General features: G+C 38.4%; 1 protein-coding gene and 2 long non-coding RNA genes across 9 annotated transcripts; all 3 read left to right on the top strand.

Moving 5' to 3' along the window:
• Nucleotides 1–26,749: 26,749 nt before the first annotated feature.
• On the top strand, nt 26,750–30,079 carry LOC110866354. Its single transcript, XR_002551358.2, has 3 exons — nt 26,750–27,048; nt 29,270–29,326; nt 29,892–30,079. It is a non-coding gene; the product is annotated as an uncharacterized LOC110866354 (long non-coding RNA).
• Nucleotides 30,080–32,423: 2,344 nt separating this feature from the next.
• On the top strand, nt 32,424–39,934 carry LOC118480141. Of its 3 annotated transcripts, XR_004861776.1 has the most exons (3): nt 36,621–36,904; nt 39,125–39,181; nt 39,747–39,934. XR_004861776.1 is itself a non-coding variant. In XM_035974848.1 (2 exons), exon 1 carries the CDS (start codon nt 32,430–32,432, stop codon nt 33,180–33,182), a length of 753 nt encoding a protein of 250 aa, XP_035830741.1. In that variant the 5' UTR covers nt 32,424–32,429; the 3' UTR covers nt 33,183–33,210; nt 39,747–39,934. The 3 variants fall into 3 exon arrangements, 1 of the variants encoding a protein (XP_035830741.1); XM_035974848.1 differs by lacking the exons at nt 36,621–36,904; nt 39,125–39,181 and adding an exon at nt 32,424–33,210; XR_004861777.1 differs by lacking the exon at nt 39,125–39,181 and having other exon boundaries at nt 36,614–36,904.
• A 1,527-nt stretch (nt 39,935–41,461) lies between these two features.
• Nucleotides 41,462–46,098, top strand: LOC110868126. Of its 5 annotated transcripts, XR_004861779.1 has the most exons (10): nt 41,476–41,720; nt 41,835–42,056; nt 42,630–42,702; nt 42,820–42,933; nt 43,097–43,331; nt 43,462–43,546; nt 44,344–44,402; nt 45,050–45,143; nt 45,251–45,568; nt 45,753–46,098. It is a non-coding gene; the product is annotated as an uncharacterized LOC110868126 (long non-coding RNA). The 5 variants fall into 5 exon arrangements; XR_004861781.1 differs by having other exon boundaries at nt 41,462–41,720; nt 42,820–43,331; nt 45,334–45,568; XR_004861778.1 differs by having other exon boundaries at nt 41,473–41,720; nt 42,820–43,331.
• Nucleotides 46,099–72,089: the final 25,991 nt, after the last annotated feature.

Here is a 72,089-nt window from a genome sequence, read left to right as displayed (position 1 = left end):
TGAAAATTGGTAGAGAAGAGATAGTGCAAGATATGACTAGTTGGGATTAAAAGTAATTTGAAAAGAAAACTCTATCGCATTCGCATCAAACGAAATCGAAATGTAAGAAAAATCACCGCACCGAACACTCGAATCAAGCGACTGATCGATCAGGCTACCAGCTGATCGAACAGGCTGTCCGATCGGACAGGCTGTCCGATCGAGCTGCCTGGCCAATCGGCCAACACTTTCCTCATTTGGCATCCTATAAATACCCCTGTCATTGTCATCCTTTCCACTTTTGGAAACCTCTGTCCGACCAGCACGCTTAGCTCATCCTTTTCTCAGATTTCTCTCGAATCTGGTAAGATTTCGTCCTAAATCTTGTACTTTCTTGATCTACACGCACTCCTACACATTTCTATCTTTCGAATCTTAACTTTTAACTGTGAAATCATTGAGATTCAAGTGTTCTAGGATGATGTCATCATGGGTTCTTGAAGAACCTCATGTTTTGGCCTCAATCCACCAAGAATAACTTGGATCTAGCCGATTTCCACATAAACAAACAAAGATCTTTCATAGATCTAAAACATGTACACGGTGAAAAGGATTGAAAGATGGTTTTCCAACTTTCTTTCAACTCTTTTACACTCACTGCCTTCAAACCGACAGAGACGGAGCTTGTACCGACCTACTAATCATTCTAGTAGTTGTGCGGTTCAAGAACCGGATTCTATCCACGAGGTTCACCGATTTCGGGTTAAACGTTAAACAACCGTCCCGAACAGTTCACTGACCGGGTTTGGGTGATTCCTGTCCGATCAGGAGAACCAAGTAGAGACGAGTTTTCTGTTGTTTGACTCATTCTCAAAATACCTTGATAAGACGACAAACAATTAGAACAACCAAGTGTTAGACGAATAGGCTGATCAGGTCAGGGTCCTGACCGATCGGACTGCTGTCCGAACGGACAGCCAGCCGATCGGACAGTCAACCGATCGACTGGCCTGCCGATCGGCTAGCACATGTTCCCACACTTAATCAATTTATTTTTTTGAAGTTGAGTATTGAACGAACTGTTATTCGATCGGACTACCATCCGATTGGATTACTCTTCAGATCATGAGATACTATACTTCATCACTTAATCGATTTTTCAACATGTTCGACGCACTAGGAGTGCCACCCGATCAAACAGCCGTCCGATCAGGTGACACCCTACTGAGAACTTGTTTTTGCTTAGGTACCTAGCCGAATGGGTTACCGGCCGATCGAACGACCGTCTGATCGACCGACCTGAAAGGTAAAGATACTTCAGTGTTTTCAAATACTGCAACAAAAACCTCAAAAGTCAAACCATCATACACACATCTTACTCAAAGGAAGAAATAATCCACTCGAACAGCCATCCGATCGGCCTATCGACCGACCGGACAGCTGTCCGAACGGACTGCCAACCGAACGCTCAGTCGTTCGATTGGACTACCGTCCGATCGACCAGTTGTCCGACTCTCCAACACTTGTTTTCCGTTTTACACGTTGCTTATAGTTATGCTATCAAACTATTCAGGCTAACCCTACTCTCAAGCGCTCCCTTCAATCCATCAACCGCTGTGAGTATACTCGATCCCTTTTTGCTTTCAGCACTTTTGGGTGTTACATACGTTACTTATATGAAATCGCATCGAACACACTACGCAACATTTTAAATGCTAACCGTTACCGCATGTATTACGTGACTAAATGAATGCTTGTTGTTATGTTTACTCGTGGAATGTTGTCTACCTGCCTTAACGACGATAGTACTATAGTTTGGACTCAGCACCCGCTCACACGGGGGTTGTTAAGGACAATTACTTGCATGGATTACGGTGGTAATCACGTATTGCGAACTACCTCGGGCAGTCAACCCGCAGTCATTGGTATCGATAGATCCATGTCGATAATTAACATGCTTTGTTTTCCTCGGTGTACGTGCTGGTTATGCGTAAACTATTTCGAACTCTATTATGCTATTATCAAACTTGTATGCTCACCTTTACATTTTATGTATTGACTTTATTTTATGTATTGACTTTATTTTAACGTCTGAATTGTCGGAACCGAATATTTGCCTGGATTTTTATCTGTAATAATTTGTTTACTGTTTGAGATACGGTATGGGACGTGTTATTTAAATTGAATAGTAATGATAATTGTTATGGAAACATCTGGACAATCTGTTTCGCTCAGTGCCACGCCCCGATGATTCCGTCATCTGTTGGGGTGTGACAGATTGGTATCAGAGCCATAACTATAGGGAATTAGGCAAGACTCGACCTAGTCCGGGTCGATGTCTTAGAGACCTAGATTATAGTTAGGAACCAACAGACCGGGCATACGTGCTATATCTCATTATTCTCGCTTACACTATCACCGCACTCGAATTTTCAATAATGAGAAAGCAATTTAGCCAGGATTAGGTGTGAAAACCGCAAACTCTCGACTAAATTGCTTGATCAATGCTGTTTTATCAACTTATCAATGATCTCTTCATTATACTTTTTCAATAACGAACGCTTGTTCAACGGGAGAATTATACCAAATCAGGAGTGAAATCCATATTTTGATGAATAATCTCCTCTATTATTACTAAAATCAAGGGGAAGTTGTCAAGCCAGGGGTGAAACCCTAACCTTGACGGCTTGTCCATAGATTTTACCGAAACTCTCACCAAAGTCTCGACGGACTCCAACGACCTGAACTCACAGTACGGCTAAATGGATGCGCGCCGGATGCCCAAGAATCGAGGCATGGGCCCTATCCCGAAGGTCAAAATGTGTACGACAGATCCTTGAGAATAGTCAAATTGCTTTGGGTAGTCAATGTCTAATAGCCGCATACAATCTATTTTTCGATTTTTATTCTGAGCCCACAACTGCTGACGTTGATGACTAGTTGATTTTATGTGTTTATATGTGTTTAACTGTTTTTGTGTTTAAAATTTTGAGATTTATTCGATTTTTGCTCTCACTTTGATCGACACACACAACCCGCATTGCTCTTCTACCTTAATACTCTAACAGGTCACTACAATCTGGACGACATTATGCTATACGTTATTACTATACTATTCGCTATACTATACGCGATCGCTATATTCAAACGACTCGCGAGATTTGAATAATAGGTTTCTGTATTCTGACTGCCTCTGTGATTGAATGCGTATGTGCTCCTGTGTTTCTATGCTTCTATGCCCTACGTGCTTACATGCTTATGTGCTTCTGTGATTATGTGAATCTGTGGTTATGTGCTTATGTGTTTATGTGATACATGCTTCAACGTGTTCCTAAGCTTTAGTAAGTAGTAGACGTGTGAGGTGAGATTCGATTATGATGTGTCTGAGACCTACGACAATGTCCGTTGCAGACAATGTCGTCATCCGGACACCGAACCCCACTTACTTGCCAAGAAAAGAGGGACAAACGTCTTGCTGCTATCATCGCCAAACAAGAAGCAAAAGCTGCGAGTGAGGTTTATGAGAACGTCAGCAAATCATCTGAGGAATCGAGAACTGAAGCTCCCAAAGATGCTGCCAAGACTGTTTTCAGTTTCAAACAGTTCAAGGCATGCAGACCCAAGGAATTCACCGGAGAAGATGGCCCAACAACCATGTTTCAATGGTTTGATTCCGTCGAAGTCACTCTGCGCCAAAGCGACTGTCCATAAAATCTCCGTACCCTAAACGCAACAGGCGTCTTCCAGTCCCGAGCTCTAGACTGGTGGACGGCCGAACGAAACAAACGCGGGAATGATGCAGCTTATGAGCTGACTTGGGAAGAGCTGAAAGCCATTATGATGGACGAATTCTGCCCTCCCCATGAACGCCAAAAGCTGGAGGACGAGTTTTGGAACATTAAGTAGAAGGATGGAGACAACGCTGACCTGACTGCTCGCTTTAAGCAGCTCAGCATTATCTGTCCCGATCAAGTCAAGACGTCAGACATGGCCATCAAGAAGTACATTCGAGCTCTACCCGATTGTGTTGCCGATTTTGTTCACGCCGCGAAGACCTCATCAATTGAAGAGACTTACTTGCTTGCCGCCGAAATCAACGACAAGCGAGTAAAGGCTGGTTTCTGGGATAAGCCCTCCAAGTCTCTGCATCAAGCCACCACTGCGCCAACCGCCGAAACCGCCACTACTCAACCATCAAAGTCATCACGCCGCAAGAAGAAGCACAACAACAGCAGCTCCAACAACAAGAACTGTGCTGTCTCTACCACTGCTGCCCCTCTGCAAGTCGTACCGGCTCAGCAGCAGTCTCATCATCGACCAGCACCAGTTACTCATGCGCCGCCAGCAAAGCGTGCATACACAGGTCCCCACCCGCTCTGCCCAACATGCTCATATCATCATCCGGTGGGTCTTGCCTGTCGTTTCTGCGCTCATTGCAATTTGTACGGTCATTTCACTGCCAACTGTCGCTATGGTCCCCGGAACGCCGCAGCTCCTGCCACTGCTCATCAAGCTCTACTACCAGCCCCGCAAGGCCAACAGGCAGTCAGGCACCCGCGATCAATGCTCGAGTCTACTTTGCATGTGGTGATCCTAACCATTTTGCAAACATGTGCCCGAATAGGGTTGTGAAGCAAGAGCCCCAGCAGCAGCAGCCTCAGCAGCAACAACAAGCAGCACGCGCCAGAACCTTCAACATCAATGCTCATTAAGCCTAGGCTGACAACAACATGGTTAATGGTACGTTCCTTGTGAATGGTATTTATGCGTCATGTTTGTTTGATACTGGAGCCGATAACTGCTTTGTGTCGTTTGAATTCGAGAAGCTCCTTAGTCGTAAGCGCTCTTATCTTCCCTCGTCATTCGAAGTTAAAGTCGCTACTGGAAGAACTGTCGCCGTTAATTCTGTTCTTCGTGATTGTACCCTCGATCTCAACAATCACATCTCCCCAATCGACCTTATTCCGATGCAACTCGGAAGTTTTGATGTCATAATAGGCATGGACTTTCTTCGCGAAAACCATGCCGAAGTTGTGTGCTTCGACAAGATGATTCGATTCTCGCTTGCGAATGGTGATTTATTATGTGTGTACGGCGAAACTGCTTCGAAGGGTCTCAAGCTCATGTCATGTGTCCAAGCTAGCAAGTATCTCCGCAAGGAATACAGAGCTTTCTTGGCTAACATCGTAGTAGCGGAGAAGGTAAAGAAAGAAATGGCGGTAGACTAGGTACCTGTTGTTCATGAATTCCCCCACGTGTTTCCTGATGATCTTCCAGGACTTCCGCCAAGTCGTGATATCGACTTCCGTATCGACCTCATTCCTGGAGCCAACCCCGTTGCCAAAGCCCCTTATCGACTCGTGCCATCCAAAATGCGGGAACTCTCGAACCAATTCCAGGAATTACTTGAAAAGGGCTTTATTCGCCCGAGCACCTCTCCTTGGGGCGCGCCAGTCCTCTTCGTTAAAAAGAATGATGGGTCGTTCAGGATGTGTATCGATTATCGGGAGTTGAATAAGCTAACCATCAAGAACCGATATCCCCTACCTCGCATCGATGATTTGTTTGATCAACTGCAAGGTGCTACGTGTTTCTCGAAGATCGATCTGCGCTCAGGCTATCATCAGCTACGCATTCAGGAAGAAGATGTACCCAAAACCGCCTTTCGCACTTGCTACGACCATTATGAGTTCGTTGTTATGCCTTTTGGTTTAACCAACGCACCCGCGGTTTTCATGGATCTGATGAATCGCGTGTGTAAGCCATATCTGGACCGTTTCGTCATCGTGTTTATCGACGATGTCTTGATCTATTCCAAGTCGAAAGCCGAACACGCGCAACATCTACGTTTGGTTCTCGAACTACTCCAGGGGAATCAACTTTATGCCAAGTTCTCCAAGTGTGAATTCTGGCTAGAAGAGGTTCAGTTTCTGGGTCACATCGTGAATAGTCAAGGTATCCATGTCGATCCTGCGAAGATTGAAGCAGTTAAGAGCTGGATTACGCCAAGGAACCCGTCTGAAGTCCCTTCTTTTCTCGGATTAGCGGGCTATTATCGAAGATTTATCGAAGGATTCTCCAAGATCGTTGTGCCACTTACCGCTCTTACGCATAAAGACAGGTCTTTTGTTTGGGGAACTGAACAAGAGACTGCTTTCCAAACCCTCAAGCGTAAGCTTTGCAATGCTCCTATTCTCACATTGCCCAACGGAAACAACGACTTCATTGTCTACTGTGATGCTTCTAACCTCGGTCTCGGTTGTGTTCTTATGCAACGAGACAAGGTTATAGCTTATGCTTCTCAACAGCTCAAAATCCACGAGAAGAACTATACAACCCATGATCTCGAGCTAGGCGCAGTTATTTTTGCGTTAAAGATTTGGCGACACTACCTGTATGGTAACAAGTGTATGATCTTCACCGATCATAGGAGCCTGCAACATATCTTTGATCAGAAGGAACTCAATATGCGTCAACGCCGATGGGTAGAACTTCTCAACGATTAAGACTGTGAGATTCGTTATCACCCAGGCAAAGCAAACGTCGTTGTCGACGCAGTCAGTAGACGGAGTTATTTGCTCAGCATCCGCGATACCCAAGCCCGATACGATCTCGAAACTCTCACCCGCGAAGCCCAGCACACCTGTTTTAATGAACGTACCTTGAAGAGGGAGAGAATCTATCACGATGGAGCTCTGCTTGTAAGCAAATCGAACGGGATCTTCTATTTTCTGGACCGAATTTGGATCCCTAAGCGGACTGAATTGCGAAAGATTTTGATGAACGAAGCCCACAAATCCCGGTATTCTATTCATCCCGGTGCCGATAAAATGTACCAGGACCTTCGCTACAAGTAGTGGTGGCCGGGCATGAAAAGGGATATTGCTCTCTACGTTGGGAAGTGCCTGACTTGTGCAAGGGTCAAGGCTGAACATCAAAGGCCCTCTGGCTTACTCGAGCAACCCCCAATCCCTATGTGGAAGTGGGAGAGTATAGCTATGGACTTCATAACCAAACTTCTGCACACGTCATCAGGTCACGACAGCATTTGGGTTGTCGTTGATCGTTTGACCAAATCAGCCCACTTTTTGCCAATACGGGAAGACTACAAGGTAGAACGATTAGCCCGAATCTACACTGACGAGATCATTTGTAATCATGGTACGCCTCGTGACATCATCTCTGACCGTGATGCTCGGTTTACCTCGCGATTGTGGGAAATGTTTCAAGCTGCTCTTGGTACTGCACTTAACCTGAGTACCGCATTCCATCCTCAAACCGACGGCCAGACTGAAAGAACGATCCGTACTGTTGAAGACATGCTCCGTTCATGTGTCATAGACTTCGGTGGTAATTGGGACAAATATCTACCGTTAGTCGAATTCTCGTACAACAACAGTTATCATACCAGCATCCAAATGGCACCATTCGAGGCTCTATATGGAAGAAGATGTCGATCGCCCATTGTGTGGCACGTAGGGCTGTAAACGAACCGAACGTTCAGCGAACAGTTCATGAACTGTTCGGCGGGAATTTCGTTTATGTTCGTTCGTTTAATAAACGAATGAACATGGACAAGAAATTCCGTTCGATTAGTTAAATGAACGAACATGAACAAAAGTCTGGTTCATTCAATTGTGTTCGTGAACGTTCGATAAGGTGTTCGTGAACATTCGTTCATTTGCGTTCGTTTATGTTCGTATGTTCATGTTTTAATTAAAAATTGTTATACTTTCATATATTTTATCTATACTTTTTATACTATTAAACTTTTATTTATATCATTACCCTAACAATTAAACTAGGAAACCATCTTTCACCTTGTTTATGCATCATTTCCATTTCTTTTCTCATTATTTACATCAACAAATATGATCTACCTCCATTCCACAATAAAGGATTCAAGTTCTAGTGGTACTCTCTGGGCCATCCACCTTATTTACATCATTGCGTTCGCCAAATTTATTTGTGTTCGTGAACATGCTTATTTCCTTAATGAACGAACACGAACATAAAATCTCTTTCGTTAAGTGTTCATGAACCGTTCGTGAACACATTTATTTCCTTAACGAACGAACACGGACAAGGCCCCGTTCGTGTTCGTTCGGTTCGTTTACAGCCCTAGTGGCACGAGATCGGTCATTCACAACTAACCGGTCCCGAGTTACTACAAGAAATGACTGACAAAGTCCTCCAGATCCGAGATAACTTGTTGAAAGCTCGAAGTAGACAGAAAAGTTATGCTGATAGAAGATGCAAGCCCCTGGAATTTGACGTTGGCGACTACGTACTCCTAAAGGTATCACCTTGGAAGGGTGTGGTCAGATTCGGCAAGAAAGGGAAACTAGCGCCTCGATATGTTGGACCTTTTAAGATTCTGGAGAGGATCGGAAAAGTCGCCTACAGACTCGAACTACCGGAGGAACTTAGTAATATCCACCTGACTTTCCACGTGTCAAACCTCCGAAAGTGCCTGGCTGAGCATGATTTAATTGTACCTCTCGATGACCTTCAAATAAACGAAACACTGCACTTCGTGGAAAACCTGTCGAAATCATGGACCGCCAAACCAAGCAACTCAGACGCTCGCGCATTCCTATTGTGAAAGTTCGATGGGAAGGAAAACGAGGCGCGGAGTTCACTTGGGAACTCGAAAGCGACATGAAGGCAAAGTACCCACAGCTATTTAAGTGAAAGTCTAGAGAGAGAAAGTTCTCCAACGTGATTCACGGTGTTGTGCAACTTTCAGCCTAATTTCGGGACGAAATTCCCTAAACAAGGGGAGGCTGTAACACCCCGTGTTTCCGAAAGTCAAAGTCAAAGTCAAGATTGAAGTCAAAGGAAGAGAAGATCTCTAATTGCGATCTGTCACTCCTTGCTCAATCCCTGCTTGACTTCTTTGACTTAGATAGCCTACTTTATGTTTTATGGTAGTTGTATTATGTGGAGTAAGTAGTTAAAATCGAAGTAATCGAAGTATATTTCTCAAATACGAATCGCTTTACGACTGTGAATAATAGGAAGTAACAATGCGATAAAGTCAATTAATCAGTCATCACGCTAGTCTAATCATCATCGAACTCGAAACTCGAATTACGCAATTTTGGTTGTTACTATACGTGTGTGTGTGCCTTATGTGTTACTTGTGCATGTTTACTTTATGTTATGTGTGGTAGTCAATCGAACTGCAATCGAAACTCAATCGAACTTAATCGAAATCGAATTATGAAAATTGGTGGAGAAGAGATAGTGCAAGATATGACTAGTTGGGATTAAAAGTAATTTGAAAAGAAAACTCTATCGCATTCGCATCAAACGAAATCGAAATGTAAAAAAAATCACCGCACCGAACACTCGAATCAAGCGACTGATCGATCAGGCTACCAGCTGATCGAACAGGCTGTCCGATCGAGCTGCCTGGCCAATCGGCCAGCACTTTCCTCATTTGGCATCCTATAAATACCCCTGTCATTGTCATCCTTTCCACTTTTGGAAACCTCTGTCCGACCAGCACGCTTAGCTCATCCTTTTCTCAGATTTCTCTCGAATCCGGTAAGATTTCGTCCTAAATCTTGTACTTTCTTGATCTACACGCACTCCTACACCTTTCTATCTTTCGAATCTTAACTTTTAACCGTGAAATCATTGAGATTCAAGTATTCTAGGATGATGTCATCATGGGTTCTTCAAGAACTTCATGTTTTGGCCTCAATCCACCAAGAATAACTTGGATCTAGCCGATTTCCACATAAACAAACAAAGATCTTTCATAGATCTAAAACATGTAGATAGTGAAAAGGATTGAAAGATGGTTTTCCAACTTTCTTTCAACTCTTTTACACTCAATGCCTTCAAACCGATAGAGATGGAGCTTGTACCAACCTACTAATCATTCTAGTAATTGTGCGGTTCAAGAACCGGATTCTATCCACGAGGTTCATCGATTTCGCGTTAAACATTAAACAACCATCCCGAACAGTTCACTGACCGGGTTTGGGTGATTCCTGTCCGATCAGGAGAACCAAGTAGAGACGAGTTTTCTGTTGTTTGACTTGTTCTCAAAATACCTCGATAAGACGACAAAAATCAGAACAACCAAGTGTTAGACGAATAGGCTGATCAGGTCCGGGTGCTGAACGATCGGACTGTTGTCCGAACGGACAGCCAGCCGATCAGACAGTCAACCGATCGACTGGCCAGCCGATCGGCTAGCACATGTTCCCACACTTAATCAATTTATTCTTTTGAAGTTGAGTATTGAACGAACTGCTGTTCAATCGGAATACCATCCGATTGGATTACTCTTCGGATCATGAGATACTATACTTCAACACTTAATCGATTTTTCACATGTTCGTCGCACTAGGAATGCCACCCGATCGAACAGCCGTCCGATCAGGTGACACCCTGCTGAGAACTTGTTTTTGCTGAGGTACCTAGCCGAACAGGTTGCCGGCCGATCAAACGACCGTCCGATCGACCGACCTGAAAGGTAAAGATACTTCAAGGTTTTCAAATACTGCAACAAAAACCTCAAAAGTCAAACCATCATACACACATCTTACTCAAAGGAAGAAACAATCCACTCGACCAGCCATCCGATCGGCCTACCGACCGACCGGACAGCTGTCCGAACGCACTGCCAACCGAACGGTCAGCCGTCCGATCGGACTACCATCCGATCGACCAGCTGTCCGACTCTCCAACACTTGTTTTCTGTTTTACGCGTTGCTTAATGTCATGCTATCAAGCTATTCAGGCTAACCCTACTCTCAAGCGCTCCCTTCAATCCATCAACCGCTGTGAGTATACTCGATCCCTTTTTGCTTTCAGCACTTTTGGGTGTTACATACGTTACTTATACGAAATCACATCGAACACACTACACAACATTTTAAACGCTAACCGTTACCGCATGTATTACGTGACTAAATGAATGCTTGTTGTTATGTTTACACGGGGAATGTTGTCTACCTACCTTAACGACGATAGTACAATAGTTTGGACTCAGCACCCATTCACACGGGGGTTGTTAAGGACAATTACTTGCATGGATTACGGTGGTAATCATGTATTGCGAACTGCGTCGGGCAGTCAACCCGCAGTCATTGGTATCAATAGACCATGTCGATAATTAATATGCTTCGTTTTCCTCTTTGTACGTGCTGGTTATGCGTAAACTATTTCGAACTCCATTATGCTATTATCAAACTTGTATGCTCACCTTTACATTTTATGTATTGACTTTATTTTATCGTATGTGACAGGTGCTTAAGATGCTTATCTACTAGGAAAGAGAGGCTAGAATAAAGCTCTAGAGCCCAACAAATGGTTGGCTATAGTGGTCAAATTATGGGTCTCTAGAAGCAGATAAACAATTGTTGTTTAATTAAATCTGAGTTGTCGGAACAGAATATTTGCCTAGATTTTTATCTGTAATAATTTGTTTACTGTTTGGGATACGGTATGGGACGTGTTATTTAAATTGAATAGTAATGATAATTGTTATGGAAACTTCTGGACAATCTGTTTCGCTCAGTTACGTGCCCCGATAATTCCGCCATCGGTTGGGGTGTGACAGGTTAGATGTCACTTTCATGGTGACGTCAGCCAAGATGCTCAGTGGTTTAGTTTGTACTATAAATAGAATAATATATGTGCTGTTCTATTAGCTCTTTTGCAACAAGTCATCTTGTACGAACAAATCAGTGAGCTCAGGCTGAGGGGGAGTCTAGTGCATGCATGCATAAGTTGAATATTGTAATAGATACAATCTTTTAACTTAATGAAATCATGTTTGCTTAAAGCTATTATTCCTTGATTGTGTGATTAAAGTTTATTTCCAATTCCGCTGCACATTAATCTCTGTTTTCATCTTCCATCTTTATTAAACAACACAATCTAAGATACTCAGATCCTAACAGTATCTTTGGACGATCAACGCAATTTTGAAGATGGAAGAAGAGGTACAGAGGGGTATCCTATCGCTAGGCATCGCTCTCGATAACGAATGTCATGAAACACATAAGCTTATGAAAACATTAACAAGGAAATTTGGACCAATCAAAGCAGATGGAAAATTGGACCCAGTGATGACATCATGGCGTTTTGATGAGGAAACAGACATGGTGACCGTTATATATGACAGCGGAGAGCAAGAAGACTACCTGCTTGAAAACATCATGACAAGCAGGGGACTGGGTTCATGGAAGAATTGCACAACGCCACTTGTTTGAACACAGACCTGGACTCAAAAATGGCGTTGATGCAGGACATGTTCAAATGGAGGCTTCAAAATCGTCAGCAATAAGAAGCCGATGAAAGTGAAGGTGATGACATGGATGAAAGTCTAGATGAAGACTCCGAGGAAGAAGACGACGGAAGTGATGGATACTTCTCGGATAAAGTACCTTCTGACGAGGAGTTTTAATTTTTTTGTTGGTTTTCTTCCGTGTAATCTTTTTTTTTTCTTAAGATAATTAAATGCTATATTTCTCCATTTAGTTGCAAAATGCCAAAAAATAATACAAAAAGTTATTGCTTACAAAATGCCAAAACTAATAAAAAATATTATTCCTGTTTAATATTTTCTCTGTTATTGTATTTTGTCATCTTGGTCTACATAACGCCACTTAAAAAAAATTGCCAAACTTAGAAGATGGGATGTCTATCACCCTAGAACTGATAAAGCTGAACAAAACAGTAAATACACACAGTAACTGAAAAGACGGTTACTTTATTACTATCATTTATTATAATAAAAATCCCGCCTAAACTATGCGCCAAAAAACTCCTATAAGAGAGAGGTCTCTACACAATGAATTGATCACGCCTAGAAAACAAACGTCATGTTCCCTAGAAACCACTCACTTTAAATGCCAAAAAAATAGTTAAAAAACCACATATGGCAAAGCTTTCAATGAATGGATTCTTCTCTGAGGTCGGTATCTCTATAAGCCTTTGCTGAATGAGATGGACAAATATTCAAGAAAAATAGACTGATGACAATGATATGTCATCATGTGAGCTTTATTCTTGATGAATATATGCATGGCATGAATGGACCAATACCAGTGTAAAATGCTATTTTGCACTCCATTATTATAAATAGCATTCAAGCGGGAGTTGATCTTCAATGACATGCCACTAAACAAGAATATCACACCAAAAAAACAGGATACCACTAACAAGCTTCATCTAAAAAGACGGGCGTTATGTAGGAAATTGGCATCTAGCTAACGTATTCAATGGTTCAAAACGCCAAAACAAATTCAAGAAGAAGAGGCTGATGACAGTGAAGTTTTGGATGAGAAATTAGATTACCATTTTTAATTTTTCATTTTTTATTGTTTTGTTATCTAATTATCTGTTGTTTGTTATCTAATTCTCTACTAATAAAATACATTATTATATAAAACGGAAAAAACTACAAACACCAAAACGCTAATAGTATGAATATTGTGAGAACGGGTGCTGGCAAAGCACCTTGTCAATCTATTAAACGCCAAAAAAATTGACTAAACACCATAAAAAATTTTGGTCTTATTGTAATCTTATTAAAATATTAATGAATCGTAGTGAATTATTAACAACGCCACAACGCCAAAAAAATTGACCTGGGAAACGCTATAACGCCAAAAAAATTACCTATGTGACACAAAAACAATTAATTCAACGTGACAGATCTAAGAAAAAATAAAACGCCAATTACTTAATGAATATAATTAACGTCAAAATAATCTTAGCCGCAAAAAATGAAGCAACATGTTACGCAAAATTGGGAAATAAAAGAAGATTGAAAGGACAAAAAAAAACCCTCACGTCCTGATCATATCCCACGCCACGTGTTGTGCCAAGATGCGTTCTCATCGTTCTCACACTTTAGAGCGTTTTCTCCTGATCCCGTACCTATATATATATGTTCAAAGTTAATAAACTTATTATTACTAGAGGTATTATTATATTTTTGTTTTATTAAAACTTCCTTAAATTTGTTGTTCTGAACGTAATATTTTTTTCTTTATTTAATATTATTGTATGTTTCACTTTGTCTTAATAGTTTAAAAAACATAAAATATTATGTGGGAACTTAATAATAACTTTTTATTAATTATTATTTACAGTTATAATTTGTTGAGTATTACACAAACAATGTAATCACATAACAGGTTAATATTTCTTATTTAAAAATAGAAGAATACTATACTCAAATTAAAAAGAATAAAATACTTGTTTGTTGAGGTGTATTTTGTTAAAAAAATTATTAATTTATAAAAAAGTTACGAGCCTTCTAAAATTTGTTATAGAAAGTTAGTTTAAAGACCAACAATATGTTTTAAATAATTATACCATATCTATACTTTCTATAAAAGGAGAAAACTCGATGACATGTCATTATTACATCATAAAGTCTAATTTAAAATCACTTTAAAATCCAAACCACTGCCCTACATTCAAATTTCAAAGGTCTAGCCCACATTCAAAGTTCAAAGATCTGTCTTTTATTCATAATTGAAACCTCTGATGTTTATTCAAAATTCAAACATCTGATGTTTCATTAAAATGGAGGGTAATTTGAAATTTAAAACTTATAGCGATATGTAATTTGCATTTTGTAGGATCGCGTTCGGCCCTGTTTGAGTCGATCAGAAGAATTCCTCTCCAAAACAAGAGGCGGAAACTAATGTTTTGGTGCGATTTCAGCTGGATTCACTTTAATATTGCTGTTGTATTGATCAATAACACGAGTACACGTTCTGACAACACTTCGGCAGCACTTCGTGGCTCACCGGAAGAATACAATGTTCACAGTTCCGCTTAAATGATCACCTTATATAGGTGAGGTGGTTCCGCTTATACGGACATGTTCGTATAAGCAGACCTACATCAATGCCTTTCAAGCGAAACTATCATGACCATTCAAGCGGACCTATTAGACTATGACACATAAGCGAAACCTAGACTATGCTCTATAAGCGAAACCTATACAATCACATATTTCTAGGATTTCGTGCCATGTCTAACCTATACAACACTAAGACTCGATGTAAGACGTAGTCGACAGACGTAGTGCACCAACAGACTCCCCCTCGGATGTTGACGGAGTCTTCGAGTCTTCGATTGTCAACCTACAGTCTTTATCAGTCTTCAATCATCCTCAGAAGAATTTATCATTGCAAGAATCCGCAAACTCTATCTTCATCACTAACAAGCTTCTTTTTCTTGATAGCAAGATCCAGGATCAGTACTGGCTCTAACTGCTTCTTCACCTTTTGTCTTCAGACTCCCCCTCTCAAACTGCTGGGATCGAAGTCTGGAATTCACAGCTTCATTCTAAGATCGTGGACAGGCTTCCATCAGGTTCAAGATAGTTACCTGACCCTATACTATCTCAGGATCATCTCCTGGCACAAATATACCTGCACAATCTCTACCCAAACATAAGTTTCTTCAAAGATTAAATCTTTTCAACAATTAAGAAACAATGTTGGTAACTTATAGAAATGATTTTGCATTCAGGATTTTTACTGGCTTTTTTTAAGCAAACTTAACAACACATACTCTCTCCCAAACCTGTTCTTCATGTTTAGCACTTTAAATTTCGAAAATCAGCTTTTCAACACCAGTTGTCGAAAATCTTTTTGGATTTTTCAAAAGCAAAGTAACTATCACCACATGTAAAAGTTCGTGCAAGAGGATCATATCAGTTTCTGAGACAGATCATCAACACCGTTAAGCTTGATTTCATATTAAGTTCTAAACAATTTACCTAGATTATCAGTATGTTTGTCCTCTTAAATTTTCACACAGATTTCAACTGTTTCGCGATACGCAATTAGTGTCTTAGATACTTAAACTTATCCGTGTGTCCCTCTACTTGCATATACTCCCGTATCCAGATCCCAATATTCAGTCTTACAGGTGAGTATACCACAGATGATATCTGTAAAGGGGTTATGTGCGAGGGCCGTGAGAGCTCAGGTTGATACTTCCGTATACGCAGAGAGATGACGGCTTCGACTTTCAGTGTGTCCCCTTTAGAGGATCTTTTAATTACAACAGCAGCGACTATCAATTTAATTGTTTCATCAGCATGCTGAGGGCGAGCTTATGTTTCAAGCTTGTTGCAGAAAGCATTATCCAGGGACTAGGTCAGTATTTCCATACAGCAGAAGTCCCGGGATAATACCCCAGATATCACTGAGTATAAATACCTAGTATTTTAGAATAAGGGACCTTTCAAACAAGATTTCAGAGGTTACCTATATATCCAAACAGTTTTGTAAACCCACAGAATAAGCAAGTTTAAAATTTAGATTTATATCTCTTTACAGTTTACTAAATGTGCGAAAACCTGCTGACATATCCACAGTAAGATTGTTTATTACATTTTGACTTTACATTTCTTTAGCGTGTCGCGATAGTCCACTGATGTACTATCATGTCCTCTTTTATGCAACCAAAACTCATTTTTCAGTTTTTATCATGTTTTTGGCTTTTTCAAATTTTCTAATGTTTTTGGATTTTCTAAAATTTCTTACTTCCCCTAAAATTCAAATACATCTAATGAAAATTGAAAACAAACTATACAGAACGTGACAACTGATATCGAATCGCCTCAATTCTCCACCCGTTTGGCTTAAACAGTCAGAACTCCCCCTCACAACAAACTATTTTCCCATAATGATTTCAAAACACTCAAGTTTATTTCAATCAAAATGGTTTTTCTGGAAAATAAGTTTGATGGATTTTACCACTTGTTGATTTATTAATGCCAAATTTCGGGGGGAAAAATTCAAGTACAAATTAATGTCCTTGATTTACCACTTGTAGGAAAAATTCAAGTACAAATTAATGTCCTTGAATTACCATATTCAGATATGCACAAACCAAACTTCAAACCTGTTTTTCAACCAATTATCATTTGTTGGTTGAATTTTCAAAGTGCCGATTCCTACTCCTCGCTTACAAACCTGGGAGTTCCGGCAAGTCCTAAAAAAAACTTCTCAAACACATTATATAAACATGATAAAGAATGATGCCGATTCCTGATCCACGATTACCAACTTGGGATCTCCGACAAGTCAGGTTTTTACTCTTTGAAAAATATATCCACCCAAGCCTGACCTTCCTTGGGTGTAACAACTTCTTCATCTTTACTTTTAACGGACTTGTGAACCCCTCTTTTGGCAGCATAAAATTCTTTAACACCTTTGGCCTTACCATTGACCATTTTGCCAAAAATGTGTTTCACATTTCCGTTGAAAGTCTTTTTAACATCAAATTTCTTCTTGTCAGAATAAAATTGTTTGAAATTTCAACTTTTCCAACTTTCTTCATAAAATTTTCAGCACACAACGGTGGAAAATTTTCATCATTCATAGTTGGAACTTTTCTTTCAACCTTCTTCTCAACACGTGGCTCCTCTGATTTTATGGAATCAGATTCATCACCAGAACTATTACCTGAACCTTTCACAACCCATTTTTGATTTAGCACATTATCTTTTCTTCTTGAAGCACTCTTTGAACACTCTCCTTTTTCAAAAGTTGAATTTTCAAAGCCAGTAAACTTCCGGGTTGATAGTTCAGTCTTCTCGACAACCATTTCTTTCATTTTACCAGAGACTTCTTGTTTTGGCTTGAATGTCTTCGGATAATTCCTAGCAACATCACCAACAGTTTTACACTGAAAACAGGTTCTCTTTTCAATCTTCTTTGGAATATCATTCTTCTTCAGTTCTTCTTGCTTCTTGGCAAGGAATTCCTGATTTGACTGATTTCTGAATGATTGTTCTTTCTCAGCTTCTGTTGTCTTCCCTGAAACAAACATAGTTTTTGGTTTATACATTTTTTCATTTTTATAGTTTCTCGATGGAACAAAACCAAGACCTTTCTTTTTGAAATTACGATTATGGTTTGGTTTCTTTTGGAAACTATAACCACAATTGTAACTCATTTTCTTGTTAATTCTTTGTTGATCTCTTGAAGTGTATTGTTTAAGTTTTCCGGTAAAATTTAAATCTTTTATTTCAGAAATATTAATTTCTGTTATCTTGAAAACCTTTTGAATCATTTCAAATCTGACACTTCTTATTGGAAAAGCTTCATCAGAATATAATTTGTCAGAATCTTTCAAAGTATAAGCCACTTTGAATGATTCATCATTCAAATTAGATTTTGACATCAAAAACTCTTTATCATAAACCCGTTTGTCCTTTTTGAATGTTGACTTTGACGCATTGGACCCTGACTTTGACTCGGGTTTGGACTCCATGTTTGACTCCTCACTGTCATCTTTATCTAACACCTGATCGACCACACTCTTTATCAACTTTGACTCATGATCAGTGTCGGATGACGTGTACGTGACATCAATATTTTCTGGCAAGTTATCTGATGGTCCAGACTCCCATTCTAAGTTTATTGCTTTTTCGACTCTCTTAGAATTTGGATTTCGAGGTGAATATCCATTTTCGACCGGGGGCGGACATCTATTGTAGACCACACTTGATTTCTTACCAGATTTCTTCACTTTTTCTTCGTCTTTTGTCACAGATTTCTTTTCATCAAACGTCTTCACTTCTTCAAACGTCTTCAAATTCTCCACAACCGGATAGATCCTGTCAACAACAAAAGTAGAACATGAGTAACTTTCTAATAATTTTTTAACTTTCTCAGTTTCTATCTTTTGTGTTGCTAACTCCAACTCCAGATCAGCACATTTCTTTATATGAAAATTTGCATCATCAAGCTGTCTCAGGTACGCTATCTTCAGCGTATTCATTGCCACAGCTTGTTCACCACTCGAATCAGTATCTTGTTGATTTCTCTGTTCATTGTATCATATGATTCTTTCAATCTGTTTATATTATGCAACAATTCATTGTTCTGCTTGATTAAAGAATCACAATTCATGCACTTTTCAGGAACTTTGACAGATTCAGCATCAACTTTTACTTCAAATTCAGGAACCTCTTTGACTTTTCTATCTGGTTGGAAAAATTCAGCTCTTCTTTTTCTCTCAGCTTCAGCTTCAGCTTTTAATCTCTCTTCCTCTTCTTCCTCTTCTTCGAGCTTTCTTCGTCTTGCTTCAGCAGCTTCCATGACTTTCCTGCTTCTTTCTACACATTTCAAATCATAGGCATTAGCAAAGAAAGCATTAATATTTGAAGTGTTTTTGGACATCTCTTTGGTCATGAGATCTTTATCTGGGCAAAAATCGTCCCAACAAAAAGCTTCAGCCATCTTTTCATCATCTTATTCTGCCAAACACACTTTGCTGTTTGTTGGAATATATTTATCCCATGAAAAGTTTTCATATTTGCTTTGACATGCTCTTTTTGACCCGTCAATTACATCTCTTCCGTGAGCAGTTTGTGCCTGATGCTGTGCTGGTGGTGTGACTTGATGATAAATCGCCTTTTTGTGATAATCGTTGTTTCCAAAAGGATTTTGGGCTCCAGTAGCTTCACGATTTTTGCACTCCCTCTTGAAATGCCCCTTTTCCCTGCAACGAAAACACGTAACTTTAGATTTATCAAAGCCTAAAGTTGAAACATTTGCATCACGGAAATCATCTCTTCCGGTAATTTGTTTAAACTTTTCAGCTCGTCGCATCACACTAGCCATGCACCATTTAATGTCCATCAATTCCATTTCTTCAGCATCAATTTGATCGTAATCCTCTTTCGTGAGCATTGGACTACCGATCTTTCCGGCCACAAAACTACTATAAGACTCAAGAACCATTCCTAACAAAGACATTTGATTTTTAGCAATCTCCCATTCTAAGTTTATTGCTTTTTCGAATCTCTTAGAATTTGGATTTCGAGGTGAATATCCATTTTCGACCGGGGGCGGACATCTATTGTAGACCACACTTGATTTCTTACCAGAATTCTTCACTTTTTCTTCGTCTTTTGTCACAGATTTCTTTTCATCAGACATCTTCACTTCTTCAAACGTCTTCAAATTCTCCACAACCGGATAGATCCTGTCAACAACAAAAGTAGAACATGAGTAACTTTCTAATATTTTTTTAACTTTCTCAGTTTCTATCTTTTGTGTTGCTAACTCCAACTCCAGATCAGCACATTTCTTTATATGAAAATTTGCATCATCAAGCTGTCTCAGGTACGCTATCTTCAGCGTATTCATTGCCACAGCTTGTTCACCACTCGAATCAGTATCTTGTTGATTTCTCTGTTCATTGTATCATATGATTCTTTCAATCTGTTTATATTATGCAACAATTCATTGTTCTGCTTGATTAAAGAATCACAATTCATGCACTTTTCAGGAACTTCGATTGTAGTGAACTAGGATTCCTTCTCGAGTCTAGTCTACAATCACTAGGATTCTCTCACGAAAACATTTTTACAACAAACAAAAAGATTTTTCATTGCATTTACGAAAGCGCCAAGATCCATGAATCAAACATTTACAAAGGAAAGACAAAAGCAGGGACATTAGTAGGGAGGAGAATACCCCAACTAAAGTGCCACGTGAGGTATAGTCTACGTGAGTTAGACTTGCCAAAGACAAAACGACACCGGAAACAACAAACGAGAGTTATATGTGATATGTTGCATTTATTTGCTTGTATATACTAAGTAACATTATTATTATTCATTGATATATATGCATATACGGGTACGGAATAATTAGTGACGGGAACGAGATCCCTTCAACTTCGAATCCTATTATTATTCTTGACTCGCACAATGAGACTATCGACCTCGCATTTATTGCGGAGCTTATGGCTGATGTAGTTACCAAACGAGGCCCTGAGCTCGAATTCCGTAGAAGATGGCTATTCTTTCCTCTCAAATGAAAAGGTGCCTGACTACGACAGTGACGGCGAGGCGGAGGTGGTAACCTTGGACAACAACCTTATTAGCGGGACGAGGTCCCTGTGGTTATTATGAAACATGATTGACGACACTCTTGTCCAGACAAGGGAGATGAGATCCTCATCTTGAAGGTGCCCCTCCAACTACTATTGTTAGGAACACTCTTTATTCCTACTTTGACTAGCATTGTGCCATTTCGCGTGTAACGACAACGGACGTTGGCGCGTGGACCATCATAAAGGTCCCATCAATGTCGAAGGTATGAGGATAGTAGTGTCCCCTCTCCGACTGATCAGCTGCTTTGGACGAGAGAAAATTAGGGTGATCATGCAAGACAATTTATTATTACGGGGGCCCACGTAATAACGACTTGTAGTGCATGGGGATCCTGGTGGACTCTACGGGTCAAGCTAATGATCATCACCCATTCAAATTTTCTAAGTTGTTCAAACCTTCATCTAATAGAACACTAACCGAAAGAGTTACTCTAACACTCTATAAAGTAGGATGTCTGTCTTTGCCTACTTCATGCCTAACACTCCAACCCGTACGAGTCGTTTGGGACCCAATATCTAAGCAGGTGAAAATGGCTAACACTCAGAAAAGACTCTCCTCATCCTTCACCTCACATGCACCCTATCACCCACTACCTATATCGCCACCACCAACACCCCTACCAGTAACCCTACACTCTCTATCCCGTAGCACCCCATCGTTTGAGTAGTGCATTCACGCCTTGGAAAACCGCTCTACGGTTGCTACAAGGCACAATTTGGTTCCGAGGAAGAAGCCACGTACCCTCACGACCTTATCTCTACGTTTTCACTATCACCCCTATACGTGGTAGTAATGCACAAACCCCCCCCCCCCCACTTTTTGGGAAGTATGCCCATTTTGTAAAAAAAAAAAAAAAAAAAAAAAACTAAAGACCTAAGAGGACCAATGTAGAAGGAAAATAACTACTACTTTCGTATTATGGAACTTCTATGACTGATGTGATGTAACCTCGAGTCCATTTTGTTTTTCATCTGTTAAAAACAATGTATCAAGTTGTCGAACATATATGGAAGCTCAGTGGTTGTTTTCTTATTTATACCTTTTGATAATATATGCATGTGATGTTAGATGATTACATGTTTGCTTGTGGTGATGATTGTCTATATACATATATACCCCACAGATAATTATTTGGTGAATGTTCTCTAACCTGCCTAAAACTTCTTGCTAGAAGAAAATGCCGCCCAGACGTGACACATACACTAACACGTTACCAAGGACACAAGCCGAGCTTCAGGAACGCATATCACAGGCAATTGCACAGCACGAGGCCAACCGCTCAGAACACAACGGTGGCACTTTCGGAAATAACCCTCCAACTGGTAATGTTAAATCACCTAAGACACGTTACAAATCTTTTGGATATTTCCAATTGTGTTCTGCCAATGCTCATTCGTGAATTGCGTTACATGTGTTACAGGCTGTACTTATAAGCAATTTCTAGATTGCAAACCCCTAAACTTTGATGGCACGGGAGGTGCCGTCGCTTTTGTTCGCTGGGTTGAAAAGACCGATTCCGTGCTAAGAATGAGCAAATGTGCACCTGAACAGAGAGTCACTTATATTTCGGGGCTGTTTTTGGATGGTGCACTCTCCTGGTGGAACCTCCAAGTTCAAACTCTTGGCGAAACTGCTGCATATACGCTCAGTTGGGATGAGCTTAAGGAATTAATGCGCAAGAAATACTGTTCAAGAGCTGAAATCCAGAAACTGGAAACTGAGTTCTGGAATCTGAAGATGGATGGACCAAAGGTTGCCGAGTATATTCAGCGTTTTCATGATTTATCAAGGGTCGTTCCTTATCTTGTCGAGCCGGAATTCAAGAGAATCGAAAGGTTTATTTGGGGACTTGCGCCTCAAATCCTGAGCATGGTTACTGCCTCAAAGCCTCCAACCATCGTAGAGGCTATCGATTTGAGCGTTACACTTACTGAAGAAGCTCTTCGTATGGGAAAGTTTTCGAAATCTGAGACAAACAAGAAAGAGACTCACGTGGAGTCTTCAGGCAAAAACAAAAGAAAGTTTTCAAATCTGAAGAAAGGCACTCAAGTAATTCATGACCACTCAAATGCAAACAAAAGAAGGGAAGCCAACCCGCCGCGTGGCATGAAAGCTTATGGAGCCACCAATAAGGCCAGTGGAAAGGTTTATCTGGGGACTAAGCCGAGATGTGATGAACGCAAGTTTCACCATGAAGGTCGATGCCTGAGACCTAAGTGTGACAGATGTGGAAAAGAGGGACACAGCAAGGATGCCTGTTGGGCAAGATATCCCAACCAAGGAAGAAACGATAGTTACAACCAAGGCGGAAACAACAATGGTAGAGTTCCAGGTTGCTTCAATTGTGGTGACGTTGGTCACTTTAGAAAAGATTGCCCTAAGAAGAACCAAGCGAGGAGGAGTCTTCGCGATCGGAGCTCGTAAGCGCGCCAGGACCCGAATGTTGTGACGGGTACGTTCCCTATTAACCAACACTATGCATCCATTCTGTGTGATACTGGCACCGACCTTAGTTTTGTATCAATAGAATTTAAGAATACACTTGGCCTAGTTTCAAGTAAGCTAGACGCCTCATATCCTATAGAACTGGTAAATGGAAAGTTAGTTAAAGCAAATGAGGTGATTAAGGGTTGTACTTTGGAACTTGGAGAGCAGGAATTTTCCACTAAACTCCTACCTGTTGATTTGGGAAGTTATGATGTTGTAGTCAGCATGGTTTGGCTATCCAAGAATAGAGTTGAAGTTGTTGGTCATGAGAAAATCATTGCATTCCTTTTGCGAATGATGAAACACTTATAGTACACGGCCTTCATGCAGTTGATGCGAGGACACTGAGCCCCATAAGGTGATGGATTGCGACATCCCACAATGGTCATAAAGGCGTAGAAGTGCCTCCGAAAGGGGTGCATAGCCTTCCTTGCTCATGTTGTCGATAAGGAGACCAAGGAGCCCAAGCTAGAAGACAACCCTGTTGTGAACGAATTTCCAGAAGTCTTTTCCAAAGACTTGCTTGGGCTACCTCCACAACAACGAATGGAGTTTCGGACAGACCTAGTGCCAGGAGCAGCACCAGTGGCGAAGGCACCTTATCGATTAGCTCGTCCGAGATGCAAGAACTATTGACTCAACTGAAAGAGTTGCCAGACAAGAGAATTTATCAAGCCGAGCTTCTTACCCTGGGGAGCTCCAATGTTGTTTGTCAAGAAGAAGGACGAAAATTTTCGTATGTGCTTAGACTACAGGGAGTTAAACAAGCTAACCAATCAAGAATCGGTACCCCTTACCGAGAATTGATGACTTGTTCGACCAATTTTAAAGTTCTAGCTACTACTCCAAGATCGACTTGAGGTCGGGATATCATCAACAGTTGAATGATTACGACTATGAGATTAAGTATCACCTGGACAAGGCGAGCGTTGTAGCAGACGCCTTGAGCCGTAGGGAGTGCGCAAAACCACTAAGGATGCGAGCCTTGGAGATGACCATACAAACGAATTCCGTTACTCGGATTCGTGAGGCTGAGAAAGAGACGCTCAAACCAGAGCACCTACAAGCTGAAGCATTACGTGGAATGGGAGCGCAATCGTTGCCCAAGGAAGATAACATTGTACTCCCTGTAGCGAATTTGGGTTCCATCCTTTGGCGACCTACGGACGATTATTTTGGATGAAGCACACAAGTCAAGGTACTCTATACATCCGGGTTAGGATAAGATGTACCAAGACTTAAAAGAATTTTTGGTGGCCTAATCTTAAAAGCGACATTGCTACTTATGTTGGGAAATGCCTTACATGCGCCAAGGTTAAGGCGGAATATCAAAAGCCTTCAGGTTTGCTACAACAACCTGAAATTCCTGTTTGAAAATGGGAAAAAAAAATCTCGATGGGCTTCATTACTAAGTTACCCCGAACCACAAGAGGCCATGATATGATTTGGGTAATTGTAGATCGACTTACAAAGTCCGCGCATTTCCTATCGATCAGTGAAAAGATAGCACTAAGACATTGGCTGTAATATATCTCAAGGAAATTGTGGCACGACATGGAGTGCTTGTTTCTATTATATCGAACCGAGATGGTCGGTTCGTGTCAAGAATATGGCAATCATTCCAAAAGGCCTTTGGATCTCAACTGAATCTTAGTACGACCTTTCACCCTCAGACGGACGACCAGAGTGAGAGAACGATACAGACTTTGGAAGACATGTTACGTGCTTATGTGATGGCCTTGGTGGAAGTTTGGATACTCACTTGCCCTTAGTGGGGTTCTCATATAATAATAGTTATCACACTAGCATCCAAGCCGCCCCGTTTGAGGCTTTATATGGATGGAAATGTCGGTCACCGCTATGTTGGGCGGAGATCGGAGACAAGTAACCCATTGGTCCGGAATTAGTTCAGGAAACTACGGACAAATTTTTTTTCAGATACGAAACCGTATCAAGGCGGCTCGTGACAGACAAAAGAGCTACGCCGAAAAACGACGCAAACCATTATCCTTCGAGGTCGGAGACAAGGTTTTGTTGAAAGTCTCGCCTTGGAAGGGCGTAGCCAGATTCGGTAAGCATGGGAAGTTGAACTCACGTTATATTGGACCTTTCGAGATATTAGCGAAAATTTGAATGGTGGCATACAATTTGAAGCTGCCAGATGAACTCAGTGGTGTACATGACACTTTTCATGTGTCAAACTTAAAGAAAAGCCGTACTCAAGAGACGGTTGTCATCCCAGCGGACGAGATATACGTTTACAAAAAAAAAAAAAAAAAAAACTGATGAGATTACGGACTGGAAAGTCCATAAAAACACGGAGGAGTCGTAGGAAGTTGGTTAAAGTTCGCTGAAACTCGCGTCACCGTCCCTAGTATACGTGGGAACGTGAGGATCAAATAAAAGCCAAGTAAGACTCCCTTGCAACCGGTAACACGACTTGAATTTCGGGACGAAATTCTTCTAACGGGGGGAGAATGTGACAACTGGTAAAAATAAGGGTAATTCCGTACAACTTAAACACTTGATTTAACGCTTAATTATGTTCGTTACGATTTAATTATTTCATGATTAGGTCGTACAAAGACTAGAAATCATAGGGCATGGTTATATATGTCAAACAACATTAATACAATCGCCATGTCGCGAGAAAACCGCAAACTATGTCCTAATATGTTGGCCAAATGTTGAAAACACTATTCACCTGAACACATTATTCATGCCAGCAAGTTTCGAAAACTGTCGGAACGAGCGACGAAGAGCATGAACGCACTAGGTATATGGAATAAAAATAAAAAAAAACCCCTAACTAGGGGCACCAAATGATAAAGCATATAAACTTTAAAAGAAATGTATATTTATAAGGTGTTCGTTCTGCGCCAAACTATAACAAAATAAAATATCTGCGATACAAAAAAATCAGCATTTTAATGTCCGTAGGACTCGTAAATAATATATTACATCTTAAATAAGCTTGAGGATATCAATGGGATATCCGAAATACAAGCTTCCGGTACTACGCCGCAAAATTCACAATTTCGCCAATTTCGTGCCGACGAACTAGTTAGTGGTATTTTTACCACTCTAATGCCTAAGCTAACAATCTAGTGAACTAGTGAGCCATCTTTTGGCATCAAAAATATTGTCATAACGCTAATGATACAAGAACTTATCTATTTCCCTAAACCCCTAAACAACTATATAATTTATAAGACTTTTTTTATTATGTAAACTTAAAAAAAAAGATAAAAAAAAAAAAAAACAAACTAGACACCCCCATTACGTTCATGTGGTAGACCCCACATGAAATCACCTACACTTGATCATTTGGATAAATAAGTATGGTTGAGGAAGACTTTTGTGAAGTTGCAAGATTATGACCTTTTAAACCATACTTCCATCATTTTTTTTTCATCACCTCCCATCATTCATTTCCCTCAAATTTTGCAACCAAAACCCACCTCCATCTCTCATAATCTCGGCTCAAACACCCCTCTTTAACCTTCAATTCTTTAACCAAAATCAACTATTTTCTAGTGCTTCTACATGGATTTCAAGGGTGCTTGAAGTGTAGCAAGTCTTGGGGAACATTTGGAGCTTATTCTTGGCATCTAGGAGCTTGCCTTCTTGATCTTCTTCATCTAGTTCATCTACTAGATTCTAGCAAAATTGTAAGGCATCATTCCATACTTTTTAAGCTTTTTATAACATATAAAGTATGTTGATCATCTTGAACAAAACAAAATCAAAGATTAAAACCCTAACCTCACCATAAAAGTCTACTAAATAAGAAGTATTATGTGATTGTTATGTCTATTAGTGTTGAATGAGTTGTATGATCTTGTTGATTTTGTTAAAGTAGGTTGATTAGTCATGAGATTTATGATGATCATGTTATTTATTTAGTGTAGTATTTTGTATTAGTGATGATCTTACTATATTAGGCATAAAAATATGATTTAAACAAGTAGATGTTTAAATCTTGAAAGATCATCATCTTCATGGTTCATGAGCTTTACATATAATTTTGATACTTGAAGAATCATGGACTTTAATAGACTTGAAATTTGATTTAATGAACTAGTAAACTTGATTTCTATATATAACAAGTGATATAATCAATGGTTATAAAAACTTCACATAAAAAGTCTTAACACTTTAATAGTTGAAAGTCTTGGGATTTTTAGAGGTTTAAAAGTATAAAAATATATAATCAAGTTGTATTTAAAAGAACTCATTAAAAAGATGAACATAAAGTTTATTAAAACTTTTATAAAAAAAGATATACATGTATGAAGGCTCATGAAGTGTGAAGTGAAATTGTAGAATTTATTCACTTGAAAAATAAGTTTGATGAACTTGGTAAATTGATGATTATTTGGAAGATGAAAAATGATTTTTAAACACGTTTTGAATACATGGGAAAAAGGCCATAGTTTGGGGAAATTATGGAGAAATTTTCTAAAATCTTAATCGCTATTAAAATGGGATTACGGGGTGATTAGCATAGTTAATCGCGATTAGTGATCTTAATTGTGATTAACAACCTTAATTGATATTAGACAAACCCTAATGACAAGGGTTAAGACTTAACCATCCATGAGCTTACTTAAAATACTACAAGTTATTTTTATGATAAAATGGGAAAAATTTATAAGAATAACCATCAATATAATTTTTGGAGAAAATTATATGTATATACTTCAAATACTTTAATTGATGTATAATGTGTGTATAATTATATGTATGTATTAGTATTAGGAATGCATACCAAAATAATACCTACGATACTTGCAAAATATACACTTACACCACGACGAAAACCCCACAAACATTCGAAATTGTAACGACGGTCGCGAACCTTCGCGACTACTTAAAATGTACACTTATAAGATACCATAAAACAAGGCGCGAACATCGGATGACGGGTCTCGAACGACGGTCATCGGACGACACCTTATGCCTTATCGACGAAACGGACGTGTCGACACCTCGAAAGGTTACTACGACGCTCGACAACTTTGACACACAAAAACTATATATATTAACCGGTCGTTACGACAAGTCTAAAAATAAAATAATTTAGACACTTCATATATATTAACGACAATGAATGACCGGAAAATTCAATAAAGAAAATAATGCTAATTGTCATTATAAAAGTTACTAGCATAATTAGTAAAAGATTACTAAAAATGCATGAACATAAATATTGGGCTAGGCCCAATACCTTAAGTACATGGGCAAAGGCCCATTTCCCTAAAATACCTATAAAAGCCCACTTACAATACTAACATGGGCTAGGCCTAATAACTTATAGAACTTGGGCTAGGTCCAAATGCCAAACAATATGGATTAAGCCCAAAACACTAAATTGTGGGCTAAGCCCAAAGTAAAATACATGTATATTTTTATAAATATATATTGTACAAGTACGTTATAAATATGGTATACCTACACGTATAATACGGTATACCTACGCGTATAATACGATATACCTACACGTATAAATACGGTATACGTACACGTATAAAGCGCAAAAATACAAGTATACGTACGGTATATGTATATGTATAAAAGACTCTAGTACATGATGATATACTCACATACACTTGTTGAAGTGTACTCTCTCACTAATGTCGTACACATACGACAACGTATTTCGACGTTAAAAATAAATATTTTCAACGCTTTTATCAATTAAAGATATACACTTATATTTGTGTAACAAATATAAAGTCTCGAATCAAAGTACACCAGGAACAAATGCCAACGTATTATTAAACTACACAAGTGTTCCAAAAACGAAATGAAAATAACAAACGTTCAAGATGAACAACGAGTACAAGGTCTAGGAAAGACCGACGTGTCTAATGAGTAGAACCCTTGTAGGTTGACTCGCATTTACGGAACACGTTGCTAGGATATCTCTCTCAGGAACGCAAAACAGTGAGTTCATGTCCCCCTTTTCTCTTAACTTTTTTCGGATTTATAACTCTCGGGGGTGAAATACATGTTACATATGTTTCAATGGTATGATTTGGCTATGAAATGAACTATTAGATCATGTGAGCATAGGCTGAAACTGAAATGCCAACTCTCATAAGAAACATGGACAAAGGTTAGATCTAACGGGTACGGCCGAGCCCCACTCATGGTCCATTTATGACTACTTAGAGTGCTTTTGTGTCCCAGTCGAGGTGATTCGACAACGGTCAAGGGGATTTGACACAGTCAAGGTGATTTGACACAGTCGAGGTGATTCGACACAGTCGAGGGGATTCGACACAGTCGAGGGGATTCGACACTAATAATAGCCCACTTGGGTTGGGTACTCCCTATGTCTTCACATATATTAATGTCCTTGCAAAACATTAATTGATCTGTTCATAGACGCTTTACATACCTATTTTCAAAGGAATCTCTCAAATGTTTACAAGTTTATTGGTACTCATACAAAACGCATGAACTCGCTCAACTTTTGTTGATGTTTTCAAAATTACATGTATTTCAGGAAACAAGATGGATCTTGGGCGCGGGTGTTGTTTTCAAGATGTAAATTTCAAGTTTAGATGTCATCCACTTTAGTTTGTTTGTAACTTAACTGGAGGTCATGTTGATTGAAACTTAAATGACTTGTGATTGTAATGTTTTGAACTTTTGAATGGATGAACATCATATTAATCATATAGTTGTTTGTTATAATCGAATGCAATGAAAACTGATCAAGTCACACACACACGCTTCCGTAAAAGTCAGGGTGTGACAGGTTGGTATCAGAGCTTCGATTGTAGTGAACTAGGATTCCTTCTCGAGTCTAGTCTACAATCACTAGGATTCTCTCACGAAAACATTTTTACAACAAACAAAAAGATTTTTCATTGCATTTACGAAAGCGCCAAGATCCATGAATCAAACATTTACAAAGGAAAGACAAAAGCAGGGACATTAGTAGGGAGGAGAATACCCCAACTAAAGTGCCACGTGAGGTATAGTCTACGTGAGTTAGACTTGCCAAAGACAAAACGACACCGGAAACAACAAACGAGAGTTATATGTGATATGTTGCATTTATTTGCTTGTATATACTAAGTAACATTATTATTATTCATTGATATATATGCATATACGGGTACGGAATAATTAGTGACGGGAACGAGATCCCTTCAACTTCGAATCCTATTATTATTCTTGACTCGCACAATGAGACTATCGACCTCGCATTTATTGCGGAGCTTATGGCTGATGTAGTTACCAAACGAGGCCCTGAGCTCGAATTCCGTAGAAGATGGCTATTCTTTCCTCTCAAATGAAAAGGTGCCTGACTACGACAGTGACGGCGAGGCGGAGGTGGTAACCTTGGACAACAACCTTATTAGCGGGACGAGGTCCCTGTGGTTATTATGAAACATGATTGACGACACTCTTGTCCAGAAAAGGGAGATGAGATCCTCATCTTGAAGGTGCCCCTCCAACTACTATTGTTAGGAACACTCTTTATTCCTACTTTGACTAGCATTGTGCCATTTCGCGTGTAACGACAACGGACGTTGGCGCGTGGACCATCATAAAGGTCCCATCAATGTCGAAGGTATGAGGATAGTAGTGTCCCCTCTCCGACTGATCAGCTGCTTTGGACGAGAGAAAATTAGGGTGATCATGCAAGACAATTTATTATTACGGGGGCCCACGTAATAACGACTTGTAGTGCATGGGGATCCTGGTGGACTCTACGGGTCAAGCTAATGATCATCACCCATTCAAATTTTCTAAGTTGTTCAAACCTTCATCTAATAGAACACTAACCGAAAGAGTTACTCTAACACTCTATAAAGTAGGATGTCTGTCTTTGCCTACTTCATGCCTAACACTCCAACCCGTACGAGTCGTTTGGGACCCAATATCTAAGCAGGTGAAAATGGCTAACACTCAGAAAAGACTCTCCTCATCCTTCACCTCACATGCACCCTATCACCCACTACCTATATCGCCACCACCAACACCCCTACCAGTAACCCTACACTCTCTATCCCGTAGCACCCCATCGTTTGAGTAGTGCATTCACGCCTTGGAAAACCGCTCTACGGTTGCTACAAGGTACAATTTGGTTCCGAGGAAGAAGCCACGTACCCTCACGACCTTATCTCTACGTTTTCACTATCACCCCTATACGTGGTAGTAATGCACAAACCCCCCCCCCCACTTTTTGGGAAGTATGCCCATTTTGTAAAAAAAAAAAAAAAAAACTAAAGACCTAAGAGGACCAATGTAGAAGGAAAATAACTACTACTTTCGTATTATGGAACTTCTATGACCGATGTGATGTAACCTCGAGTCCATTTTGTTTTTCATCTGTTAAAAACAATGTATCAAGTTGTCGAACATATATGGAAGCTCAGTGGTTGTTTTCTTATTTATACCTTTTGATAATATATGCATGTGATGTTAGATGATTACATGTTTGCTTGTGGTGATGATTGTCTATATACATATATACCCCACAGATAATTATTTGGTGAATGTTCTCTAACCTGCCTAAAACTTCTTGCTAGAAGAAAATGCCGCCCAGACGTGACACATACACTAACACGTTACCAAGGACACAAGCCGAGCTTCAGGAACGCATATCACAGGCAATTGCACAGCACGAGGCCAACCGCTCAGAACACAACGGTGGCACTTTCGGAAATAACCCTCCAACTGGTAATGTTAAATCACCTAAGACACGTTACAAATCTTTTGGATATTTCCAATTGTGTTCTGCCAATGCTCATTCGTGAATTGCGTTACATGTGTTACAGGCTGTACTTATAAGCAATTTCTAGATTGCAAACCCCTAAACTTTGATGGCACGGGAGGTGCCGTCGCTTTTGTTCGCTGGGTTGAAAAGACCGATTCCGTGCTAAGAATGAGCAAATGTGCACCTGAACAGAGAGTCACTTATATTTCGGGGCTGTTTTTGGATGGTGCACTCTCCTGGTGGAACCTCCAAGTTCAAACTCTTGGCGAAACTGCTGCATATACGCTCAGTTGGGATGAGCTTAAGGAATTAATGCGCAAGAAATACTGTTCAAGAGCTGAAATCCAGAAACTGGAAACTGAGTTCTGGAATCTGAAGATGGATGGACCAAAGGTTGCCGAGTATATTCAGCGTTTTCATGATTTATCAAGGGTCGTTCCTTATCTTGTCGAGCCGGAATTCAAGAGAATCGAAAGGTTTATTTGGGGACTTGCGCCTCAAATCCTGAGCATGGTTACTGCCTCAAAGCCTCCAACCATCGTAGAGGCTATCGATTTGAGCGTTACACTTACTGAAGAAGCTCTTCGTATGGGAAAGTTTTCGAAATCTGAGACAAACAAGAAAGAGACTCACGTGGAGTCTTCAGGCAAAAACAAAAGAAAGTTTTCAAATCTGAAGAAAGGCACTCAAGTAATTCATGACCACTCAAATGCAAACAAAAGAAGGGAAGCAAACCCGCCGCGTGGCATGAAAGCTTATGGAGCCACCAATAAGGCCAGTGGAAAGGTTTATCTGGGGACTAAGCCGAGATGTGATGAACGCAAGTTTCACCATGAAGGTCGATGCCTGAGACCTAAGTGTGACAGATGTGGAAAAGAGGGACACAGCAAGGATGCCTGTTGGGCAAGATATCCCAACCAAGGAAGAAACGATAGTTACAACCAAGGCGGAAACAACAATGGTAGAGTTCCAGGTTGCTTCAATTGTGGTGACGTTGGTCACTTTAGAAAAGATTGCCCTAAGAAGAACCAAGCGAGGAGGAGTCTTCGCGATCGGAGCTCGTAAGCGCGCCAGGACCCGAATGTTGTGACGGGTACGTTCCCTATTAACCAACACTATGCATCCATTCTGTGTGATACTGGCACCGACCTTAGTTTTGTATCAATAGAATTTAAGAATACACTTGGCCTAGTTTCAAGTAAGCTAGACGCCTCATATCCTATAGAACTGGTAAATGGAAAGTTAGTTAAAGCAAATGAGGTGATTAAGGGTTGTACTTTGGAACTTGGAGAGCAGGAATTTTCCACTGAACTCCTACCTGTTGATTTGGGAAGTTATGATGTTGTAGTCAGCATGGTTTGGCTATCCAAGAATAGAGTTGAAGTTGTTGGTCATGAGAAAATCATTGCATTCCTTTTGCGAATGATGAAACACTTATAGTACACGGCCTTCATGCAGTTGATGCGAGGACACTGAGCCCCATAAGGTGATGGATTGCGACATCCCACAATGGTCATAAAGGCGTAGAAGTGCCTCCGAAAGGGGTGCATAGCCTTCCTTGCTCATGTTGTCGATAAGGAGACCAAGGAGCCCAAGCTAGAAGACAACCCTGTTGTGAACGAATTTCCAGAAGTCTTTTCCAAAGACTTGCTTGGGCTACCTCCACAACAACGAATGGAGTTTCGGACAGACCTAGTGCCAGGAGCAGCACCAGTGGCGAAGGCACCTTATCGATTAGCTCGTCCGAGATGCAAGAACTATCGACTCAACTGAAAGAGTTGCCAGACAAGAGAATTTATCAAGCCGAGCTTCTTACCCTGGGGAGCTCCAATGTTGTTTGTCAAGAAGAAGGACGAAAATTTTCGTATGTGCTTAGACTACAGGGAGTTAAACAAGCTAACCAATCAAGAATCGGTACCCCTTACCGAGAATTGATGACTTGTTCGACCAATTTTAAAGTTCTAGCTACTACTCCAAGATCGACTTGAGGTCGGGATATCATCAACAGTTGAATGATTACGACTATGAGATTAAGTATCACCTGGATAAGGCGAGCGTTGTAGCAGACGCCTTGAGCCGTAGGGAGTGCGCAAAACCACTAAGGATGCGAGCCTTGGAGATGACCATACAAACGAATTCCGTTACTCGGATTCGTGAGGCTGAGAAAGAGACGCTCAAACCAGAGCACCTACAAGCTGAAGCATTACGTGGAATGGGAGCGCAATCGTTGCCCAAGGAAGATAACATTGTACTCCCTGTAGCGAATTTGGGTTCCATCCTTTGGCGACCTACGGACGATTATTTTGGATGAAGCACACAAGTCAAGGTACTCTATACATCCGGGTTAGGATAAGATGTACCAAGACTTAAAAGAATTTTTGGTGGCCTAATCTTAAAAGCGACATTGCTACTTATGTTGGGAAATGCCTTACATGCGCCAAGGTTAAGGCGGAATATCAAAAGCCTTCAGGTTTGCTACAACAACCTGAAATTCCTGTTTGAAAATGGGAAAAAAAAATCTCGATAGGCTTCATTACTAAGTTACCCCGAACCACAAGAGGCCATGATATGATTTGGGTAATTGTAGATCGACTTACAAAGTCCGCGCATTTCCTATCGATCAGTGAAAAGATAGCACTAAGACATTGGCTGTAATATATCTCAAGGAAATTGTGGCACGACATGGAGTGCTTGTTTCTATTATATCGAACCGAGATGGTCGGTTCGTGTCAAGAATATGGCAATCATTCCAAAAGGCCTTTGGATCTCAACTGAATCTTAGTACGACCTTTCACCCTCAGACGGACGACCAGAGTGAGAGAACGATACAGACTTTGGAAGACATGTTACGTGCTTATGTGATGGCCTTGGTGGAAGTTTGGATACTCACTTGCCCTTAGTGGGGTTCTCATATAATAATAGTTATCACACTAGCATCCAAGCCGCCCCGTTTGAGGCTTTATATGGATGGAAATGTCGGTCACCGCTATGTTGGGCGGAGATCGGAGACAAGTAACCCATTGGTCCGGAATTAGTTCAGGAAACTACGGACAAATTTTTTTTCAGATACGAAACCGTATCAAGGCGGCTCGTGACAGACAAAAGAGCTACGCCGAAAAACGACGCAAACCATTATCCTTCGAGGTCGGAGACAAGGTTTTGTTGAAAGTCTCGCCTTGGAAGGGCGTAGCCAGATTCGGTAAGCATGGGAAGTTGAACTCACGTTATATTGGACCTTTCGAGATATTAGCGAAAATTTGAATGGTGGCATACAATTTGAAGCTGCCAGATGAACTCAGTGGTGTACATGACACTTTTCATGTGTCAAACTTAAAGAAAAGCCGTACTCAAGAGACGGTTGTCATCCCAGCGGACGAGATATACGTTTACAAAAAAAAAACTGATGAGATTACGGACTGGAAAGTCCATAAAAACACGGAGGAGTCGTAGGAAGTTGGTTAAAGTTCGCTGAAACTCGCGTCACCGTCCCTAGTATACGTGGGAACGTGAGGATCAAATAAAAGCCAAGTAAGACTCCCTTGCAACCGGTAACACGACTTGAATTTCGGGACGAAATTCTTCTAACGGGGGGAGAATGTGACAACTGGTAAAAATAAGGGTAATTCCGTACAACTTAAACACTTGATTTAACGCTTAATTATGTTCGTTACGATTTAATTATTTCATGATTAGGTCGTACAAAGACTAGAAATCATAGGGCATGGCTATATATGTCAAACAACAATAATACAATCGCCATGTCGCGAGAAAACCGCAAACTATGTCCTAATATGTTGGCCAAATGTTGAAAACACTATTCACCTGAACACATTATTCATGCCAGCAAGTTTCGAAAACTGTCGGAACGAGCGACGAAGGGCATGAACGCACTAGGTATATGGAATACAAATAAAAAAAACCCCTAACTAGGGGCACCAAATGATAAAGCATATAAACTTTAAAAGAAATGTATATTTATAAGGTGTTCGTTCTGCGCCAAACTATAACAAAATAAAATATATGCGATACAAAAAAAATCAGCATTTTAATGTCCGTAGGACTCGTAAATAATATATTACATCTTAAATAAGCTTGAGGATATCAATGGGATATCCGAAATACAAGCTTCCGGTACTACGCCGCAAAATTCACAATTTCGCCAATTTCGTGCCGACGAACTAGTTAGTGGTATTTTTACCACTCTAATGCCTAAGCTAACAATCTAGTGAACTAGTGAGCCATCTTTTGGCATCAAAAATATTGTCATAACGCTAATGATACAAGAACTTATCTATTTCCCTAAACCCCTAAACAACTATATAATTTATAAGACTTTTTTTATTATGTAAACTTAAAAAAAAAAAAGATAAAAAAAAAACAAACTAGACACCCCCATTACGTTCATGTGGTAGACCCCACATGAAATCACCTACACTTGATCATTTGGATAAATAAGTATGGTTGAGGAAGACTTTTGTGAAGTTGCAAGATTATGACCTTTTAAACCATACTTCCATCATTTTTTTTTCATCACCTCCCATCATTCATTTCCCTCAAATTTTGCAACCAAAACCCACCTCCATCTCTCATAATCTCGGCTCAAACACCCCTCTTTAACCTTCAATTCTTTAACCAAAATCAACTATTTTCTAGTGCTTCTACATGGATTTCAAGGGTGCTTGAAGTGTAGCAAGTCTTGGGGAACATTTGGAGCTTATTCTTGGCATCTAGGAGCTTGCCTTCTTGATCTTCTTCATCTAGTTCATCTACTAGATTCTAGCAAAATTGTAAGGCATCATTCCATACTTTTTAAGCTTTTTATAACATATAAAGTATGTTGATCATCTTGAACAAAACAAAATCAAAGATGAAAACCCTAACCTCACCATAAAAGTCTACTAAATAAGAAGTATTATGTGATTGTTATGTCTATTAGTGTTGAATGAGTTGTATGATCTTGTTGATTTTGTTAAAGTAGGTTGATTAGTCATGAGATTTATGATGATCATGTTATTTATTTAGTGTAGTATTTTGTATTAGTGATGATCTTACTATATTAGGCATAAAAATATGATTTAAACAAGTAGATGTTTAAATCTTGAAAGATCATATCTTCATGGTTCATGAGCTTTACATATAATTTTGATACTTGAAGAATCATGGACTTTAATAGACTTGAAATTTGATTTAATGAACTAGTAAACTTGATTTCTATATATAACAAGTGATATAATCAATGGTTATAAAAACTTCACATAAAAAGTCTTAACACTTTAATAGTTGAAAGTCTTGGGATTTTTAGAGGTTTAAAAGTATAAAAATATATAATCAAGTTGTATTTAAAAGAACTCATTAAAAAGATGAACATAAAGTTTATTAAAACTTTTATAAAAAAAGATATACATGTATGAAGGCTCATGAAGTGTGAAGTGAAATTGTAGAATTTATTCACTTGAAAAATAAGTTTGATGAACTTGGTAAATTGATGATTATTTGGAAGATGAAAAATGATTTTTAAACACGTTTTGAATACATGGGAAAAAGGCCATAGTTTGGGGAAATTATGGAGAAATTTTCTAAAATCTTAATCGCTATTAAAATGGGATTACGGGGTGATTAGCATAGTTAATCGCGATTAGTGATCTTAATTGTGATTAACAACCTTAATTGATATTAGACAAACCCTAATGACAAGGGTTAAGACTTAACCATCCATGAGCTTACTTAAAATACTACAAGTTATTTTTATGATAAAATGGGAAAAATTTATAAGAATAACCATCAATATAATTTTTGGAGAAAATTATATGTATATACTTCAAATACTTTAATTGATGTATAATGTGTGTATAATTATGTGTATGTATTAGTATTAGGAATGCATACCAAAATAATACCTACGATACTTGCAAAATATACACTTACACCACGACGAAAACCCCACAAACATTCGAAATTGTAACGACGGTCGCGAACCTTCGCGACTACTTAAAATGTACACTTATAAGATACCATAAAACAAGGCGCGAACATCGGATGACGGGTCTCGAACGACGGTCATCGGACGACACCTTATGCCTTATCGACGAAACGGACGTGTCGACACCTCGAAAGGTTACTACGACGCTCGACAACTTTGACAGACAAAAACTATATATATTAACCGGTCGTTACGACAAGTCTAAAAATAAAATAATTTAGACACTTCATATATATTAACGACAATGAATGACCGGAAAATTCAATAAAGAAAATAATGCTAATTGTCATTATAAAAGTTACTAGCATAATTAGTAAAAGATTACTAAAAATGCATGAACATAAATATTGGGCTAGGCCCAATACCTTAAGTACATGGGCAAAGGCCCATTTCCCTAAAATACCTATAAAAGCCCACTTACAATACTAACATGGGCTAGGCCTAATAACTTATAGAACTTGGGCTAGGTCCAAATGCCAAACAATATGGATTAAGCCCAAAACACTAAATTGTGGGCTAAGCCCAAAGTAAAATACATGTATATTTTTATAAATATATATTGTACAAGTACGTTATAAATATGGTATACCTACACGTATAATACGGTATACCTACGCGTATAATACGATATACCTACACGTATAAATACGGTATACGTACACGTATAAAGCGCAAAAATACAAGTATACGTACGGTATATGTATATGTATAAAAGACTCTAGTACATGATGATATACTCACATACACTTGTTGAAGTGTACTCTCTCACTAATGTCGTACACATACGACAACGTATTTCGACGTTAAAAATAAATATTTTCAACGCTTTTATCAATTAAAGATATACACTTATATTTGTGTAACAAATATAAAGTCTCGAATCAAAGTACACCAGGAACAAATGCCAACGTATTATTAAACTACACAAGTGTTCCAAAAACGAAATGAAAATAACAAACGTTCAAGATGAACAACGAGTACAAGGTCTAGGAAAGACCGACGTGTCTAATGAGTAGAACCCTTGTAGGTTGACTCGCATTTACGGAACACGTTGCTAGGATATCTCTCTCAGGAACGCAAAACAGTGAGTTCATGTCCCCCTTTTCTCTTAACTTTTTTCGGATTTATAACTCTCGGGGGTGAAATACATGTTACATATGTTTCAATGGTATGATTTGGCTATGAAATGAACTATTAGATCATGTGAGCATAGGCTGAAACTGAAATGCCAACTCTCATAAGAAACATGGACAAAGGTTAGATCTAACGGGTACGGCCGAGCCCCACTCATGGTCCATTTATGACTACTTAGAGTGCTTTTGTGTCCCAGTCGAGGTGACTCGACAACGGTCAAGGGGATTTGACACAGTCAAGGTGATTTGACACAGTCGAGGTGATTCGACACAGTCGAGGGGATTCGACACAGTCGAGGGGATTCGACACTAATAATAGCCCACTTGGGTTGGGTACTCCCTATGTCTTCACATATATTAATGTCCTTGCAAAACATTAATTGATCTGTTCATAGACGCTTTACATACCTATTTTCAAAGGAATCTCTCAAATGTTTACAAGTTTATTGGTACTCATACAAAACGCATGAACTCGCTCAACTTTTGTTGATGTTTTCAAAATTACATGTATTTCAGGAAACAAGATGGATCTTGGGCGCGGGTGTTGTTTTCAAGATGTAAATTTCAAGTTTAGGTGTCATCCACTTTAGTTTGTTTGTAACTTAACTGGAGGTCATGTTGATTGAAACTTAAATGACTTGTGATTGTAATGTTTTGAACTTTTGAATGGATGAACATCATATTAATCATATAGTTGTTTGTTATAATCGAATGCAATGAAAACTGATCAAGTCACACACACACGCTTCCGTAAAAGTCAGGGTGTGACAATAATCATCAATATCCATGAGTTTAGGCGGTTTCTGGGACGTTCCGGTTTCATTTTCAATCAAAGCATTCTGAGTCATTGTGATCGGGCTAGCAAAGGCGTTATAAAATTCGTTGTCCATTGATCAAGGTTCAAAGTTCACAAAATTTCCAAGTTTAGACAGAATGTCCCTTGAAGCGAAACTGTTCAGAAAAGCGAACCAGAAAAGCGAACCAGAAAAGCGAAACCACTTTGTTCAAATAAGCAAACCACACAAGCGGAACCTTAAGTGTTCAAATAAGCGGACCACACAAGCGGAACCTTAAATGTTCAAATAAGCGGACCACAAGTTATCTGTTCAAGCGAAACACTTGAGCGGAACTACAACAAAGTGTCTTTGAAGCGGACCCTTTGAAGCGGAACTATCAGAACTTGTCCGAATAAGCGGACCTAAATTGCACAGATAAGCGGAACTAGGTGCTATTTGGAGCGAAACCACCTGTACCTTGAAGCGAAACTGGCTGCTGTGGTGACACTGAAGCGAAACTAACTTGTTCCTTGAAGCGGAACTACCCTGTCACTGAAGTGGAACTACCTGCTGATGTCATTTTTGAACATGCACGCATAAGCGAACCCTCTAAAATCTTAAGTTCTAGGTTGATTTTAGATCTGAAACTTTCAAGGGTTTACTAATACATGATTCCGAGTGTAGTGTGTGATTTTGAGCTGATTTTACCGTGAAAAATTTTGAAATTTTAAAGAAAGTGTAGAAAAATAGATGAAATGCAGCTAAAATGGCAAGAACTCCTCCTCCTGAGCTCTGATACCAATTGTAGGATCGCGTTCGGCCCTGTTTGAGTCGATCAGAAGAATTCCTCTCCAAAACAAGAGGCGGAAACTAATGTTTTGGTGCGATTTCAGCTGGATTCACTTTAATATTGCTGTTGTATTGATCAATAACACGAGTACACGTTCTGACAGCACTTCGGCAGCACTTCGTGGCTCACCGGAAGAATACAATGTTCACAGTTCCGCTTAAATTATCACCTTATATAGGTGAGGTGGTTCCGCTTATACGGACATGTTCGTATAAGCGGACCTACATCAATGCCGTTCAAGCGAAACTATCATGACCATTCAAGCGGACCTATTAGACTATGACACATAAGCGAAACCTAGACTATGCTCTATAAGCGAAACCTATACAATCACATATTTCTAGGATTTCGTGCCATGTCTAACCTATACAACACTAAGACTCGATGTAAGACGTAGTACACCAACACATTTAATGCGATCAGAGCTTCAATTCTTCTCTCTCAATATATAGAGTCCCGTCTTTCAAAATTCAAATCCAAACCCAAACTCTTCATTCCTCCCAAAATCTAAAAATAGAATAGAATGCGTGTAACATACGATGATCTGTGGACTGAGTGCAGATGGAGGGATCGGATGGCGTGCCGATAGATCTGTTTATGTCGAAGACGAACCTACCTCGCTTTGTATTACTATTTATTCTTTGATTTCATAATAAACCTTCATGTGTTGATTGATTAGGATTATTGTAATCATGTTTGATTTTAGTTCATGTTAAACCTTAATATTTGTCTTCGATTTCACAATAAAACTGATATGCTTACATAGGAAATAACATTCCAATCTCTAGGGCTTAATCGCCTGAAGTCCTGAACAACAAATCTTGAAAAAAATGGATGGTTCATCCCAAAGTCAGTGATGACCAGGTTTGACTTAATTGATCTACCTAATCCCCTCAAATTCATCTTTTTTATGATATGATTTATGGTAGTCAGACACACTATGTTTGTGTAATTGTTGTGCACACCAACTGTTTGTAGAAACTATAGGTTCTATCACGGAGAGAAGGAGCAGTGGTTATCGTGAAAAATTCATAGGAAGATTCTTCCGTAATAAGTGGTGTTGCTTATAAGCTACCACCAAGCCACAACCTCTCTCTCTCTCTATAAATTCCATATAAAGATGAGAACTAACAGCAGCTGAATTTTACAGTCAGTGATGTCTTCATCTCCACATATCTCTGATTCACTCAACACGTTTATGTACGTGTTCGTATCCTGTCATGTGATAGCGAGAGCATAATTATTGTGCATTGTACTGCGTGTGTTGATGAAAGTGTGATGAGTTTATGAAACAATTCAGTTTACTATTGGAATAATTGTTGATTATGTAATTTGTGATCCTGTGTGTTTATTTAATACTAGAGATCTCTCTATAAAAGTTTTCTAGGGCTCCAAATTGACATTGAGACTGTGGTTCTGTTATTGATGATTGAGTTTTAATTTGTTAGGTTTAGAAGATGAAAGGATATATATAATCTGAGTTCACTTGTGTAGCTGTGTCTCTGTTCTTTTATTAGAAGAGATATTGTTTTTGTTTAGAGGTTAAAGTTGTGGATTTGTTAGAAGATACTATAATACATATGTCATATGTGGAACTACACTAAACGTAAGGATCGCTGCTACGTAGATCTAGAATTTTTGGGGCTCCAAATTGACAGTGAGACTGTGGTTATGTTATTGATTATTGAGTTCTAATTTGTTAGATTAAGAAGATGAAAGGATATATATAATCTGAGTTCACTTGTGTAGTTGTGTCTCTGTTCTTGATTACAGGTAATTTAGTCTAGAAGAAACGACGAAGGAGGAACTGCAATAAACGACCATCGCCGACCTGACTTGATTACAGGTAATTTAGTCTGGAAGAAAATGAAGTGACTGATTAGGGAAAAAATTAGTTTTGATTATAGTTTTGAAATCAGTTTTTCTAAATAATTTGTTTATTGTTGTGTTGATACCCATGAAGGAGATTTTGAGAAGAGCTATTGGTTTTCATATTACCTCTTTGAACCATTAGAGGGTTGCTTAAGAGCAGATGAGTCACATATCAACGGCGGATTTAGCTAGGATCCAACAACAGGTCAGTAATTACTTTCATTATTTAAGTGATTTATCGTTTAATACAGAAACGAATATTTAATTAGGTTTTGAAGAATTTGATGTAGAATATAATAAAATATAGAAGCAATTTTGAATGATGTGATTGTTTTTTAGTATATCCTAAGCGACCAGATACCTTTTAGATTACGATTTTAGGTTGGTATTGTTTATGGTGTACCTTATCCTACGAGATTTGCCGAGTCAAAGGCCTGATCATTGAATATTATCGTACGAGGTTTGCGGCCTGATCAACACTTCACAAAAACAGAGTTATTACTTCAACCATAATTCAAAAGAATGCCGTCATTTACCACAACTCCGAGAAGCTCTGCTTATTTCTCTGCTCTGACACAAGAGACCGATAAAAAGCTTCAAAAGGTTTGTGTATATTATTTCAATTTGAATTGTTAGTGATGATTTTTTTGAATAAATAGGCCTTAGGTTTTGATCGGTTTATTTGAATTTAAATTTGTGAATTGAATGTTTTTGTTTTGTGAATTTTGTTTAGGTGATAGCTTTACCGAATCAGAGACGCGATTTCTTACAAGCATTGTTTCCTGATATAGCTTTGGAAGTTGATGATCGAGCTAGAGGTAATTAAGAAGTTTTGATGATCATTTTTTACGAATGAATTTATAGATTTATGATGTTTATGATGTTTTGATGATGATTTAGAGGAATGTAAAACTGTATGGTAAGAATTTGAGGCAGCAAACGCAGCAGTGCATGCTGCTGCTGCCATCAATCATTGCAGAAACGTCTGGAAAGTCGAAAGAATTCTGGTTTGTTTTCCGATGATGTAGCGAAGCTAGCGTCTTCAGCTGTCTCAATAGCAACTGCTTCTTCTGTTGCTAAAGTGGCTGCAACTGCTGCTAAAATCGCATCAGACGTTGCAAAACAAGCAAGATTGATGGCTGACGAAGTTTTTTATCAAAAAGATTAGGTTTAAACACTATTGGGTTAAAAAAAAGTGTTTTAACCCGAGAAAAAGTGAAACCACCGTTTTGGGTTAAAACAGTGTTTTGAAACCACTTTTGGGTTAAAACAGTGTTTGAAAGCACTGTTGGTTAAAACAGTGTTCGAAACCACTGTTAGGTTAAAATAGTGTTGTTAAAACAGTGTTTGAAACCACTATTGGGTTAAAACAGTGTTTGAAACCACTGTTGGGTTAAAACAGTGTTTGAAGCCACTGTTCGAGCTGCTACTTTACTAATTATTTAGACGCCTCTTTGTTTTTCCTACAGGTATCTGTGCATATATTAACAAAATTGCAGTTCTTTTACACTATTTACATAGTAATCTTTAGATTTGCATAATTCATGTTTTGATTTATAAATTATGCATAAGAGCTCTAATGTGCAGCTTAAGGAAAGCTTTTTAACAATTTCAGGTACTTTTCATGTTCTTGCAGCCACTCCTCAACAACACCATCAATCCAAACTTATTCATGTACGTCATCTACATACTGTGAATCTATTGTTGCTCTCCAAATATTGATTTTTGTATATTAATTTTTGTGTAGCAATTTGCTACTAAATTACAAGTTAAGAACCATGGAGATACAATGCCTGTATTTTAAGAAAAACATCATGAAAGATGTTCTTCAAGGGCTAGAACAGGCAAGGAATATAAATGTCTATATATAATGATTACCGGTACAGAAATTCGCCAAATACGGTTACCAGTACAAAAAATATTTGGTACGGTACACCGTACCGGTATTTGAAGGTAAAATACCGGTACTGTACTGAAAGTACCGGTACCAAAAAAAACGCAAAAAAGTGGGTGCCGATTAGGTATCGAAAAAATTGGTACGGAAAATTTAGTATCGGTACCGGTACCAAGTCCTATATGCTCATCCTTTATTATAATCAGAGTTTCATTTAATGAAAGTTGGTACAGGTAAATTTTTAGTCGTCAAAATGTCACGAACTGGAATTACCATCATTCGTGCAGTTTTAGTCTTAATCACAGTACTTTACTTAACTGATGTATCTTATAGCTAACTCTAAAAGCAGATTGCGAAACACAAACATACAAACTGGAAGTAGCAAGTCAGTATGTCTTTCTAAATTACCTGTTGATTTGGTCCGTAGGTAGTGCTTCTTGGTCAAACAACCATGGTTGATCGTAGCTCATCTTTATAAAATCTTTCCCGGGTGAAAAGCAAGATTCAATGATCATGATCAGGTAATGATTTCTGCATCACCCATGTCTTCAAGTTTGCTAATCTTTCATTTAAATGGTTGTATTTAGCTGTTAATTAAGCTTTCTGGGGAAATTATTGAAACTTTAAGGTGGAAGATGAGATCTGTGGATCACCAATGGTTTTGAAGCTGTGTCCTTTGGATTTTGATCATTGTACGCCTGTGGAATACAGGTTTGTGCTGAGGGCTAATTTTTCTATGTCCCCCCTTGATAAGAACTAGAGCAACTGAGAAGGATGGAGTCTCGGATGGTGGGATTAGAGCTCTGCGGGTGGGCATTGTTATCAAAGATGATGGAATGTCCTGCAGCAAGAATGAGTTGTGCTGTCAGTGCTTAGGTGATGAAGTATTCGAGGGGTAAAAGTACGATTCGCGACAAAGATTTTAGGAAGTCCCTTTAATACAACTGTATGTACATCTTCCTCTCTGCTATTAATTATTGTTAGTCATGGTGAATTATATTGTAACTTATCATGCTCAAAAAAGTTTGTTGTTAGAATTCATATAATCTATACACTAGTCTAAAATACAATTTTTGAGAATGGACAATAAATTGCATTATGTGTCTAAAATACAATCATTTGTCTTTCAGTTGAGAAGATTTTTAAACAACACTTTTGGAAAGTTCACAAGGTTATTGGCTACCTGTTCATACTCATCTTAGCACCTATCCTCTTAAGCATTGAGGAAGGGTTAAGAAATGTTTAAACTTGCATATTCATCCGATCTCATCACTAAACATGAGCCGAGCAATCATCCTAGAGAAAAGACTTGAAAGCAACAACCCATAGATAGTACTGTATACATATAGGTATTCAATTCATTTTTTTTTTTTTTGTTAATTGTGTGATTTTAGATGTGAATTTGAGCAACTATGAGGAACGGTACCTGTGGATTACTATAATATTATTTAGTAGCATATATTAAAACTTCTAAAACTGCCTGTGTTTAATAAAATGTGTTATGCATGGTTTTCTAAGAACCACCCGTGTTTGCACACGGGTCTTACCGCTAGTTATATTATATGTATGATAATATTTACACACAAAGTCATTTTTGCCTAAGAAAGCTAAGAAACAATCTTACCCATCAAATTTAATGATCAATGATGATCGAGATCAAAGTGTAGGAATAATATGGTTGACAGGTATTTTTGGATAGTCTCTTTTAATGACATTTTTCTAGTTCCCCTACTTTTTTGAAACATAGATAACTCTTTATATACTATACTGTTATTATTTAAAAAAAAGTTAACCATAAAAACAAATATTTTTCTCTTTAATTTGAGTATAATATTGAAATATTTAAAAAACGATAATTTTTGTAAAACTGTACTAAATTTCTGTAAACATAATATAAAATTTTCAGTACCACACCAAAATCCAATACAATACCTAAATCCAGTAAAAGAAAAGAGAAAAAAATCAACTATAGTATAAAATATCCAATACAATACATGAATTCAGTGCAATACAAAAAAAAAAAAAAAAAAAAAAAAAGAAAAGAAAAAAAAATCCAATGCATAATACCAGAATCAAATACTTTAGTAATCTAATTCGGTACATAATACCAAAATTAATGCATCACTAAAAATCCAACACAATCCAGTACATTCATGCCTCTTCCCTCAAACGCATCGACAACAATAATAATACAACACACAACAACCCATCACATCCACCAAATAAAAATATTATTGAATTATGAATTCCAGCACAGAATTAAGAACTCCAGCACATAAAAAACACTTGATTTAAAGATCCACTACATAAAATACTTGATGTAAATATCTAGTACATCCATCATTTGCTCATTTTAGTAGATTCACCAAATAAGTGATAGGGAATAAAAAAGAACTGGTTGTACATTAGACCACAATATATTGAAAATAATGACATCACGGCTGCCAAATAAGTTCTCCACAAAGATATATACACTATTAGATTAGAAACTCGTCTATTATAAAGGGTTGAATTAGTGAAATAGTAAATGGCTATAAACAACCGGAAACATAAAGGAAATCGTTGAGAAAAAATATTAAACAAACAAAAAAGAAGCAGAAAAACTATGATTTAGTATTATTATATTTAATATGAGAGAGAAGCGTAAAAATATGATTTAATATTATTATTTAATTGGAGAGAGTGGAAGGAAAATAAGGTAAGAGAGGAGTCACCAGAAAGTAACACGTGTAGTCGTATACACAAAGATTTTCATTTATTATATAGAATATAGATATAAATAAATAGATATATGTATATAAATTATGCTAGTAATATACACATGTTGATGCAAGGTGAAGGGTACGGGTGTAAGAGAAACCTTGTTTCAACAAAAACTAGTGAGCTCATGGGTGAAATGTTCATGGCTAGGTGGTTTATAAAGAGTATTTGCGTCGAGCACTGCTTGGTTTTCATCCCTAAAAGATATTCTTCGGATGTCATTTTATTATGTGGTTGAAACGTTAACGTACGTATTCTTTCTTTACTTGTATCTTCTTCTTTATTTTGTTGCTTTGACAATGACTATTAAGTATTTTTAAACTTTATTTTGTTGCCTTGACAATGACTATTAATTTTAATATTTTGTTTACAATTAAAAAATGATTTGATGAATATAACCGCATAAATAAACCTACATGTATTACTAATGCTTTGTCGTAACAAAGAGCATGATAACCAAAAGTAATAAACTTCATTGTTTGTCCAGAATCTGGATCTCAACAATATGACATCAATATAAACTCGTTTGAATGGTGGAAACAAACAAACAAGATGATTCAATAAACTAATAGAACACGAGAATTGATGAACACTGAATATAAAAAATCGAATACTTGCATACAATATATGAATTCGTCTGATACAAGGAAACCCTAACAATGCCTTGGATGTTCAACCTATAATTTGTAATCAGGTCACATCATATAGGAAACCAAGTAACCTTATTAGATACCCAAGCCTGCATACAAAACCGAAACCAAAAGCCCATGTCGAGATCCAAACAGTTGATCTCGAGATTCACTAATCTATCTAACCAAGCTCATACAATAATACATAAACCTCTAGGTCCTAACAATCTTCCCATAGGTTTATGCTATTATTGATTCTGAGTAGATGGACCTTGGTTGACATCACCACTAACCAGTCTTGCAGTATCAGTTCCACCAACACACAGTCTTGATGCTTTGATGGAAGCTACCTTAGTCCACATCTTAGCACAAACTTAATAATGCTCTGTAGACCTTATTTGACTTCGAGATAGAACATCTTGATCTTCTCTGTGAAAGCTAATCAAGTCATTTGGATCTGCAATCATATACGTTGCATCTTCACAAACAAGTATCGCCTCTGTCATCTACACATCGTACATCTGGAACTTAAATTTCTTTAAACAACCATGTGGAAACTTCTTAGGTTGTGAAACAGTTTTCTCCTTCCTTGTTGAAACCCGCATCATTGTCTTCAAAGGTTTGCCAATCTTTGGATCCCTAACTCCAGGAGCTTTCTTCAAATAAGACTGAGCAGTCTTCATAGTTGGAAATCTGGCTTTAAGTTCACATTCCAATTTTCTAAAGAATGCCCAACCCTATCCATCATCTTCCATATCAGCATATATGGAGCTTTTATCAACTAAGTCAGATCCACTTGAGTTAAAGACTCAAAAGCAGCTGGTGTCGTGCGATACTCAACTTCTTTGTTAGCTCTTGTAATGTCGCAACCCCCGTCCCCTAATCACCCGGGAAGGGGCGGCCGCGAGATTAGATTCAGTGGTATCGGTGTTTATCAGTTTGGTAGCAGAATTTACATCAGGACCGTAGTTAGGAAATATTTTATCAGAGTAAAATACCACACTTTTATAATATTAAACACATGGGAAATTCCCAAGTTTCCATTACAAACAGTTTATAGGAATAAATCCTATTTTATTTAAATAAAAACATCTTCTTTATTTAGGTAACTTTTATAGCCACTTTTCCAAGCCTTCAGTGATGTCCAGCTGGCTTCTATTTGGCTTTCACATTTTGTTGCCTGAAACGCGTTTAAAAACATTTTATTAGTGGGAAATACTGGTGAGTGAATCCCAATTTAATCAAGATAGATAAAACCGTTTACATCATTGAGGGCGATCTCGCAATTACATTTGTTTATTTTTCTACTTTAATTACCACCCACGGTACTGTTAACCCGACTTGTGGTCATGTTACTACTCACAGTGTAGTAACAAATCTTGTATACAAAATTGATATGCGCAAAATGCAATATATAAATTATATCATAAATGGCATAAAACTAACCCTTTTTTAGTACTAATTTTGGAAAAAGTGTGCTTTTGTCTTCCTTTTGTATTTTCAGGATTAAATGAGCTCAAATTAACAAAAGAAGCAAAAAGACAGCAAAATCTAACATAAATACAAGAAAAGGAACAAAAGTGGAATGCCCGACCCCTCAACAGCATCTTCCCAAGCAAAACCAAGGACACAGAAGACTGAACACGCCCCGTGCACAGCGAGCACGGGGCCGTGCCCAAGAAGCAGCAGAAAAGACAAACCTTTAGAAGCTTCTATTGCCCACCACGGGGCCGTGCCCAGCGGATACGGGGGCGTGGTCAGACTCCTGCAGGCGCATTTATTGTAATTGCGAATTACAATTAATGAGGAGAGAGACAAGGATGGACACGGGGCCGTGCCCGAGCTTCTGTTCAGCCTATAAATAGGAGTGCTTGGAGACATTTCAACTCATCCCTTGGCACACCACCTCTCTCACACTTCACCCACCACCCACCACCACCATAACACCATCATCCACCACCATCATCCATTGTCCATCATAGAGTGTGTGAGTCGTCTCGGGATCCAAGATTGATCGTAAGAGTTCTTGACAATCAAAGGCCATGTTTGCCTAAGTCTCTTACATCACTTGGTGAAGACAAGTGTTTAGTGTAATACTTTTTATTTTTAATCTTTTGCACTTTTTAATTGGTTTTGTATTAATGACTTTAATTACTAGTTTCTTATGTTGAAGGTGATTCTTCCTTATCGTTTGTCCGTGGTGTCTTGGCATTATTTTACTGTCTATATAAAATAAAAGATTGTCACCATTCATATCTCCACGGTCTATATGGAGGTATGTTGGCTACCTGGTCAGGGGTTTAGGGAACGGTTTGGTAAGAGTCTTGGCGTTGTTCAGCGTTTAGAGATCCTGCAAGGGACCTGGGTCAAATTTAGTAGGACCTCCTTCAATACCCAAAGGTATTGGATGGCGGGGGTCCAAACTCTTTGATCCCCTCATAAGTTAACTATTATTAAAACTTTAACCCAGCTATTTAGGACTGTATCCCTGCTGACTCAGACTACTTAGCTGAGGGTAACGTCGCCTTCAAAAGAGTGGCCTACCACATTATGCATTAATAACTTAATTAATTATCTTTCAATAATCTGACCCTTTAGGATTGTATCCTTGCTGACTCAAACTACTGGGTTGAGGGTAACGTCGCCTTCAAAAGAGGGGCCTACTACAATAACTAAGATACTCTCTTAAACAAGTGCAAAAGTGAGAAAATAATCAAAGGTTACACTAACACACGAGTCGGATCCAAGTGATTCATATTGTCTATCTGTTTTTATTTTTATTTTTATTTTCAGCATTTTAGTTAGTTTTATTTTCTAAGTTTAAAAATCTTTTTCTAACATTTTGGTTTGATTAGACGTTGAGGATAAATCGGTACTAAAAGCTCTTGTGTCCTTGGACGACCTCGGTATCTTACCAACACTATACTACGTCCACGATGGGTGCACTTGCCCATATGTGTGTTTAGTGTTAGTAAATATCGTGTTTTATAAATTTAAAACTTGTCTAAAAGTGTAAAGAGGACTTAAAATATACATCTAATATATATAACACCTTGCACACATCAAGTTTTTGGCGCCGTTGCCGGGGACACAAGGATTTTAAGAAAGTTAGGAATCAACGGCCTAATCATTTTTTTTATTTTCTTTTTTATTTTTAGGATTTTCTTAATTTTTCAGCTTCTGCAGAACTCAGCACGGGCCGTGCCCGCTGAACACGCCCCGTGCCCAATCTTTGGAACTGGCAATCCTGTTTTAAGTCAGACAGTAAGCTGAACACGGGGCCGTGTCCATTCAACACGCCCCCGTGCCCAAGATTCAGTTGCTGAAAACAGAACCGTAAGATCCCGACGGTTGGCAAATTCTGACACAAAAATGAGTGATGACGATTTTTTTTACTTTCGGCACTCTTATGGTACATGGTGTCAATTATGTGGAGGCGGACATAAAGAATTAGAATGTTATTTTCTAAACTATAAGCCCCACTATATAGACCCATCGTTTCCCTGTATCCTTAAGAGGGGCGAAAGTAAAAAATAATCCTTATCTCTCCCTCGAAAGCGCCCAACCAGATATTTTAGGAGAAATGCTTCTTGATGAACTATTTCAACTAGAAGATCTGATTCTTAGTTGGTTAAAAGAACTTAGGATGGATTTTCTAAATTCATCTCAAGACAATAACCAAGAAGAAGTGTTGGGATCGCATGTAAACAACCTCTTTGCTCCCGATAATACCTTCGACTCTAGCAAAGACTTGGACGATAGTCGTCCCTGTGTCGATTGTGCCGTGAAGGACTCTCCATCGACTTCGTTCGATGCATACATAGACCTGAGCGATTCGGCATACACCTTCTTTAACGAGAGCCCGGAAAAGGGTTGGACTTGTCCACCTACATATAGCATAGGAATCACCCTCTCCGACAACCTCTTGCGTTCTCGTCTTAACCTAGGTCAATTAAGGTATCTTTGGCACTTTGGGGTTGTTCCATCCAGTAAGGAACCACCCGATCCGGATAAGTTCCTTAGAAATAGACAAACTTCATAAACAGCCCTTCGACACGGGGTCGTGTCCAGCCAACACGCCCCCGTGTCCACCAAAAGATTCCCTTATGACTTTTACGTCAGAATACAGACAAACTGTGTCAGGATCCCACCTGCACACGGGGCCGTGTCCAGCCAACACGGGCCGTGTCCAGCGCGCTGTCGTTTTCTATAAATGCAGCCAAGAATTCTTCATATTTGGACCATCTAGGGACAGAGATTTGAAGGGATCTTCTCTCCTACCATCCTAGGTATGTTCTAAAAGAAGGTTCCAGCAACCATCTTGTCCTTTCCTATTTTATCCATTTCCTTCTTCTTCATCTTTCTCCATAAACCTCCATTAAAGCTTAAAGTTTCAAGCTTTGATGAAGGGATTATTGAGTTTTGTTCAAGAAATCTTGTTAAAACAAGTTAAACAACTCGGTTTTAAGTTAATATTGCTCAGCCGGGCCTCATAAGTTAGAGGAATAACTTAAAACTTCAAAATTTCTTGTTACAAAATTCTGCAGAAAGATGAACACGGGGCTGTGCTCAATGAGCACGGGGCCGTGTCCAATATACTGTTTCGTAAAATAAGCTGTTTTCGATTTATTTTCGTAGAATGTCAAGTGAAAACAGTGGAACATCTTCCGTGCATTCAACAAACAGTAGAAGAGGAAGGAGGCCTTCCATTGAAGCTACCCTTGTACACTACGTCATGGCACTTCGGGAAGCTCTCGATGAGATGACTTCGGTTGAGGAAATCCTAATTGACCGTATCAATTATCTTACGGTGGGGCTGGAAAATAGTTTTCAAGAAATTAACCTATTGCACCAAAGGTTAAACATTCTTGTAACACCTCCTATGGAACCCGTCCTCCCTCAAGAGGATCGGAACCTAGCACTTGGAGCCAACAACCCGACCGGATGGGATGACATTCCAGCGGAACATCCCCTTGAAGATCTACAAGAAGTCCCGGTGGAAGTTGCACCTTCTCAAACCGACGCTAACGAGCCCTCTTTTCTCCTCCCAGGGGAGATAGAGGAGTGGGTCGCCGACATATGAGGAGTCCATGCCCGGAAGAAGGAGTTCTATGAAGCCTCAGCCAACCAAGACTATTAGCTTCTTGGAAATTCTGCTAATTAAAATAATTTGTAGGCTAGAACTCCATGGTTTATGCTCCTTGTGCTTACTTATCTAACTTAGTAATATTTAGGACTATGTAATTCTCTCTATGAATGAATGGATGGTTTTTAGGTTTGGATGGTGTTATAAGAAATAAAACACACTCTGATGGTGAAGGGTAACAAGGGAAACGAGAAACATAGCCCCATGCACTAAAACAGAGCAATCCGACAACAATCTCCCATTACAGTAGGCTCAGCACGGGCTATGTCCACCCGACACGGCCCCGTGCTACACAATCTGCAGCAAATCGCCTAGTTCAGGTAACTGGACACGGGGCCGTGTTCACTGAACACGCCCCCGTGCCTAGGCTTCTGTTTCTTTTCTTAAATTTTTGTCATTGGCACCTGAACACGGGGCCGTGCCCGGTCCCCACGGGGCCGTGTCCAGACTGCCAGTAACATAACTTTTAACACCATTTTACACATTCAATCAACGTAAAAACTTATTTTTGGGAGTAATTTAAGTGTGGGGGGATGCTAAAACCTTGAATTTTGCAAGTCCTAATAACAAGTCTTACACAAAACTCTATTGGAACCGCTAATCACCCCAAATTTTTCCAAAAATTTTCATTTTTTTTTACTTGTCTAAGTTTAAGTTGGGAATTCAAGTGTTAATAAGGTTATATTTTTACAAATTTACAACCGATACCGTCGTGATAAAAAGAACCAACATAAGAAAATTATGAAAAGGCATGACAAACTTAGTTGAAATACGATTATGTATACTTGATCACATAAAAAAACCTTTTCCCACAAAAGTGAGTTTTGAGCCTTTAACGAGCATACAACTATATATATCTTTACACTAAATGCTCATTTTTCGTTTCTTGTGTGAATAGCCGCTTGGTTCATACGACTCTAGAACTTGCCACAACAATACATTCCCGGTCCTTACCAACTTAAACCCGAGTAAGTAAATGATGTAGGCATTAGGACTAACCCATTTTTCATTCTACACCATTATTTTTCTTTTTTACCACCTACCCAAAATCCCCCTAGTTAACCTATTTGAGCCTAAACCTTTTCATTTCTTAACCCCAAACAACCCTTTTTACCCACCTAAACCTTTTTATTTTTATTTTTTTTAGTAACAACGTTCGGTTCTCTTATGACTTCCCAAAAAAAAAAAAAAAAAAAAAAAAAAAAAAAAAAGTTTATCAAATATCTTTGTTTGAACAACCCATCGAAATAAAATAAAAATGGGAAAAATAAAAAGTCTTTCAAACCAACGTTTGTTACGCCTTTCGCCCTTTTTACTAACCACTAACCCAACCACCCACCTTTAGCCCAAGCCAAAAAACCCATAAAGTCCTCTTGATATTTACAAAGGTATATATTTAAAAAGGAGGAGAATTGATTGCTTGGCAAGCTTATGGTAGAAGTAAGTTCCATGCCGCTCTCGAGTGATTCACTAAAAATACACCTTCGGCCGAGTGTTGAGTATCTTCCGTGAGGTATGTGAACTTGTATATATATGAGATTTAAAAAAAAAGGTATGTTATACCCAAATAAGTAATTTATCTTAAAGAATGTTCTTAATAAATCATGCCGAATAGGATTGTAAATAAATAAAAATAAAACCCCAATAAAGAATCTTGGAAATCTAGACACTCTATGACAAGCCCAAAAACCTTCTCTTCTACCCATTCCATTTGGGAGTGGATAAAGCCACATTATAAAGAGTTTTGCTTGAGGACAAGCAAAGATTCAAGTGTAGGAGTATTTGATATGCGCAAAATGCAACATATAAATTATATCAAAAATGGCATAAAACTAACCCTTTTTTAGTACTAATGTTGGAAAAAGTGTGCTTTTCTCTTCCTTTTGTAATTTCAGGATTAAATGAGCTCGAATTAACAAAAGAAGCAAAAACACAGCAAAATCTAACATAAATACAAGAAAAGGAACAAAAGTGGAATGCCCGACCCCTCAACAGTATCTTCCCAAGCAAAACCAAGGACACAGAAGACTGAACACGCCCCGTGCTCAGCGAGCACGGGGCCGTGCCCAAGAAGCAGCAGAAAAGACAAACCTTTAGAAGCTTCTATTGCCCACCACGGGGCCGTGCCCAGCGGACACGGGGGCGTGGTCAGACTCCTGCAGGCGCATTTATTGTAATTGCGAATTACAATTAATGAGGAGAGAGACAAGGATGGACACGGGGCCGTGCCCGAGCTTCTGTTCAGCCTATAAATAGGAGTGCTTGGAGACATTTCAACTCATCCCTTGGCACACCACCTCTCTCACACTTCACCCACCACCCACCACCACCATAACACCATCATCCACTACCATCATCCATTGTCCATCATAGAGTGTGTGAGTCGTCTTGGGATCCAAGATTGATCGTAAGAGTTCTTGACAATCAAAGGCCATGTTTGCCTAAGTCTCTTACATCACTTGGTGAAGACAAGTGTTTAGTGTAATACTTTTTATTTTTAATCTTTTGCACTTTTTAATTGGTTTTGTATTAATGACTTTAATTACTAGTTTCTTATGTTGATGGTGATTCTTCCTTATCGTTTGTCCGTGGTGTCTTGGCATTATTTTACTGTCTATATAAAATAAAAGATTTTCACCATTCATATCTCCACGGTCTATATGGAGGTATGTTGGCTACCTGGTCGGGGGTTAAGGAAACAGTTTGGTAAGAGTCTTGCCGTTGTTCAGCGTTTAGAGATCCTGCAAGGGACCTGGGTCAAATTTAGTAGGACATCCTTCAATACTCAAAGGTATTGGATGGCGGGGGTCCAAACTCTTTGATCCCCTCAAAAGTTAACTACTATTAAAACTTTAACCCAGCTATTTAGGACTGTATCCCTGCTGACTCAGACTATTTAGTTGAGGGTAACGTCGCCTTCAAAAGAGGGGCCTACCACATTATGCATTAATAACTTAATTAATTAACTTTCAATAATCTGACCCTTTAGGATTGTATCCTTGCTGACTCAAACTACTGGGTTGAGGGTGACGTCGCCTTCAAAAGAGGGGCCTACTACAATAACTAAGATAATCTCTTAAACAAGTGCAAAAGTGCGAAAATAATCAAAGGTTACACTAACACACCAGTCGGATCCAAGTGATTCATATTGTCTATCTGTTTTTATTTTTATTTTTATTTTCAGCATTTTAGTTAGTTTTATTTTCTTAGTTTAAAAATCTTTTTCTAACATTGTGGCTTGATTAGACGTTGAGGATAAACCGGTACTAAAAGCTCTTGTGTCCTTGGACGACCTTGGTATCTTACCAACACTATACTACGTCCACGATGGGTGCACTTGCCCATATGTGTGTTTAGTGTTAGTAAATATCGTGTTTTATAAATTTAAAACTTGGCTAAAAGTGTAAAAAGGGCTTAAAATATACATCTAAAATATATAACACCTTGCACACATCAAAACCCCAACATACCGATGATAATTGTAGAATACAAATACTCAATCACTGTTAAATAAAAATTAAACTAATTGAGGTTTTGTAAAAACAGTTTGCAAAAAGTTTTACAAAAAGGATATTACTCACTTTGTTAACTTAGGTTTTTCCGTTATGATTTCCTGGTGATTATCTATTAATTACACAATGCACACGCGTTAGGATAATAACCCAAATTTACATCAGTTATGCCCTCCCCGAGACAGAACTCCAACGACTACGTCGGGCAGAGTCTCGACAGTCGTTACGGAGCACTAGATCAATCAGGCAGCGTACCTAATACGTAACCGGGGGTTAAAATACTTACAACGAGGAAGGGCTTCGCTAATTAGGGGGTAAAATGCTCGGGTATAGTGTATACTATTCAGAAATTAGAGAGAGAATTTGTGGTGTGAGCGTCGAAAAATGAAAGTCGAGGCCTCCTATTCATAGTTCTGTTCAACCACCTTGTCGCGGCCCGCGAAGGATTCAGCAAAGGGCTTCGCGGCCCGCAAGGCCAACTAGGGTAGGCCCTAGCTTGGCTGACTCAAACCCTAGACCCAACACGTCCACGACACGTGGCAGCTCCGGGCTATTCCTAGTGGCCTAACTGTCGTGGCCCGCATAGAAGACCACTAAGGTCTTCGCGGCCCGCGAGCGTTGCTCAGATTTTGTTCTTATTTTATTTTTATAAAATTAAAGGTATTCGGGACCGGTTTTCGTATACGGGGTGTATTTTAGGATGTATAGGGATGTTCTAATTATTTTAGGGGTGTCGGAAATATTTTTATGAGGGTTGTAATATGTAATCATCCACATCTCCTTGTCATGGTCACATCTCTAGCTAGTAATTTCAGATCTATTTCCAATCTTATCATACAAACTCTTTACAATATCCACTACAAATCTCACTCGAACATTGCATGGATTTTGTGGATTCATGTTTTGATTTTTCATTATGATCATCTCTCTTGTTTTCTAAGATCGAGCTTTCTTCTTTTTAACATGAGGAGTATCTAAATAAGCTTGCAAAGCAACTTCTCTTTTAATATCAGCACGAGAACTTTCTTTAGGGGTTGTTTGGTATCTTTCTAAATCACCTTCATCAGCAAACTCAACACCAAACTTTTTCTCCAACTTCCCTTTTAAATCATAGACCGGTGAAAGTAACATCACAACATCACCTTCGAATTGCTCAATCGATTGATCTTTATTCTCCAAACTATCTTCAAAATGAACAATCTTTGCATCTTTCATGATTGAACCTTGTTCAAGGAAAATAACTCTCTTCTTCAAATATACTATAATAACAACATCATCATCACTAAAATCATCAAGGATAGGCATCTTTCCACTATCCCATACATGCTCATCTTCAATGTTAGTAGGAACTCTACTTGAACTTTTTGGCATATTAGCAGAAGTTCTACTTGAACTTTCAAGCACATGTGATATAGATGTTTCTTGCATAATAAGTTCTAGCTCTGGCTAGCTTTGTGATTCTTCGGGTTGCAACTGAGATGGTTCTTCAATTACATTCTTCTCAATATTAAATGGCACTTCTTGTACTGTATCAAGGCTTGGTTCATCTATAACACCTGGACGTGGATCTCTTCTATCTATTTTCCATTTTATTTGACAAGTGTCGGGCATCTCTTCATTTGTTGCTTGCTCTTCAGCTGCAGATGGAAATATGGGAGGAGGATTCCTAATACTTCCTTACAATAATCGTAAATTCTCAGCAAGTCTTTTAGCAGATATCACTGTTACGCCTCGCTTTTTGAAACCTTCATTATTTAGAAAGATTATTTATATTCCTATTTTTGGAAACTTATATCCGTATCGTACTCGTATTTCACTTGCAGCTTCGTGATTCGAGACGTTGATCGTAATAAAACTTGATCCTTTTCTTTGTGAATTATACTTTGATTATACATACTCGTTTTACATTCAAATTATATACATGTTTGATACACGTTCATCTCTCACACAAATTCGTACTTGTTTTACATATCATAAGTTGTAAATACGTGTTTAATACTCATTATACGTGCAATATACATATTAATGCATTCACAATACTCAATTTATACTTTAACACTCGATTCGTACTTAATTACATGTCCTTTATACAAGTTATACCTCAAAACACCAAACTCACCAAAATTCAGGGACCAAAGCTAACAAAAATGAAATTGCTACCAAATTGAGGCTTGGCGCTACGTCATGCCTAAGGCACTTAGCCTTGGCGTAGCGCCAAGGCCCTGGATCCGCAGAATGATGTTTCTTGTGTGCGGGTTGGCCAATTCCTCCACCTCCAAATTCACCCAATCACCTTCAAACTCCATTAAAACTCAAACCCTACTTCACCACCATATAACCAAGCTTCCATCACCTCATTTCACTTTTCTAACTCTTCTACACTTCAAAAACACTCCCAAATTAGTTGCAAACACAAGTTTTGGGCAGATCACAATCAAGTTCCAAAGTGAGTTCAAACATGGAACACCTCTAGGAGTGTTTCCACAAGATTACAATGGTAATCTAACGTAGAACACCACCATTTTGAGGTCCAAACTTTCTGTTTTGGAAGAAACTTGGTTAACTTTTACAAAACATAACTTTTTATACTTGAATCTTGTACCTAGCAACCTCCTAAACCCATCAATGGTTGTGGAACTTGTTAGAGTTGACTCTTACAAGTTTAGAGGTTCAAACAACCTCTAAACTTTATGTTTTAATAGGGTTCAATACAACCCACATGTGCTGAAGTCACATAAGTTTGCCATAGTTCATTGGTGAGACTTATGTTTGATACATGTGTCACGGCCCCCGACCCGGTTTGACCCGTTTCAGGAGCCGCGGAACAGAAATCCTGCGGTATTTAATTTAGGCGACAGCGGAAGTCTTTTTAAAACAGGATCTTTAGTAGTAAAACTGCTCATTATATAATTTAGGGATAAAACCCAGTAATTTACAATAATGTGATTTCAATGGAAATCTTTATTTTCCAAAACATGTTTCTTTATTTATTTACACTGAGCCACTTTTCTAAGCTGGTAGTGCTTCCTGGCACTTTTCTTTGCTTACAACAGATTACCTGAAACATGTTTGAAAAAGGTTTTGTCAGCGGGGAAATACTGAGTGAGTTCATTCAGTTTTTAGGAAATGACCCATAGTTATAAATTACAGCATAAGAGCGATTACAATGGTTCATATCTTATTTTTTTATCTGGCTTTCTGTCACAATGGTGACAAGTCACAATGGTGACGATGGTCATACCACTATTAGGTCAATGAACTCTAATAGTGACGTTTCTCCCTAGTAGGTCAATGAACCTAACTGAGAGAAATAGTAATGTGCACAATACCCCACTAACCAATAAATCAAGATATCCAAGACTTAGTCCCTGTAATTATAACACTTTGAAAATAATTTGGAGTATTGTAAAACAGTTGATAAAAAGAAGAATGACTCACATTGCAGATTTAACGAGCAGTGTATAAGCCTACTGATTAGCCTTGATTATTTCTAATTTAGCAATAATGCACACAAAACAGGATTAGTGATTAATACAGCAGTTACGATAATTCCCCGAGATCAATTTTGACAATGAATGTCCAAGTGCAATACTTCGGCTCATTTATCAAAATGACAAACGATAAAGTATAGTACTTCAACTCGTATATCGAATTATCGACAACGACAAAGTACAATGCTTCGGCTCATTATCGAATTATCGACAACGATAAAGCATAGCCCAATGTGGGCGGCACTTAGACATTCTTTGAATGTATTGATTCCGGAAACTGAATCGTAATAGCGATCGAGTAATTACCCTGTTCTGTGGCAGCAATTCGATAATTGTGTGTGTTGGACTGTTTTGCTTATAACTCGACCTATGTAACTCCGCTTTTCGTCGTTTCAGTACCAAAATTCAAGTCCCAACCCCTGCTATTTATACTGAGATTTTGACACCGTCGCGTAGCGCGAGGGGTACCCCCTTAGCCGTCGCGCTACGCGAGTGACCACCCTATTTTCATAGGGTAGCCCTTCGTGCGTGTAGGCTTGCTGTGTTGTCAGTTTCTTAAAATTCGATTTTTATAATTAGTTATGAAGATAATCGTTGGCTAGGGTTTATCCCCCCCTGAGTTTTAGGGGCCCTGATCTTGATTCTGAAAATTCTGAAAATTTTAGGGTTTGTGTGGAATCACTTGGGTTTCTCAATTAGGGTTTTCTTAATAGATAATTAACATCCTAATTAGGGATTTTAGTGACAGTTGTTACATCCTCCCCACCTTAAGAAAAATCTCGTCCTCGAGATTCACTGAAATAGATGAGAGTAGTTTCACTTCATCTCTGATTCCAGTTCCCAAGTGTACTCTTGTTCTCTTCTGGATTCCCATTGGACTTTCACTAACACTAGTTGTTTGTTTTTGAGAAACTTAATCTTCCGATCTTCTATTTGTAGGGGTTTCTCTGTCATTTATCTCTATATCTTGAAGAGGTACTACCAAGGATTCGCCTGATAGAAGTTTCTTAAGATTGGATACATGAAACACATCATGTACTTCAGCTAATTCTTCTGGTAGTTGTAAATGATAAGCTACTGGTCCTATGCGTTGGATTACTGAAAATGGTCCTACGTATAAGAGACTTAGCTTTTTCTCTTACCGAATTTATAAATTCCTTTCCAAGGAAATACTTTCAATAGCATTTTGTCTCCAACTCGGACTTCGACGGCTTTTGTTTATTATTTGTATAGTTCTTCTAACCGTCTTCAGCCTTTCCTTCGTGATACTGAATATCACAGTTGTAATCACTGAGGATTTCCTTTTCCTTATGTTTAATTCTTGTTGCTCAAATATGTATCTTAAATTCTTATGACCCATATGGATAGTAAGCTTGCTTAGATAATATTTCCTAATCTTAAGGATAACTTGTGGTTTCTAATTTTTAGGCTTACAAGTGGTAAGGTTTTCTTCGTGCTTTTGCAATTGCCTTGATGCATACACAATTACCTTTTTGTGTCGCATTACCATATATCCAAATTTTAACTTTGAAGCATTACCGTATACTTTTAAAATCTTCTGTTCCTTCTGGTAAGGCTAGCTAGAGGCTTCTTTTTGTTTAGGTTCTTATTTAGAATTAACTGTGTTAACTTAGTTAAGGATGTATCTATCTAAAAGAATCCTTAATAAACTGCCTATAGTATCCGGCTAAATTTACAAAATACCTATTTTCCATTTAAAGATTGCGAACTCTTCCATTGCTATCTTAGCAGGATCTAAGTGAATATCTTCATGATTTATCATGTGACCTTACGTGGTTTATTTCCTATAATCATAAATACTTCTCCGGCGATTACCTGGATTTTCTATAAAGTTCTTATCACAGAGAATTCGAGTAGGGTTGGCTATTAACCAATCTATTTCTAACACAACATTAAACTTGGTTAATTTCATAGGAATTAGGTTAGCAAAGAAAGGTTTGTCTAAGTTAAGAGTTTGACAGAATGAAGTATTTATAAAACTTTGGTGTGCATCAGAGTCAGTTAATACTTTTTGTGTAAACGTTGTAACCTAGGACGTACCGGCTATTACATCTGGAATGAGCTCTGTTTCCTGAGCAGTCAATTGAAAGGCTCTTGCATTCCTTTTTGCTTCTTCTGCAGGTTTGGCTTTAGTGTCAGATGGTTTGTTTAGTTTTGGACAATTTGGCCTAAGATGTCCAGTTTCTCCACAGTTGTAACAAACTGAAAATTTCTTCCTCCTGCAGTCTTCTTCCTGATGCCCCGGAATTTTGCAAAAATTGCAGTATCCTTTGCATCTTCCAAAATGCTTTCTTTTGCAAAAATTGCAAAATGAACTAGTAGAAGATTGCCCATTCCCTCCTTTCTTAAAATCGTTATGGTTATCCAAACGGATTACCTGGGTAATCTTTTGGGCTACTTCCTTCCTTCTATTTTCTTCTCTTGTCCGTACTAGTTCGTCAGTCAGAGTATTGGCTAAATCTACCGCATCATCAATCGTGCGAGGTTTCGCAGCCTTGACGATGTTACGGATTTCAGAAATCAATCCCCAAATATATCGAGAAATAAGTACTGGCTCTGGCGAAGCCAGGGTTGGTACTACTCGAGCATATTCGAAGAATGTCGTAGTATACTTTCGACAATCTACATCAACCATTCGGTGGGTTAAAAACTTGTTTGTCATTTGTTCTTTTTCATATTCGGGACAGAATTTTCTTTCTACCAAGCTCTTAAATTCTTCCCAGTTCATAGCATACGCCATCCTTCTTCCTTTTGATTGTAACACCGTATTCCACCATTCTAGCGCTCCTTCTTTGAAAAGATTTGACGCGTACATGACCTGATCATCCTGAGCACATTTACTTATGGCAATTACTGCCTCAGTTTTCTCTAACCAACGTAGTGCCGCAGTCGCTCCTTCGTTGCCTGCAAACTCAGATGGTTTACAAGCAAGAAATTCCTTGTAAGTGCAACCAGGTGTTGCAACTTTCATTTTCTTAGGGAGCGGCGCTGGTTGTGGTTCATTGTCATGATTAACATGATCATTGCCTCCGTTTACGCTATTACTGAAGTTATCTTCAGAAATACGTTTGCTAGGAACGGGTTGTTGTGGTTCTATTGGATTTTTAACAGCAGCAACGATGGCTGGAATAGCGTTGGCTATCCCTTGAGCTATCATTGTTGGAATAGTGTTGGCTATCCCTTGAGCAACGATATTTTCTATATCCTGCCTAGTCATATATTGATCCCCCGGTTGTTGCTCAGAATCATTAACCTCATTAACTGGTTCATTATTAGCGTTTTCCATTTGACAACTAAGTTATAGATAAATAATTAGTATACAAGAAATAATCCAATATCATACTTAATTGCACATAATCACGTATACGAACAAAATTTGTAAATTTTCTAAAATTTCATGCTTCTATATACAACCGTTTTATTATTTTTCTTACACATACTGATTTTACTATTATTATTACATAATAACAGTTTCATAAATCCCCTATTCTTTTTGTCAACGATATTTTAGTAACTGTGTTCCCTCTTATCGTAGTTCCAGGAGATTTGTCCCCCAATCTCTTGGATCCTATTCCCAGTATCCATTAGTTCTTCACCAAAGCGAAGTTCAGTCTTATTCTTGTTACTCACTGGTGGATTTGGTAAAGGTTCTAGATGGAACTTGAGGAAAAAGCTTATAGGGATAGTTTTGTAACTGTATTTCATTAATTAACCATTCGTCTATTTGCGAGTGGATTGAAGGGTTTGGAATAGATGGTTCTAAGTTCATTGGTAGTGGTGTTTCAAGAAAGCAATTAAAAATATTTTCTTTAATAGGCTTAATAGTATTATGGCTTGCCATTATAGAATCTAACTCTTCCTGAGATGGTAACTTTTCAATTTGCCTAGAACTTTCCCCAATTTCTATTTCCTTGGGCTTGGGTTTCTCGAGAGGTAAAGCATCGAACTCTATAGGTTCTTCTATATCTGGTATATACCTATTGAAATCTCTGGAAACTTCTACTCTTACTGGATAGAGATTTAAATTCTGAAGGGCCTCAGACATGTTACTCATGCTGTTTAGCAAAAATAGACATAGTCAGAATTCATAAAATTTATAGAAAACTTTTTAAATATTAGTTCCTACTGGGTATTATTGAAATTTACATCATACGAGGTTTTATTTTGAAAATTTTATGATTTTCTTGATAAGACTTCTAGATTGTAGATAATAAAGGTACTAATACGTGAGTCAAATTATTTAAGAATTTGTATGACTTACTACATTGACTAGCATATAAAGATCTGCTCATACTGTACACAATTAGTCAGATAAATAAACAAATAATCACAAAATAGCAATTAATGGAAATTAAGTATTTTCTAAATACTTAATTGGCTTAAATCAGTGGCTTGAGAAGTGGCTCTGATACCACCTTATTTCTGTCACGGCCCCCGACCCGGTTTGACCCGTTTCAGGAGCCGCGGAACAGAAATCCTGCGGTATTTAATTTAGGCGACATCGGAAGTCTTTTTAAAACAGGATCTTTAGTAGTAAAACTGCTCATTATATAATTTAGGGATAAAACCCAGTAATTTACAATAATGTGATTTCAATGGAAATCTTTATTTTCCAAAACATGTTTCTTTATTTATTTACACTGAGCCACTTTTCTAAGCTGGTAGTGCTTCCTGGCACTTTTCTTTGCTTACAACAGATTACCTGAAACATGTTTGAAAAAGGTTTTGTCAGCGGGGAAATACTGAGTGAGTTCATTCAGTTTTTAGGAAATGACCCATAGTTATAAATTACAGCATAAGAGCGATTACAATGGTTCATATCTTATTTTTTTATCTGGCTTTCTGTCACAATGGTGACAAGTCACAATGGTGACGATGGTCATACCACTATTAGGTCAATGAACTCTAATAGTGACGTTTCTCCCTAGTAGGTCAATGAACCTAACTGAGAGAAATAGTAATGTGCACAATACCCCACTAACCAATAAATCAAGATATCCAAGACTTAGTCCCTGTAATTATAACACTTTGAAAATAATTTGGAGTATTGTAAAACAGTTGATAAAAAGAAGAATGACTCACATTGCAGATTTAACGAGCAGTGTATAAGCCTACTGATTAGCCTTGATTATTTCTAATTTAGCAATAATGCACACAAAACAGGATTAGTGATTAATACAGCAGTTACGATAATTCCCCGAGATCAATTTTGACAATGAATGTCCAAGTGCAATACTTCGGCTCATTTATCAAAATGACAAACGATAAAGTATAGTACTTCAACTCGTATATCGAATTATCGACAACGACAAAGTACAATGCTTCGGCTCATTATCGAATTATCGACAACGATAAAGCATAGCCCAATGTGGGCGGCACTTAGACATTCTTTGAATGTATTGATTCCGGAAACTGAATCGTAATAGCGATCGAGTAATTACCCTGTTCTGTGGCAGCAATTCGATAATTGTGTGTGTTGGACTGTTTTGCTTATAACTCGACCTATGTAACTCCGCTTTTCGTCGTTTCAGTACCAAAATTCAAGTCCCAACCCCTGCTATTTATACTGAGATTTTGACACCGTCGCGTAGCGCGAGGGGTACCCCCTTAGCCGTCGCGCTACGCGAGTGACCACCCTATTTTCATAGGGTAGCCCTTCGTGCGTGTAGGCTTGCTGTGTTGTCAGTTTCTTAAAATTCGATTTTTATAATTAGTTATGAAGATAATCGTTGGCTAGGGTTTATCCCCCCCTGAGTTTTAGGGGCCCTGATCTTGATTCTGAAAATTCTGAAAATTTTAGGGTTTGTGTGGAATCACTTGGGTTTCTCAATTAGGGTTTTCTTAATAGATAATTAACATCCTAATTAGGGATTTTAGTGACAGTTGTTACAACATGTGTGAACATTGGATGCTTTGGCAATCCTAACTTGGTTTCACACCTCACTTGATGATTTAATCTTGTTAATCCAAGTAGCTTACTAGCTCTAAAGTAACATAACCCCGTCTAGCCTCCAACACTTAGTTAACTCTTCCCTTGTTGTGTTGGCTCACCCGGGTTAAAGACTTACTTGGCTACTTGATGTACATATTAGTTAGTTGTTTATTTCCTATTCATTCCTGACCCTCCGAATCATCGTTGGGATGATTTGTGTAGTGGTAAATCATACAACGAGGTTCATACCTCCATGCCTGACTTCCATGAACTTTATGTTAGTATACAACGGACATAATATTAGACATACTATATAACATATAAATATAAACATAACCGAATTCTTGATGTTAATCGGATCATGATTACACGTCGCGAATATAAGTTATATTATCTTTGTTCTTTATTCCTCGTTTGTGATTCTAATGGGCACATTAGGACCCATGAAAACACTTTAAAACTTAGTGTCCAAACGAGTGTCTAGAAGAGATATACTTTTGCATACATAAACTTTTATATTTAATTATCCAAACATTCCATAAACTCCAAATACCCGAACACCTTCATTTTCCTATTCTCAACTCATCAATACTTGGATAATTGGAAAGCTTTTGCGAACTTGTGAGTATACTCGAACACCCTTTTTTTCATTTTACACTTTTGGGTGCAATATGTTTACTTATTCAACTTACACAATCACTTATACTTTTATGCAATCACACAAACAATCCAATACATGTATACTAATATGTTATACTTGATTCGTGTTTGTGTGTGATTCTTATGTGATAAACGTGTCATTAACTTCGTACGAGCCTCCCCTTAACATGTATAGCGCTATAGGAGTAATGCATCACCCATGAACGGCAGGTCATGTTAAGTTATTCATTCATTTATACTTGCGGTAATCAGAGGGTTGAGTTGTTACTTGCATGCCAGTTTTACGTTAATCTTGATAAATAGGTGTGCCATGTGGATTTGTTTCAATCATTTTTATACGTATTCTATGTATCAAACTTGTATACTCACCAAAACTTTGTATTGAACTATGCTTTTAAATCTGTTGTAGAATGCTTTAAACTTTTATATCAATTTTATTTTAAAATTAGGTTGTGAATAACAATATACATGCTCTGTACCTAGTATCAGTACCATACCAATATTATAATGAATCAAACTGATATCGACTAAAACCAAATTCCCTCCGCAATGCGTAGAAGAGTCCCATTAGTTTAAATTAAAAACATAATTCAAATAAAAACATCAAAATAGGAACAAATAATAAATGACTAAAATTAAAATTAATGCATAAATAATAAATTAATACATTTAAACACATAATTAATTTAATACGTTACTAAAATTAACATTAACACATATATAATTAAACAATTAAACACACAACTACATAAATTAATAACCAAAGAGGGGATCGAGTGACGAGCAATCATAATCACTATCACGTCCGTCTAATCTCTCGTTTCGATAACCAGAGTTTTCGGATGATAGATAAACCATTTCTTCTGCCAAACTTGGTACGTATTCCGCCTCGGCGTCAGTTTCGTACCCTTCGACCCAAGTTGGGTCATTCTCGTGTCAAAATGAGGTTTGTCAATGTAGGATTATTTGCCACTAGAGGATGATACCCTTCCCTTATTCTTATTCCAGCTAATTGTAATTGACTAAAGGTATGATCATATACCCAAGTCAACTCTTCAACAGTCGAATCATTAGAATGTTGTGAACAGTAGACTTCAAAAGCTGGAGGGTTTGAAGGTTGAGGGTATGCATGACGGCGAATTGATCATCAAAGGTTTAAAGGTGGCGGGTTTTATGGTAGAGCGCTTGCACAACAATGGGATGATTGTTAGCGGTATGAAGGTCTTGCAAGTTGAACCGAAAATGGTAAACATGGTGAAGTTGATTGAAAATGGAGATGATAAAATGGTTGTAAATAGAGAGAGTGAAATGGTTAAAATGAATTGTATATACAGTAATATAGTATGTTAAATTTAAAAGATGGTTTCTAAGGTTGTAAGGGGTGGTCACCTCTTGGGGAGTGGTAAACTCTCCACCCACCCAATGATTTCTTGTCATGTCAACTCCCTTGTTGCCTTTAATCACAAGGGTTGGTTCTCCCAAACCATTAAAAAAAAAGAAATGTGTGATTGGTTGGAAGAGAGTGGGGCCCACTATGCACCCCTCTCTCTCATCTTCCCACCTTTCCCCTTGTGCGGTGATTAATCACCTAAATCCAACTCTCCCATGCAGTAAACAAGGGACGACGGTGGTGTTCCCCGTCGGTAAACTCAATCCCCGCGGCGTTCCCCGCACCCACCCCGTGTACCCTAATGGTCAAATGAGGCTTCAGCAGTCAAATTTAGAAACCAAAAGCTTAGCCTACCTATACCCGCAAAACAAACCCGCATGACATACCCAAGACGATGGCGGTGATCTACCCAAATCGAATAACTAGACAACCCCTACACGTGGGACACCACCTCCTACCTAAAACTAATTTTTTATTAAATTAAAAAAAATAACTGTGACACCTGTGTCACTTCAACCATCAAACAAATGCCAAACCAAGGAAATATTGTATTTCATACTTGGGATTTGTATAAATATGTGTATGCTTTGCACATATCAATTCTTGTTCAATTTCATACTCTACAACGCTTTCTGGAGAATTACACGCAAACTGGTGCATAAACGTACTCAGTTTAATGCGACAAAATACTCTGGGAGACCATCATACACTTAACATACCTTAAATAACCTTTACATAACTTAGAAATAAGTTTTGAAGGCTTTGGTATGGCAAAAACAAGTTAATTCGCTTACAGGGACTAAACTTGACAAACTGCGAAAGTATGCCAATTTGAACTGTAACGAACATTCCGGAACATGTCCATAAGTTAAACATACCATAAATATCCTTTACATAGCTTAGAAATAGGCTTTGAGGGGTTTGGTATGCTAAAACAAACTTTTGGATCATTCAGGGGCTAAAAGTGTCAAAAAGTGCACAAGTTTGCACTTTCGCGCATAACCTACGTTCTGAATACATCCGGACATCCAAAAATTTATGTAAGCATTATAATATTATGCCTTAGTGTTTGGCATGAGAAAAATCCATTCGTCGCGTCATTTGGATCATCTTTCGCGCTTATGCGCATTCCGTCGTAATTAAGCGAACATCGCGATCGTACGGCCAAACGAACCGACATCCGGAATATTTTTGAGCATATTTCAAGTCCCCTACACTTTAACTTCATCTTAGAGCCTTGAAATGAGGTTAACGGGGCTTAAACGTGCCAAAAATGGGCCAAAATACGTGTTTCTGAAGTGCAGGGACCAAAATTGAAAATTCTGGTCTGGGAACCTTAGGCGGGGCGCGTAAGGATTTGCCAAATCCTTAGGCGGGCCGCGTGAACATGTCTGACAGAAAGATTTTGCATTTAATGCAGAATCTGGCCTTTCGTTCGATCAAGGGGCGATGCCTTTTCACCCAATGAAGAGCCAAGGGTCAAGTTCACTGAACTTATCCACTGGACACATGTACGCACGAGATCAAGGCACGATATTCGATAAAACGATCCTAACGGTTCCACTTTTCCTATAAATACCCCCCCCCCTTTTGTGTAAAAATCACAAAATCAGATCTTAAAGCTCTAAGTTGAAACCATTGTTTCATACCTGAGCTATTTGGTCTTGATTAGCACTCGGGGACCCTCCGTAAGTCTTCTTTCGCTCTTTTATTCGCTTTTCGAGTCCGAAAGTCAACGTTTTGTTGACTTTCTGCATTGACCAGCTTATGGTCGATGCGAAGTTCATGGAACTTCATAACGTGAGCGTGATCACGATGGTTATAGTCCGTAGTGACTATACCTACTGATCACCACGTTAACTAGGCTCAGTGACGAGTCGTAGTATCGGCCAAAATGCGCATTCTTGCGTATTTTGTAACCAAACTACTCGTGGGCATCAAAGCCGTTTGTTTTGATGCCAAACCTGTTTCTAAACTTAGTTAAGCATGTTCTAACATGCTTAGCTCGTCACTTTTAGTTTAGTGCTTATATAGGGTCGTAAGGTAAGCGATTTAAACCATCGCTTATACTTTCGAACCCGACCCATTTGGTCGGTCATTAGGACCCGACCAAACACATTAGGTGACCATAGCTATAACCTTCCGAGGTTATACCGTGTGGTCGCAATGTTAGGCGTTCCGAACGCGTTCTACGCGAACGACGCGTTAGGGTAGCATAAGCTACCTAAACGGGTCGTGATGGACCGTAAGCACTTAGATTAGGTTTCATTTTAGTATGTAGGCTTTGCTAAGCCATATTACACGAGTCTCCATACTCGTTTGGTTTACGAACCCGCGTACTGTCCGATCCTTCCGATTTGGTCCGGTATATTAACATAAGCTACCTATTAGGTGCCGTTGATATTCCGTGATCTTTAGCATTATCCGGTTATTATACAAGGAATCCAAAGCAATCTCAGGTGAGTACATTGAACCCCTCTTTTACTGTTTTCCAAACTGTTTTGGGGTGAAGCATGTGTACCTATCTGTTATTTTCATGATTTCAAAGTATAATTGATTATGCATGTTAGTATTTATCTTTTGACAAACTAAATGACTATCTATGGTTTAAACACATTTCTCAAAAATTACAAAAGTAATTGTTGGAATAGTACTTATTTTGTTCACCAGACCGATTGGTAGTATGATATAGCGCTATAGGACTAGACACCCCATTCCTGTTGTCATGGATTGTCTGAAACCAATTCGTTTCTCCATCCAAATAGGGATTTCCTTTGTGGTATCCCTATAGTCTCAAAGGTGTAGTTTGATGCACCAGGTCTGAATGAATTCTTAAATCGCACCTTTAAAGTATATTTTGATATACTCCCAAAAAGTATAGTTTGATATACTCTCATGTGTGGTATTGTACAGAACCAACATATATTTTGTAATCATCCAAAGCATATTGTGATATGTTACTTACATAACTAAAACATAGTTAATATGTTATTTATCACATCCAAAGCATATACTGATATGTTAGTTACAAAACTAAAACATGGTTTAATGTGTTATTTATAAATCCAAGGTATACTTGTAATATACTACTGAAAACTATTATTTTGAACAACTAAAGTATATTTAATATACTATCTATCAAACGATTTAGTTTTGGTTAGTGTTTAGATAACGGAACGAGTGTAATGTGATGAAAACATGGTAGATACGCCGCTGGTACTTCTTATATATAAGTGTTTTCATTGCATTACATACCGTGGCGTTATTTAGTACACTTGGGTTAACAATATTGGAACTGAAATATATTTTAATATATTACTTATTCAACTTTCTTAAAACCAAGGTATATTTTATATATACCATAAACGTTTTATTAAAACATTGTTTTTCAAACAACTTAACTTATACAAACTCATTTTACATGGTTATTCAGTTAACCATACATTATTCTCTTATTTATACATATCATCTGATCCTATCGTTTTTCAAATGATTTACAAGACAAAGCAAATTTACAAAGTTCATGACTAAACATTTTCTCAAACATAAGTCATGAACTCCGTTTTCACAAAACCTATGTATCTCACAGGCATTTTTATGCTGACGTACCTAGTTTTACACATGTTTCAGGTGCTGTCTTGAGATGATTGTTGATGCATGCTACATTTAGGATGGACTCGTGCCTTAGCAACTTTAAAACTTGGAAGATCATAGTTGTACTTATGTGATTGTAATAGAACAACGAGTTCATTTAATCAATAAAACAATATTTAAATTTCCATGTGTTATGAAACAATGATTCTGTTACAACACTCCCCGACGTTTCCGCCACGTTTTGTTATTACACGTGGTCGGGGTGTGACAGAAAAGTTGGTATCAGAGCTCATGGTTATAGGGAATTAGGTTATTAGTAATGCTTTGACCTA

The sequence above is a fragment of the Helianthus annuus genome, chromosome 7 (genome assembly GCF_002127325.2).
Source record: "Helianthus annuus cultivar XRQ/B chromosome 7, HanXRQr2.0-SUNRISE, whole genome shotgun sequence".
NCBI lineage: Eukaryota > Viridiplantae > Streptophyta > Magnoliopsida > Asterales > Asteraceae > Helianthus > Helianthus annuus.
Note: the sequence above shows the minus strand (reverse complement) of the source record. Positions and strands in the feature narration are given on the sequence as shown.

Excerpts from the sequence above, each read along its gene's own strand:
- LOC118480141 (XM_035974848.1), top strand. The coding sequence starts at position 32,430 with ATGCGCAAGAAATACTGTTCAAGAGCTGAAATCCAGAAACTGGAAACT.